The sequence below is a fragment of the Glycine max genome, chromosome 17, assembly GCF_000004515.6.
Source record: "Glycine max cultivar Williams 82 chromosome 17, Glycine_max_v4.0, whole genome shotgun sequence".
In the NCBI taxonomy this organism is placed as follows: domain Eukaryota; kingdom Viridiplantae; phylum Streptophyta; class Magnoliopsida; order Fabales; family Fabaceae; genus Glycine; species Glycine max.
Window position 1 is genome coordinate 3,791,695 of NC_038253.2, and position 65,376 is coordinate 3,857,070.

Genomic DNA, 65,376 nt, shown 5'->3' on the forward strand with positions numbered 1-65,376 from the left:
CTGATATTAATTAATAAATGAATTAAAATAAAAATTACGTTAAATTTGTATACAAATTCAATAATAAAATTAAAATTTTAGTATAATAGTAGAATTACTTTTAAACATAGAAGATTTATTAAACTTTAAAAAGCATCTATATTTATGCTTAAAAAATTATTATAGATTACTTTTAAATGTTTTTATCCAATTTTGAAAAAGTAATATACAGTAGTATTTGACTTAACTTTTTCCTTTCTTTTATATCCTTATTTTTAAAATAAGAAATTGAGTGAAACATATTTATGTGATAATTAATTTTGATCAAATAATTAACTTTTTTTATATATATAAATTGTAAATAAAAACCATAGGTTTAATAAAAATTTATATATGTAAAAAAATACATTATTAACATAAATTTATTAATGTATTTTTTGACCTTATTATAATTAATTTTGATCTAATGTATTTATATATATGTATATATATATATTAAATAAAAATCATAAGTTTCATTTACGATTCATATATGTAAAAAAATTAATTATCAGATCAAAATTAATTATTACAAAATTTATTAGGTAAATTTATATGTGCATTAAATATACATTAAAATTTTAGTGTTATATATAACGATATTAATTATTTTATAACATAATTGATCCAATAACTCAATTGGTTAGAGTCACCGTGTATCGCAATTTCCGTCGGGATTGAGGTTCAATTTTGGTCGAGGATTGAAATAACTGGATTGCAAAAAAAAATGGGAGACTAAATTCATGAATTAAATTATAGGAAGATCAAATTTATAATTTTGTCTATCTTTTATATAATATAAAGAAAAGTGGATGAAAATGAACATAATTGATTTGATTAATATATAAATATATTAAAATGTGCCTGTAATTTTTTTTATCTTTCTTGAAGAAAAAGATATATTAACTTATAAGAGTAATCTATGAGAGACAAAGTGAACGTATAAGTAATTTTATGTTTTATTCTTCTATGCTTTCTTTTAAAAAAAACTTCACTCAAGATATTCAGGTAATATGACCAAAATATACTGACTAAAACAACATTCTTGTGTTATATTATATACATTTTTAATAAAATTATTCTTATCATAGGTTATCAGTACCTCACTTGGTTTAGATTTTTATACATGAATTAGGAACAAAAATGTTTAGATATCTAATATTATAATTTAAGGTAAATTGGAATACGATTATTTTTTATTATGTAGTCAAGTTGGGTTGAGTGACCGGATTTGAAATTCAAGAGTTCATTATGTAACCCAATTCTAATTTAGTGTACTAAAAAAAATCCAACCCAATCCGTAGAAATAAAATTGGATTGGGTTGAATTATATGGATTCGTGGATTGAGTGCAACGGGCTTACACCCATACTTCAGATTTCAGAACGTTATCTTTTTTATTGAAAGAATTTCAGAACGTTATTATAAACTTATTTTACCATCAACAAAATATAAAGCATATTAAATACGTTCCACTTGTAATGGCATAGATAGCCTAAATCTACAAAAAAATTTACATGACTGAATCGAGCTTTTATTGAGACAGAAGCTATACAGTAGCATTATAATTTTCCCAGGTTTCAATGGTTACATCGTTAATCTCTTGCTGAAAAAAGAAAAAAGCAAGATAGGTCCCTATATTAAGAAAGGGACAGACAGACAGAAATTGGATTAAAATTATTATACAAAGTAATTCAACAATAAGTACAGAGATGCAGCTTGCAGGTAATATAGTTAGATGACTATACAGGGCGAAGAAATGATGTCGGGCAATTTTGGGGGGTAAAGTATATAAGATTTTCATAATGAAGACATTCACTTGAGATTGGGATACTCTAATTATACATATGACGATATCAAAACTCAAAAAGTCAAAGAACATTACAGTTAAAGGCGTGCCCTTGGTTCCTTTGTCTCACTTTCTTTGCTCAGGAAAGGATAATCTGTGTATCCTATAACAGGATCCTGGGTGTAAAATGTCTTTCTGTTATACTTGGTAAGAGGTGCATTAAGCTTAAGCCTTAAAACCAAGTCTGGATTGGAGATGAAAAGACGACCATAGGATACCAAGTCAGCATGGCCTTCAGCTACAGCTTCCATTCCTAACTTCCTAGTAAATCCACCACTACACATGAATGTTCCCTCATAAGCCTTTCTCAAGTTCTGCATCAAACGAGTTTCCTCCTCTTCACTCCCAGGTCTACCTGACTCGGTTTGGCCATATGCTGTGTATCGAGGCTGAGTAACATGAAGATAAGTGAGTTTTCTGCCCAGTTCTTTCTGGAAATTGTTGAGTCTCTCCACCACTGCTAAACCTAGCTTAAGTGGGTCAGAGTCAATGGCATCAAGGTGATCAATTGCTGGTGAAATTCTGACAGCAACTCTTTCCGCCCCAATAGCAGAAACAACAGCTTGAACCACCTGCATTAGGAACCTGCACCGGTTTGCTAGTGATCCACCATATTCATCAGTTCGATCATTGATTCCATCCTTTAAGAATTGATCAATGAGATACCCATGTGCCCCATGAATCTCGATTCCATCAAAACCTGTATATGTCACATTTCATCATATATGCCTTAATAATAATAGCCAAATAACAACTAATGATGGTGAAGTTTTGTCTTCAGCTTCTGGAAACTAAATGTTAAACAACTGGTTTGAGTTGTGTTCCATTTAACAAACCCGCAAACACAAGCTAGTAATCTAAAGAACTCCACAGCAATAGATCTATAGACTAATTAATCTACATCCAGCTGCATTGAAACTGGTGTTATGCAACATTATATGTGCCAAGAACATATCACTAAGATGCATTGCCAGGCCAACCTTAACCCAGTAGAGTAAACTAGTGGAGGAAATTTTGGATAATTTATTGCCACCATTGTACAAAAAGAAAAATGGATAGGCCAACTTTACTTTTCTTGCACTTAGAATTGGAATCTACTATAAAGTCCTTAACAAAAGAGACGAAAATTAAAAACGCAGCATATCACCACCATCATGTCTATTCCTTAAATTTTCTTAGAAGTTACAAGAAAAATAGATCAGGTAATGGAAGCAGATCATGTACACATTTTACATAATGTCATGATGACAATCTAAAGACACTTGCATTTCAACATCATTAACATAATCTTAATTCAGAATATTTAGTAAGAATTCAAGAAACTAACCTGCTCGAATTGCATTAATTGCTGCCTGGCGATAATTCTGCACTATTTCAGGTATCTCAGAAGTGGCAAGTGCACGAGGCTCTGGATACACACCATAGGACCCATCGGGCAGCAGAATCCTCCACCTTGCTGATATGGGCTTGCTGGTGGACGAAATGGGTGGAGCCCCACCAGGTTGATACACTGTTTCACAAGTAAAGCAATCAATGGAAGTGCAAAATGAGTGAATCACTGAACAAACAGATAACTGAAAAGCACATGTAACATCAAGAAAATAACAAATCATAACTTTCGGTGCAATTCATTAAAATCAGCTATGTCAAAATCTAAAAATGTAGTATTAACCATTTGGCTCTGTAAAGTGAGTTAAGTAAGGAACAACATTTAATTAAAATTAGAATTTCATCTCAGTAATAACTAATAACTAATAAAGTAATATATATTTGCATTAAAACACAAACTGTTGATTGAAATTAAAAATACTTAAAGAACTGCACCTAAATTTTATCTTTAGAAAAGTTGTCGATGGTCAACACATACATACATTATCTTTAAAAATACTTCTCTGAACATATTCTTTATTATTGGTTGAAATATATTAAAAATTATAAATTTTAATAGGTTTCATTTCTCATTTAATGAACTTTTTTATGAAATGTATGTAAAAAAAAAATGTTAGAGAATGCATTACTGAGACTCTTCTACGAAATATTAATGATTGATTTTTTTTTATCAACTATAAAAGTCACTTAGTTTACTCTTTAAATGGAATGGTTAACTCTAGAGTCTAGAGTAGGACCAGAATGAACACAAAATTGATGGATGAAAATGAGGGGCAAGTTACCTGGATGAGAGGCACGGCCAACATGCCAAAGTTGACAGAAGATAATGCTGCCTTTGGCATGCACGGCATCCACTATGTTTCTCCACGCCTCCACTTGTTCATCTGAATATATCCCAGGCACATGTGGAAACCTGTATATCAAACCACCACTTTCATATTAATGCTCACTAAACAGTCCCACCATGACCAAACTAATCATACACATTCACACCTTAAAGAAAATACTAAATGAAGAAAATTAGTTACAAAGAAATGAGTATTACTTAAGTACAAAATGTATTCCTTCTTTTACGGTTTTGCTTATCATTATTTTTTTTTAAATGATTAGAAAATTGAAAATATTTTTTTATTAAATTTAGAGGAATTTCAAATAATGAAATTATTTATTTATTTTTAATTATTACCTAAAAATAATGACTTACGAAATCGGTTTTCATAAAAGATACAACAATTTGCATACATTCTATTTTTTTTTACTTGTTACATCTTTAACTTTTTTTTTTCTTCTGTTTCTTCGTTGGTAGTTGGTACACTTCAATCTTCATCAGTTGATCCACCCCATTGTTTAGGAGTGTACGTTCCCGTTACGCAAAGATAAAAGCCCATTAATTGCAGCAGTCAATATTTTAAACACGAGCAGCACTCACGCGGAATACACCACAGGACGCGTTGTTTGACCGTTCAATTTCATTAAAGGTTATATGGAGTTTTGAAAAAAAGAAGAAGAAGAAGAAGAAGAAGAAGAATATTTAGATTTGGTATGGTACAGTAAAAAATAGTTTTGCGTTGAAGCACAAGGAATAAATGTTTTTCTCGATTGACTAATGTTACACAGTCTTGCAATCAATAATATTTTTCATATTTAAATAAAAATGAATTATATAGTTAACATTATAAAACATCAAGTGATTTCTTTTTTTAATAATTAAAAATCATAAAAAAAAAAAATTATTCCCACCAACTAGCGCGTGTGTGGCGGTTAAAATAAATGAGATGCATCGTTATACAATAAAATATTACTACATAGAAACATGGAATTATGAATAGTGTATATGATTGTGTTCAAAAGAATAAAAATTGGAAGAGATTGGTAAAGTATACCCAGGAGCAGTGAGAGAGATCAAGGTGCCTTCGCTGATGAGAAATCCTCCTGGTGTTGATCTTTGAGCGTAGTATTCAGCAAGTGCTTCCTGGGGAATCCAGTTCAACGCTCTGCATCTTGTCATCGGAGCCAAAACCACCCTGCATAAAATCCAAGTCATAAAGAGGGGAAAAAAGAATAGATTTAAGAAAATAGTCATAAAGAGAACTAATAGGAAGTAAGGAAAAGTGTAGTGTGTGAGTGTGATGACCTATGAGAGAGGTTGAATTTAGGCATCTTGTAAGGAGAAAATAGGGTGTTGCTTCCTTGAGCAGTTGAATTATCTGCCATTGTTGTAGGCGATGCCTCTTGTGTTGAAGGATTCTTATATGCTGCTCCTGAATTGTATGGACCGCTGCTCCTTTTCTCTCTTCCAATATCCAATATAAACACTCTTCTCACTTTACTCTAATTGCCTCTCGGCTCCACTAAGTTTCCGGGTAAAGCTAAACTTAATCACCATTCATAATTAAATGTTTAATACTACTACTAGTATTAATTACGCACTCTTGTCCTTCTCCTTGTTGTTTAACACATTTTCAACACCAATAAAAATAATTAATTCGGTTAATTTTATTATTTTTTTTAACAAAATATTAGTACTAACATGATTATACGTGAACTTTTATTGTGTGAATTATTGGAAAGAAACTCTAATTTTAATTTTGATTATGGTATTAAAGTATTTAAAGAACTGCATTTTAGTTTTATCTTCTTTTTTTTTTTTTTAAAAAAAAGGTCATGTTAGAAATACATTGAGAAATACTAGTAATTAATAATAAAAGTAATTTTGAAACACATGCCTATATTTATGCTTTAAAATTATTATACATTACCTTTCAATTCAAACTATATAATTCTTTTAACACCAATGTTTTGTTTACATTTGAAGAAAATAAAATACACCAGAGGCCCAGAGCGTTGTGCCCCTTCGGATATGTTGACATCAAATGTAATAATGCGAGTTAAATCTAGCTAAGACTGCATTTTGGTTCTTTATTGGAATAGGCAAATTAATATTGAAAAGAAGTATACAGAGTTGGGCTTGAGTTACTAGTTTGGACTTTGGACTCCAGCCATCCATCTTTGAACCCAAATAATCTGAAACCAACTGTTTATTTTGGGGGACGGGTCAATATTGTTTATTTAATTGTAAAAATCATTTTAGTGTGTGTATAATTAGTAGTATAAATTTTCTGTCAGACACAATAGTTAAAATATTTTTCTCAAAAACTTTGACTGTTGATACAAAATATCTTTTTTTCCTTACAGCGATATACAAAATTTCTTTACCTCTTACACCCACAACTTTCACTATAATAACGCTTTCTTCTGATCAAAAGTATTTTTTTACGGTTCTTTTTCTTTTTTTTTTTTTGTAACATAAGGGAAAAGCCAGAAATAACTTGTTCTTGTTTCTTGACAATTCTAATCATAAGTATTCACAATCCACTTTCAAAATATTTCAGTTAACTTTATAATTTTTTTTAATAACTAAAAAACTTGTTTAATTATTTAATAAATATATTTTTTAATAATTTATAATATTTTTTAGACGCTACTTGTTCCATCATAACACTTAACACCTGTATACACAACATCAATGCTCCTTAATAGTGTTATCCTAATTAAAATCAAAGCGTGCGTTGTCCAAATTAAACTAAAAGTCCCACACAATACCAATACATTCAAACCATGAAATACTCTATTCTAAAAATCCACCATAATAACATATAAACAGTACGTCCAGACCATAGCTATTTTAGAACACCATGTTAGTTCATATCAGTTCACACATTGAACTCCAAATGTTAGAGTAAGATACAAAAGTGATATTGTAAAACTGTATCATACGGAAATAATTGCTTTGCTTCCAACAACATAAGCCACTTATCAAATCTCGTATCTCGTGTCTGTGTATATGTGATTACTCTTTTTTAAAATTTCGGTTGCTAATGCTAATAACACCATCAATATTGTTTTTTAAAATTATTAACCTATTAGATATAACACCTTACATATAACTTTTAAAGTATATATATCATAAGAGTCAATAATTTTTAATGACATGGCAACTTATGGTTTGTTGAAAGTGTATTTTTTATATTTTAATAAAATTCTCATTGAAAACTTAGATTTGTATAATAATTTAGATTTTTTCTAGTTAAAATTTATAACGTAAGAAAACAAAATGTGAAAACGAATTTTGTTTACATTTAGGTAAAGTCTCTCTCTCAAAAAAAAAAAATCAATTTAGAAAACCATATATATTGGTGTAGTTTTTAACTGATCTTTGCAATATTTGTATGGACGGGGTTGCTTGCCGCTTTTTACAATGATGACGAGGCTAAACTAAAATGATATTTTAAAACATTTTATTGATAGAATAGAACGAAAGAGCATATGTTAATTGGCTTTCACTTTCCATTTGGCTAAAATAGCAATGTTCTCAACCTTTAATTTGCTACATGCCTCGACTAATGCTTTAATTAAATATGTCATTTTTCCGATGATGCTAATAATCAATATCGAAACATGCTTTTCTCTGAAGTTTTTATGATCATACATATCACTAACGCTCCCATCAACATGTGTAATTAGCACATTCCGAAGCTAGCATACTAGTCAAAATCCAACTTGAGTGTAACTAACTTGGTTTACAGAAGTTCTCTCTCATTCTAACTTTGTAAGTTGAAACCATATATATTTATAGACCGGGGGAATTAAGCTAGAGTTGAATGTAACTAATAGGTCTAATAATTTGTACGGTATATGTAGTTTCTATTTGGAAAAATCATCCAATATAATAAAAAGAGAATGTTAAGTGTACACTTTTAAAATGGGGTGTAAAATTGAAAGGAAAAGAGAGATAGATAGATAGAAAAAATAAAAAGAAGGAAGAAAAACTAGTAAATATGACAAATGATGTAATGAAAAACGAAAAAAGAGATGAAAAAAATGGGCGAGAGTGAATTGGAAGTAAATATAAGTCTTTAATACCAAGGGGATTGGATAGAAATAACTGGTATTTCTCATTGCGACCAATCAAGGTTTTAAGTATTTATTAAAAAAATATTCATATTTAATGTTTAATCGTATGTTGAACAAGGTTATACACAAAAAAAATATTTGTCAAAAAAAAAAGTTAAATATAATGAAATACTTTTGTAAAACTATATTGCAAATGTAAAAATGAATAGTCTTTTTCAATGTAACCAATCAAGATTTTAAATCTTTTGTTAGAAAAAATATCCGTTTTTAGTGTTTGATTGTGTGTTGAATAAGGTTATATATAAAAAAATATTTGTGAAAAAAAAATTAAATATATAATAATAAGGATCCATAATGACATACTTTTGTAGAACTCTATCTCTGGAAATGTATAGTTGATTTTCTCAATTTTTTTATGTGAGAATTAAAAATGGTATTAGTTACTAGAAAATTTTACTTAAGGTAAAGAATAGAAAATAAATAATAAAAAAATAATATAAAAGAAATACATTATTATTTAATTATAAACTTTGTGTATGATAACTGTAAATTAAATTGAAAGATTGTTTTTTTGATACAATTGAAAGATCATTTTGATAACAAGTATTTTGGTAAACCCAGGATAGTTGAAATAATACAGAATTTTGATCATTGAAAAATAGAAAAGAGAAAAAAAATGCTTTTTAAATGATTTAATAACAGATATAATTTTTAAAATAACTTTTAGAATTAGAAGTTGATATGAGAATGGAAAAATAATTTTGAAGGATTTTAGTATAATGATTCATATTCTCTCTTTAAAAGATTAAAAAGAAAACATTTTTTAAATGTTTGAAGGATTACAAAAAAAAAATGACTTACTTTAAATTTTTCCTTTAAATTTCGGAATCATATAACATGATATTTCCTTTCACCTTTTAACCATTACTTTGTCTCCTCCGATCAAATTAGTGAATAATTTTATTTCCTTTATTCAACAAATCACTGAAGCGAAGAGGTATAAATAAAAACTCTGCAAGCTGAAGCGGCACAGTACAAGTACAAATGAAAGCAGGGTTTTCCCAACAGTTGTTTGTCAGATTGTGCAATGATGTTTGCCATCAGTGGAAGAAGATAATCCCCATGGGGCCCCACCAACATCACCACTGCAAAGAAAGTCCACATAGTTTGCTCACTTTCATCATATTCAAGCCATTCATCTTTTTATTCACTAATCCTAACTAATTTGGACTTTGCTTTTCGGCAATTTCGATTATAATAACCATATAAGCTTGCAATGGAAAAGTAAGAGAAGAAAATAATGCTCGCCCTTGTTAATTAATACTCCTAGTCACCTATTATGGTTTTTTATTAATAATGGAATTCAAAAACATCTTTTACTAAAATTGAATAAGGAGAAAGAAAACGAGACATTTAATTGTTGAATCCTCCACGTTTGACCAAAGATTATTTGGAATGGTTGGGGAGAACAAAGTCTGCGCATTTAACATTACTCATTGAATTACAACTACCTTTAATTTCCCAGTTGTTTTTCAAGGTTTCAGAATTAGGATTAAAAAAAATTTTGTTTTTCAATTCGATGAAAACAACATTATCATCCCCATCCACCTTCCATACTGTGCATGCATTTTCAGTTTTTCTCGCAAATGACAATCCTTTTTGCCACTCGAGAAACGGCCTCGTGACCTCGTCACCATAAGTTGATAATGAGTAAATTATGGTGAATTTTCTTGAGATTTAAGAGCATATTGCTTCAAGTTTATGGAAAATTTTATTATAAAAATATTTAATTTTAGAGATTGTATAAAAAAACAGAAATGTCATTTTTTTGGTAATAATCATAAAAAGATATTTTTGTTTTAGAAATTAAACAAACACATCACAAATTAAAGTGTTTTTTATACATAAAAAATGAAACAAAGAGGCTTTTAATAATCTAATTCTAGAACATTTATTAGACGTGTCCCATAAATTACCTCACATTATTGGGCCCACTTTCTCTCATCACATGAAACACTAGTCAAGATGGTATTGCTTAATTTCTTTACTAGGTCACACAACTCTGCTGGTAGTACTTTTTACGTGGAAATGTTGCTTAAGTTGAAAGATGTTTTACGAAATTCTTATTAGAGTTTTTTTTAAAGATAATTGTTGTAAAATTTAATCAATGTTTATAATAATTATGATTAAGTAATAATGTAAAAATTCTTTAATCTAAGAATATGTGCATTATTTAATTTATTTAAAATTACCAATACTTATTTCAATTAAAAAAATCTAAATTTCCTTCGATAATTTATTTCTGGACCAATAAAGGAATAAAGGAATGCTAATGATAATTTATCTGAACTTTCTTATTTATAGAAAGATACTCACTAAATAGTTTAATAAAGTAAAACAGGCAAAGATAAACGTTATGACATTTTCTTCGGTTTTGATTATAAAAAAATTAAACAAAAGACATATTTCCTTAAATTGTGTGATTTTTAATTAAAAAATAAATATTTTTTAAAAAATTATTATTTATTGGAACTTAATTTTAAACATAAAAAGATTTTTAATCTCATTGAAAAATATTTGAATAGAACTTTACTAAATAGATCATATATAATTAAAATTGACTTATATTAAAAAAAAAAAAAGGAATTTATTGCTGCTAATTGGAGACCGGAAATAATATCCTTAGAAAAGGGAAGAGGATGGAAACCAGAGAGAATCTTAGAAGTGAATATAGCAACGAGTGAAGGCAGTAAGCAGCAGCAGCGGCTAATACAAAACAAAGAAAGGCGTGCAAAATAAGAAACTGAGCTTCTTCTCTTCTCTTCCTCTTTGCGTTCCATCACTTTCTCAACTTGTCTGTCCTTTCGTTCCACCCTTCAACCACTTCTCAGTTTTCCCTTATTATTATTATTGTATTTTCCTTTTTCTTCTATCTTTCTGTTCCATCGATCACCTCCAAATCCAATTATATATTTATATTTTTCACTCCGCAACCCAACACTACCTGAACCAACTTCTTCATCAATTTATTCTCCCTAAAGCTTCGCCAACGGCCACCCCAACTCTCTGCTTTCCAGCTTCTTCCTTTCTTTTGCTATTTCGAGGTCAATTTTCCTTTTCTCTGTCATTTTTTTACCGCTTCAATTCGTATCGTATTGGGGGAGGGGGTTCTGTTACTGACTAGTATGTTGTGCTTCCATTCAATTACATCTTTTTTTTTCCTGTGATCATTGTTTTGTTTCGTTCAATTGGCGCGTGTTTTCTTCCTCTATGTTTCTCAGTTAGCGTAACAGACTGAGCAGAGCATGAAAATTGAAAATGGAAGATATTCACTTCCTCTTTGGGCTTTTTTGTTTAATTAATTTTATTTTATAAGTAATCCAAGTTATTTTTTAGTTATGTGGAAGCTTTTGCTTGTATGGGAGACATAGGAAAAATGGGATATGGCATGATTAGTTGTGGACCCAGTGTAGACTACGTTCATTGTTCATTTGGTATCGTATGTTCAGTTGGTGCAGTTACTAGCAATAAAATAGGCTGCTAACATCACCTTTAATCACTTAAGTAAAGTCTTTTAAGAGTTGTTGGCTTTATTTGGTGAGTGTCACCTCCTCCCCCCCCCCACTATTTGATGGACTTCACATCCCAACCTATGACACCAATAATGGGGGCAGCACTTTAAACTGGATGCAGCTCTGAGAATTCTTAAGCAAATAAAGTTGCACTCTTGCCATTAGCTATAGCTTCTCACCTAGTGGTAATCACTTGATCGGTTGATACAACAAGAGTAGTAATTGATAAGAATAGCAAATAAATTTGAAGTTTTTACTTTTACCACACAATGCCTTGTGAGTTAGCATACTATAATCCGTGCTCAAGAGTTTCAGCTTTTGGTGGCTCATCACTATAATTGTTCTTAGCTGTAATTATGCTCCTGAATTTTCATCTTTTAGAATGGATTTTAGATTTAATGTAGCTCTACTTTGGAAAGATACTTTATTTGAGTTCATGTTGCTTACATGAAATTCTTGTTTATTTGCGTCATTGAATGTCATGTCACTGAAGGCACAGATGACTGGAATTTCAAAGGAAGAAGGGTCAGCTAGTCCAAGTTGGGGTGCTTCATTTTTTATGCAGACAAGAGAGGAAGTGGCTAGAGCTGTTGCAGCTGCTGTTAACCCTCCAATGTCGTCAAAAGATGATAATAGTGGTAGCCAACTTCAAAGGCTGCAGTATCAAGTTGCAAAAATGTTAAAAGGCTTTTCTCACCCTCCTGATGTTGAAACAACAAATTACAATCCTGAAATCCTGACTAGTCTGAAGCGTCAATGGGCTGCAAACTTTCAGTTGCAGTACATGGTATGGCACAATGTACCAGATTTACATGTTCCTTCTAGTCCTTTGGGTATGAACTATAAAGAAAGTTTAAGTTGATTGTTATTGTAGTATCTTGAAACACTTGGTTTTGAATGCTCCTCTTCCTTGGAAGTTCAGCCCTTGCATCTATTACTTATTTGAACTTTCAGCTCTTCACTCTCAATGTCATTATAAGCTTTTACGATTTATATGTTTTTGTTAGCAATAACAACTGGAATTCTAAAGGGGATGGGATAAATCATACACACACACGCAAATACAAGAGATTTAATGAGGTTTGGCAAGTGCGCCTATGTCCTCGGAACTATTGTCCCTCGAATGTTCTCATATACTCTATTTTATCTGAGTTCACAGGACCATAGGTCTTGGAAGGAACCTTCACGACTGTTTGAAAGCATGGTGGTTGTTGGACTTCCTCCTAATTGTGATGTTCAGGCACTGCAAAGGAAATATGTTGATAGAAAGTTTGAAGGCTCTGGTAAATTGAGAAGTGCACTCGGTTATCAGAATCAATCTCGTGTAGAACCCAATATTGAACCTCAGGTTGTGATCTTTGGTGGCAGATACTGAACTTTTATAATTGTTATATTTATTGCCAAATGGTACTAGAACTAATGTTAATTGTATTACCATTCAAGTTTTTCTACAACGATTACTAGAACTTCATTGACTGCTGTCTTTAGTATTAGTTGTCTTCAAATATATATATGGATCAAGAACAATATTCAATTTTTTCAGGTCTTATTTGTTTACCCTCCAGAAAAACAGCTGCCTCTTAAGTGCAAGGATCTTCTTTCTTTCTGCTTCCCTGGAGGCTTAGAGGTTAGATGTATGCTTGATGAACGTCAATCTTTTCTTCCTTCATTTTCTATGTCAAAATATTATCATTATTAATATAATGAAAGCTATATGTAGATGAAAACAGAAATGACTTAAAGCATTGAGCTTTTTCCCCCTGAAATTGAGAATAAAAATAGATGTCAACGAGCTTGTAGCTTCATTGGCACTGGCCCCATCTGTAAGATTGGGGTGTTTTTTGACGATGTTGGAGGTTCCATCTTCTACTCACCTCGGGTGTAGCATAAGACATAAGTGGCAGTGGGTAGGGTGGGGGTAGGGTGAGTAAGAGAACATCATTTGTGTTTGTGTAATATATTAAATATTAAATTATGTCCATTTACCTAGAGTGGGTATCCACTGTTATTAAAGCATAGTAACTGACAAATTGGAGTGATCAATAGTGACAATATTGCCTGTATTTAAATTATTTGCATTAATAGTAGTTTATGTATTTATACAGTGAATAATCTATGGAGTCAGGCATCTATTTGTCTGTCTTGTCTTACATTTATTTATTTTCATATGTGAATAATTTATGTGGTGCTTCTGATTAGTTTTAATTTTGTTTGATGTAATTTTAGGTCCGTGCTGTTGAGAGAACCCCTTCCATGAGTGAGTTGAATGAAATTCTTTATGGGCAGGTATTTTTTTTCCTTGCAATGTTAAGCTTTGAACTATATTAATTTATGCAGATTATTTTCTTAATTTAGTATTTGATTAATGCATGATTATATTCTTCCTTGTATTCTTGAGTGATTGACTAATTATTAACTGAGTCCAATATGTCAAAGCATTTTTAGACACACAGGCCATTCAAGTTAAACCCACTAGTACACACTCTCCTTCACTCTTGGACAAGGGTCTTCTGCAAATTCTAATATGGTATTGAAGCCTGTATCCAACAGAAAATTTGAAGACTAAAGAAAAGAGACTGGCCCAGAAAAATTGAAAAGCCCAAAGTAAAAAAGGGGGTCGGACCAAAATAGACTCAGGCCTCTAAAACTCAAGGAGCATCCAAATTCTTTATAATCAGATTTTGTTTACTCTGAAGTGTTGTCAACCTTTGTATTTGACACAGTTGAAGGATATCTGATAGAATCAGATAGATCCTGGTTTTTACACTGGGATTAAAGAGAAATGTATACTTGTGTAGAGCAGTTTTCTTTTTACCATAACAGAAACAATATTAATAACTGATAGAATAGAAAAAATAATTTAGAGATAACTCAGAGAAGCAAGAATGCTACTCTGCCCGTAGTCAAAAGCCTACAAGAAATTCTCTACAGCTTTGATGCCTCCTTTGGTCCCCCATTTCATCCCTTATATTCTTTCCACTCTGCATGCTCCCCTCACTCCCTTCACCACTAATCTGCTGCCACCTGTCCATTCTATTAGGATCCTCTCCAACAGACTCCTCCACCTCAATCCCCATCCTGTCCTTGTTGTTTCTGTCCCTCTTTGGGACACCTGAACTGGGGGTCCATCAGGACCAACTATGAGGTGCTCATCAATATCTATGTTGTTAAATATTGGTAACTAACGGTCTGTTTGTGTATTGCAGGAACACCTTAAACAAAGGGATCTGTCATTTGTATTCAGGTTACAGGTATAATCTTATTGTTACTTTGTTGCCACTGTTACATTTTCCTCTTTTGGTCATTGTGTGAGCTTTTGCTATTTTTCTTAATATCAAAATATTCTAGGGATGGTATTTGGAATACATGCAACCTTTTCAAATTGTATTCTAAAACTATATGTGGGAATGTACTCTTCTCATATATTTCTGTCTCTCTTTCTTCTGGATGGATCTTTCCTTATTACTATATTATATAGCCTTAAGAGTAGTTTGAGCACTAGTTGATAACAAGCCATCAGTAGAGATTTTTTGCGGGAGCAGTTTTAGGGATTCTTTCATAGTAGGTTTGGATCCGCTGGAGCTACGTACGAATGATGGTTATGATGTCTACCTCCTTATATGATGCAAAAATAACCTCACATTTGCTAGTGCTAATTGTGTTTTCATCACGTCATCCTAGATATAAACCCTCAAATTGCTACCGGTGTAACTTATTTGTTGGTTTTTAGAGTGCTAGCAAGTAGCAACACACTCTATTATTGGTTAGAATTAATCGAAAACTACAAAATCAAGAGAGACTCATTAAATAACAAGTGGTCCCCACAAAAAAAATGTGATTTCCTATAAATTTCAGCTAATTAGGAGTGTGTTCAAAAGAGTGTGTTAGAGAGAGTGTTGCTAACATTTCTCTTAAAATAATGCATGCACTGTTTGGTGGAGTGGATTTGGAAAGAAAAGAAAGGATATAGTTGATGTGTTTGGAGTATAGCCTTTTTTCTTGATGTGCATTGGGGGTCTAAACCTAGTGTGGGGAGGGGTATGTATGCTGTAGTGCAGGCCAAAAAGTAACCCTGGATAATTCCTAGGAGGCTTGGATCAAGTAGTTCCCGAAGGCACTTGTTGTTAATTGAGCCAGAGTGTACTTTATATATATGCATAAACCATTTATATTGTTTTCTTTGCAAACCTACCCTGCCAAACAATGCCTTGTTCATTTTTTTATGTTGAAACTGTACTGGTTACCTCACAATGTTACTTTCTTTTTTTGTTTGTTATTTTACCTTCGAAGGGTGCTGACAACTCAACACTTTATGGGTGTTGTGTCTTAGTTGAAGAACTAGTGCAAAAGCCCTCTGGATTGCTTTCTCTGATTTCTGATAAGCAGCCTTCTTACTCGTCTTTGAGACGGCATATATTAACCACTCAGAGATGTTACTGCATACTTTCAAGGCTCCCAGCTTTTGATTTGCTCTTTGGTGTATTGAATAGGTAGGTATATGTGATGTATTAAATTTTTAAAGGATGGTCAGTAAACAGTAGGTCTGTTTTGCACTCCTTGTATGCATCAAAACATTAAAAAAGTATTAAGTATTAATCTGTAGTACTTTTGAAACATTATATGTATGGTAGTATTTTGCGAAATTGAATTGTCAGTGTGCTCAACTAAGCATATTGATGTGAAGATAAACTCATAAGAGAAGGAATATTTGCACTTCATCAAATTAATGCATTATAAAACTAGTTGAGGGTTTAATGAACTCATAATAAGATATTTAAAAGACGGCCAACATATGTACTTGCCTACTTGGGCAGAATATGCACACACATGTGCGCACACCCTCACATACACATCTTACCACAGTTTTCTGCAGGAAATAAAGAAATACTAACTGTGTTTAAATTGGTTGATCATAATATATGCTCACACGTTGTTTACTTATGCACGAGACTTAAAATTGTTTACTTTCTAGCATGATTGGAATTTGTGGTTTTATGATTTTTGCTTATTTCATTGTGCTAATATCTCTGTAGCATCTTCACACAAGAAAGGCTAGAGCGTTTGACAAAAGGTGTTGGAGATTTAAATTTAGAATTTGATGAAGGTAACCATAAGGAAGAAAACCTAGAGGGCTACTCAGACAGTGTTTTGGTGAGTGATGAACCAATAGAAGACAGACTTGGTGGAAATATGGTAATTTCTCAATCAAGAGTAGGAAAGTCTACACCTGAAAATATTGTGGATGATGGTCAACCAGAGCATCTAATGGTTGATGGGGAGCTGCAGCCTTATAAGGAGAGAATCAATTATGATGATGTCTTGCTTACTGATCCTGTAAATGATAGGACAACAGCCAAAGAAGATTCTGGCCCTGCAAATTCTGAAAATAGTGATCACTATGGAGATGCTTTTGGAACCAACAAACAATCAGAAGACAAACATTTACCTAATGCTATTTTGCCCCTCCTGCGCTATTGCCAGTATGAAAGCTCTGAATCTTCCTGCAGGTTCATGTCTCTGGAGCTTAATTGTTTTATTAAGAAATAAGTTTTGTTTTACTTCTGGTGTGTTTATTCTCTTTCTCTAGTATATATAGTGTGTTTGATCTTTTGTTGGAATGAAATGGTCTCTCTCTCTCTTAAGGAAAATGTTTGAATCCAAAGCTTGCTTTCATCCCTCCATTTTTGTTTATCCGTTTCTAAGTAGAACCTCCTTGACAGACATGCACAGGGATTGGAGTTCTCTCTTTTTATTAATGTCCTTGCTTTGTATGTGTTGTTCTTGTGATTCTTCTTTTGCCTTTATCATTTGATTTCTTTTTCTTCAGAGAATAACTTATTCGCCTTTTTCGTTATATTTCTTATTTATTTTGTTCCAATAATTTTCAAAATTTATTAAAAAAATATTATGGTGATTTTGCAGTTATCTTATATAGGACAATTGTCCTGAATGAAATAATTGGCCCTTTCTACTTGGTGATTCATCTTAAACACATGTTCTGCCTTATTATGTAGTTTTCAAGGCTCGCCTTGTGAAGACCGAAATTTTAGGAGTGATGTTGATGATAATGAGACAGAAGAAGCATCTTTCTCCGGCCAAGAGGATTTAAACGACTTAAATGATATTCTTGAATGGGCCAAGGTTTGTAGTTTGACAAGCACATATAGCTGTTTTTGCCTTGTCAGTTGTCATTCATGAGGATATTTTGTAGCTGACGGTAATTTATCAATTCTCAGGAAAATAACCACGGACCACTACAAATTGTAAGCGAGTTTTACCGTTTAAGTTGCCCTGCCAGGGGCTCATCACTTACATTTCATCCTTTGGAGCACTTGCATCCCTTGGAATATCACAGATCAGCTGAGACAGTTCTACGTCTTGCTGGTTCAACAGTTGATTTGAAAACGTCAAGTACTGGTCTGGGATTAGCTGATGTATGTTGTCATAATAAATTTTTAGTGGATAAGTTTGCTTCCATTTCTCTTTAGATTTGAAATTTCAGTATTCTAGGAAGCATTTTGTTTGATAGTCACATGTTTATGGTAAATACAGTACTTCATTGTTGTTTGTTAATCTCAGGCACACATTGCTCTTCTGGTGGAAGAGGCAAATGCATTATCTGTATGGGCTGTAGCTTGCTTGTGCGGTACATTGAGACTTGAAAATGTATGTTTTATTTTATGCTTATGTCCAAGACTTTATGAAATCTGTTTTGTTTCCATATATTGTTAACATCATCATGCTTAGATTTGGCAGCATCATTTCAAGGTTGAGCTTATATGCAGGTAGAGGGTTTTTTGTTGGGAGGGGGGGGATGGAGGAGAGGAGGAGGACTTCTGCTCTAGCTGTAACATGAGTGCTAACTTTATCATGATTTCAGCATTTAAGGAATTTGTGGATACATCTTTTACAAGTAAAATCTGTTATCTGTGGAGTTACTTCTTTATTAATAGCTATGGCTTCTATATTCAAGATGAAGATCTTGTAGGAATCGTTAACTTAATCACCTCTACTGTAAGCTAAATTAGAGACACAATAATGCATTTCCTAAAGTTGAAATGCAGTTAATAGTGATTGAAGTGTCATAGTTTCATAATGCCTGTATACGATTTGGTTTAATTGATTGTGTGGTCCTTCTGCACTCTGCAGGTGTTAACATTCTTTGCAGGAGTTCTACTAGAGAAGCAGATAGTTGTTGTCTGTTCTAATTTGGTATGTCTTGTACCTAAAATTAAGTTTATAATGATCTTGTGACAGTGATTAATGTATCCTATTCTTTTTATAATCACCATCATCTTTTGTAAAGTTATATGATCATTGGTTATATATGTTCCCCTGTTGTTAGGTCCCTGCATTATTAGGAACATTAGTAGTTATATTTTTATTTATATTTCTTCTCATTGTTTTCCTTGCCTGGTACAAATTCTTGTGCATATGTTATTTTGCAGCTTATTTTTAATGTTAAAGTCATGTCCATGATTTGATTATCTTGCAACAGTGTTCTTATTCTCTAGTTTTACAAATTAGTCATTCTCACAATGAAATATGCATATATATAATTATCTGGATTAATATGGATAATTTTGCTTCACACTCAATCTTTAGGGAGATAATTTGGTAAATTTAACTGCAAAAATCATTTATATTTTTCCTTGGTACATATTAGAAATAATTTTGCTGGCTTTATTTATACTTTTTAAAATTTTCTTTCATGATCAGGGAATCCTATCTGCTTCAATTTTATCAGTTATTCCACTAATCCAGCCTTACCGGTGGCAAAGCCTGCTAATGCCAGTTTGGTTTCTTTCTCTTTTCTCTATTAAAGTGAATGTGAATTTTACGTGTTAATATGTTATTAATTTGTATATTTCACCTTATGGTATTTGATGAGAACATGTTCTTCCAGGTTTTACCAAATGACATGCTTGAGTTTTTAGATGCACCTGTCCCTTATGTAGTGAGTATTCAGTTCTTTGCTTTAACTTATAAGAATATTATCTGCTTGAAGCAGGGCTCTGAGGTTGCTTTTGCATTTTAAATTATTTTGTTCTTTTAAATACGTTCTCAGTGCTTTGCCCTTGCATTTGTCAATTTATTACTTGGTTATTGATATTGGATATAGAGGAGTTCTAGGAACACACTCTTACTAACACTCTCATTGGTTAAAATATATTGAAAATTACAAAATCAGGAGAGACTCATTAAATAGGATGTGCAACCCATAATTTTTTGTGATTTTCAATAAACTTCAACCAATAAGAGAGTGTGTTAGAGAGTGTATTCTTAGCATTTTTCATTGGATATATTACTTTGAAGCTGGTCAAACTTTTAGCATACATTGGAAAAAAAACATTAGATTTGCTACTAGAGTGAGCAGTTTTAAATTTGGTTTCAAGTTCAACTGTTTTTTAACTTAATCTTTCAATTGATAATACCATTTGAGATGTCTCTGACTGCCTACAAAATTAATTTATAGGTCGGTATTAAGAACAAGACCAGTGAACTTCAGTCAAAGTTTACCAATGTTATTCTGGTTGATGCTGATAGAAACCAGGTAAAAATCAAATCCTTTTTATCTCAACAATTTTTCTAACACTGGTATGCATAAACTTTTCTTTCTTATAATTCTAAAGTCATTGCTTTAAATGAAGGAAAGCATTACTCTGCCTATTGTTAATTTTTGTGCTACTGTATGGTAATGCTTTTTTATGTTTGCTTGTGAAATACATTCAATTTTTATGTTTTTGGTTCCTTTTTTTTACATTCAAGTTTTATAAATCTGTTGGCAAATTAACATTTTGGGCAATAACATAAAGAGGAAAGAATTATATGTTAATCAGAGAACAGTATATTTCTGTAATTATGTGTAATTATCCTTGTATTTATGACACCTAATATGAATATATGCTGTCATGTAATTCATCAAGTGTCTGTTGTTTTCTCTCTCTTTACAAGTTGATTAGAGAAATAGATGGGGTAGGACTTCTGTTGAAAAGATGGTAAGAACTCACCTTAGTTGGTTTGGGCATGTGTAGAGAAGATTTGTAGAAGCTCAAGTAAGGAGAGTAAATAAGATGGAGGTAGCTTAATTGCTAGATGGAAAGGAGGGAGATCGAGAAAAACTATAGGTGAAACCATTGAAAAGGATTTAGAGAACCTGTGTTTGCTTAGACCGTGTAGTGTGGCCATTCAATTTTAGTAATTTGATAATTTAATTTGCAAGTTTGATTAATTAGTCAAATGATACTTCATTTGCTGACCGTGTAACCCATGGGAGAAAGAGAATTAAGAATTTGGAGGCTAGAGTTGAAGCTTAGGATTGATTAGGTAAAGTGGTTAGATGGGTTGAATATTTTATATCCTAAGTTCCTAATGATTTGTTGTGGGTTTGAAGATCACAGAAAGAGCTGCCTTCTAATTGCTGTTTTGTGTTTCTATGATTCCAAGACTGCTAGCCCTTTATTTTCACATACAACACAATTAATTGCTTTTCATGTGCTTATCTGCTAACATTAGTGTAGACACACAAGGTTTCTTTAATTTCTTATCACATTGCTATTATGTTGCAATAGGTGAAGTCACCAACAATACCCCAACTGCCAAGACAGAAAGAGCTAGTCTCTTCTTTACGTCCTTATCATGCAACTCTTGTAGGAGAAAGTTACTTGGGTAGGAGAAGACCAGTATATGAATGCACAGAAGTGCAGGTGAGCTCATTTTAATGAAATCATTATTATCCATTATTACTGTTCCTGATTTCCTCTTTATTGCTCTCTGTCTCTCTCATTCTTTACTTTTGGACTCCTTTGGTATCTTGATTAATTAGACTAGACACTAGTCATGCTTACATGTATTTTGTCAAAGCGACTTAATATCCATTTTGCAAGAAACATTTATCCAGTTTCTTAGTAGTTCATTTTGTGATGCATCCTCAGATATTTCTTATTTTTCAGTTGTTTCTGTCACACTTGGCAATGTCAAATTGTCTCAACATTTAAGTGTGTTCTCATGTGTGTTAGTTTCCCTACAGATTGAAGCTGCGAAGGGGTTCCTTTCAGTGTTAAGATCTTACTTGGATTCTCTTTGCTATAACATCCGTTCTCACACAATCACCAATGTACAATCCAATGATGATAAGGTCTGTGTTTTAGTCTCATCAACAAATCAAGTTAGACATTTTGATATTTATCTCAATTGTTTAAACCTCTCTGAAAAATGAAAATAAGGATTTGACTGAGAATTGTAATTTATAACCAACTTGGACTTGGTCTTATATTTACCCCTAAAAAAGGATCAATTATGGATGGCTAATTTATACATGCCATATTCAAGTCAGTTCTTCATACTTATAATTTTTCCTTTGATCAAATAAAGCAGAGTGAAATTGTTTCCAATAACCACCTTAATTTGCTGATAATACTTTGTTGGTGATAATTTCAAGTTCAGTGATATGAGTGACCCAAGTCCTAGACCGTCTAGAGACAGCTAGATAAGCTTAGGTGTGCTATTTACATAATCCATCTAATTCTCAACTTTTATCTGTCACCTTTAGCCTCTTCTATCAAAATAATGATGTCTGGCTTTGCCTTCTGCTCAAGTTAATTGAAACAAGATTATGTATAATTTTAAAATTTGTAACTGAAAGGCATGCGTTAAAGTTCCATCATTTATAAACAATTCTTTGCATCGAATATAACATATTCTAGTCAGTATGAGGAAGATCTGAGATGATGGTTTGTACCTTCAGGTATCATTGCTTCTGAAGGAGAGTTTCATTGAGTCGTTCCCATATCGTGATCAGCCTTTTATGAAGGTTTGTTTCTTCTTGAGCTTACACCATACCTTGTGCTAAACTATATATGCAAAATTTAGTCAAATTTTCTTTTAAAATTCAAAATGGTCATAATTGACTTGCAAATTATCTCTGATTTCCTGCAGTTGAGTGCTACTCTAAAATCTGCACTTGGTTTGTAAATATTATTCAAACTTCCTGATTATTAATTTCTCAGATTGCAACTATTGCACAAAGCTGTATTTTCACAACTATTGCACTGTCTAAGCTGTATTTTGCTAAACTTGTCTTTTTAAAAATAAGCGGACACTACCTTTCAGGCTGAGAACATGAAGAATTTGTTAAGTGAGTTTAACTGGAATAATCACATTGTAGGGACTAAGCTAGGTCTCCCTAATCAGCTGCAGTATTGCAGAGGGTTGGGAGTGGTTGTATTGCACTCAGGGTTTGACTTTATATTCAACTGTTGACCTTGTAAGTTGGTTCAATCATTTGTTTTTTCGGTGCTTCATAGTCATTGTGCATCGGCAAGCTTCATGTACTGCATCAAGTTGAGTTGGACAACCTTGAGTACAAATCTAGAGTGTTTTTTGTACACCTGGACGGTTGGACCATTTGGCTAGCATCTCAAGTGCACTCACTTAGGGAGTTGGCTTGTGCTAGTCTCCAGCAATGACAAACCTGATTTTATTGTTATTAGATGCACCAACCCATAAGTATGTGTGAGAACACGAGTGTGTTTAATGAGAAGCAAATTTTTCAAAGTCAATTGAACATATGCATATTATGGTTGCATTCTCAAATCAATTTAAGCTTGTTTTGTCTAATTTGCGTTATTTAGATGATAAAAAATTTCTATATTAACTGAGATCTTTCTGTTTTGGTATTTGTATTCAGACTACTAATTCTGTTTTCTGTATTTTTTTATCCCTTTGTTGCCTTGTGATAAACAGCTTTTCGTGGATACACAGCTTTTTTCTGTACATACAGACCTTGTTCTTTCTTTCTTACAAAAGGAATAGGGTTGCCATGCAAAACATTATGGTAATATATATTGTTTTGCTTCAAGCTTGAACGCAAGTTCAGTGTTGTATAATTTTCCTAAATTGGGTTTAAAATTTTCTCCCTTTATCCAATCCAGTCTCTGCCCCCAAAACGATCCCCGGGCACCTTTTTCTTAGGCTTTGTGCGTCTGCGGTACCTGTAAATACATATTTGAATGTTGTATTCAAGCCTAGCTAAAAGAGTTACAAGGGTTTCATTCTATGTAATTTTTTTCTTCCATGCAACAAAACTAAGAGATGATTAATCTTATGCTCCTAAGACTGTTATCCGGATTTGATAGCTGTTTGTTTCCGTGAGTTCATTCCAGATAGTCCGTGTTTGTGCACTTCATAGCAGAGATGGGAATTTATTTATCCCCTTTTATAAAAAATTAGTCCCCTCGCCCTTCCCCTAAATTTGCTTCAGTTTCACGCGATTTAAATATAGTCAAGGCAGAGGGCTCTGTTAGCAAGAATTATACAAAAAATAGTGAATAGTATTCAAATTTTCAATATATTATATAACTTTAAAATTATTAAAATTTATTTTCTTAATTTCTTTTTACCTAACATTTTCATTTAAGAAAAATAAGGAATGACTTTTTAGCTAATGATCTCTTATTCTAATGTGAGAGTGGGTTTAAGAAATCGATTTATTATATTCATTATTTTTTATATCAGGAGAAATTATTAAACAATTAAGGATATTTTTGTAAAAAGAAATTAATACAACAAACAATTGAAAGAAAACCTAAAAAATGAACTAAAGTAAACTTCTCAAAATATTTCTATAAAATGAACCAGATTTAATATATTGCTCTGAGAAGAAATCTCAATAATAACTGTTACCAACGCCTTTAACTAATCATAGTAATAGTAATTGATGAGGAAAAAAAAGTTATGTTTGAAAAGTAAATGGGTAGTAGATAGAACCTCTTTTGAACTTGTTCCCTTTCATAAATTGCTTTATATGAACATAATTTTCAAATTAAATACTCAGAGATCGCAAGATTATTGAAAATAAGTTTAAAAGCGAGTCGCATACAATGTGAAACTCTATAATACTTTTTCACTCTTGATTATACTAAACTTTAAAAGGATGAGAAGAAGAGAAGGCCAATAGCTAATTTCTCGAACTTAAGTTTTGTATCCAAATTTAACGTCTTGAATTTGCACTAGTGCGGAGATTTTGCCCCCAGTTGGCATTACACAAAGATACAAGTTGCAATTGCAAGTTGGAGACATAATCAGTATTGAGTATTCACAAAGCGTGGGTTGTGTCATGTGTGGACGCAAGACAGAGGTCCAATTGCAAGTCCAAGATGTGGAAGTTCTGTTTGATTCAAAACCAGAATGCTACAGCAAAGATGCCGGGATTTGCCCTTCTGGTTGTTACATTAATGGAAACATTTGATGTGTCCCTGCTAGGGACCTTTTACTTCTTAAATGTGTCACCGTTTTAAGTAACTTGGTAGTTTTGTGGAGCTTTGATTAAGCATTTGTACTTTAATGAGTGCAAAATATAAAGTACATGGCATGCTTATAGACCCCAGGCTCTGTGTTTTCATAAAGTGAAACAAATAATGGAACCGGTACAGGTGTTGCTAGCTAGCAGCACTTTTTCTGGTTTATAAAAGATTTTAACAGAAATTAATTAAAATTGAAACATTTTTGTAAATCTATTGCTTCCCCTTTATTTGAAACATAGATAATATACGTCATACTGGAATAATATACTAGAAAGAACGAAAATCATATATATAAGGATACAAGTAATAATTAAAATCATAAAAAAAAGGCTGAATTAGAATCTATCCTTATGTTCTGTAATTAAACTTACATTTAAGAATCAGATTTGAATCTGATTGGTAGTACTTATATACTGTCAGGAGCTCATGCAAATAAGAATTAATCTAATACTTAAATATTGTGGGGGGAAAAACATAGTAAAAGAGATTTAAAAACAAAAATCACATATATATATATTTTTGAATTTTGCAGTTTGTATTTTTATTATATTAAAAATGACGTTTTTTGCAAGAAAAAAAAAACACTATAGCAATAAAATTTTCTGAAGTTCTCTCTCTTATCAAATTAATTAGTATTTTCCATTGGTTATCGATCACCTGTCACAAATAACTAACAAACAAAGAAAAGTTTCACTTGACGTTTACCAGGTTGGTAGATAGAGTCAAACATTCAACAACCTAATAAATTTTGGCTTGCATATATATTTTTTCTGATGCATGATTTACGCATGTATTGTTGATTAGTTGAAGTGGGGCTAGGGTTTACTTTCTTTTTCTTGTTTATTTTGACAAAATAAAAAATATTTCCAACCAAAAGGGAAGCATCTTACATTAATATTTGCTAATAAATATTGTTATGATCGAATCATCTAGCTGACATCATCAATTTCAAATTTCAATATTAATCCGTTCTTCAACTGTTGGTGAAGATAATGAATGTTGTTGCTAACATATGATGCTATTATCAAAGGATATTCTACCTTTTTACTACATTAATGGTATAAATAATACAGTATATATCAGAAGGGATATATTTTTTTTTACGTGAAATGACCTCACAATTTTCACTTTGCAAGTTACAATAATGCACATAAAATACAATAATCTTATTTTGAGAGGGTGTGTTTATGTCAACAAAATTATATATGGCGCTTAATGTTGAGAGGGTGTGCTATGTCAGTTAACCAGTGAGGTACTTAAATTTGTGAGCATTCACGTTGACAAAAAGTTGAGTACCTAATAACCTAAACGAATTAAATATAAAGGTAAAAGGGTTAGATGTTATATTAAGGTATGGTGTAAAATTGATTATTAATAAACGTCCAAGAAAGATAAAAGTAGATACACACAAATATTAATGCAGATATTTTTTTCTTTTGGCTTGTTGAAGTTGAGTGTTGTTCAAAGGTAGAGACAATGTGTTTAGGTAATTGTGTTTACTAGGGGGATAAAAACCGTGCTGAAGAAGAGTGAAGACCGAACACTTGTACTGCAAAACTTACAACACAAGAATAGCTCCAAAGGTTTTAATGCAACCAAACAACATAAATGGTAATGCCAATCCATGTCTATCGTTTTACTTGCGTAGTTATGTGTCCCCTTTTTGGTTGAATTGGTTTTGCTCCGTCAAACCTTCTGACTTGGACCATATTTGTTTGGCTACCCCAACACTATTGACCTGCTTTTCGTTGCAATCTATATATTCATATTGTAGTGTTGTGTTCTGCTATTGTTAAGAAGTTATCATCAGGACACAGTGGTACTTAAGTTAACACGTGTTTTCTACAATTTCCCATTGATTAAATTATTTATACTATTGGTTATGAAACTCAAACGATCCTCCTTTCTGCCCTTTTCTTCTGTCTTGCATAAAACAGAAAAAAAAAAAAAAAGGGTGGCATATCGCATATTTAAGCATGTGAGGGCCGTTTCATTTTGAGTACGGATCTATATAAAGTTTGGTGTTTTGTTTTCTGTGTAAAAAATTTCTAAGGGAATGATCTTCAACTTCCAGGGTAAACGGAGGGATCAAGTTCTAATACCAAGTCATTGAATAAAGTTCACAGTATCTGAGCACTAACCACTATAAGTACAAATAAATATATTTGAAACTTGGATTACCTTAGTACCCTTGCTTTAACAGAACGTCCAACTTGTTTCAACGGAACTAGCAAAAGGACAATACTAAAAAAAAATAACCCTGGCCAGTTAAATAATATCCATACATGCACCTGTAAACTTAGTAAGAATTTCATTATCTATAACATTTCTTTCTCGAAAGGAAAAAGGTCAAATATCGTAAGTGGGAGGGCGTCTGAGTCTGAGGTAAAGGAACAGAAAAAGTAAATGAGTTAGTAGCAGTAAAAGCTCCAACCGTACAATCTTCTCAGACAGGCATTGGCTTCAGACACCAACTCTTAAATAGTTTCATATACAATAATACCAATAATAACTATTTCCTCTTTTGTCTTTAGGAGCTTTTCTTTCTCTCTCCTTTAGTTTATGGATTTCCGTAAAGATGTCAGAGACAAGGGCTGCCAGAGAGGCAGCTTAGTCGCAGAAGCAGTAGCAACAGAGAGGTGCAGTCATAATAGTAGGAGCTGAGATAGAGAGAGAAAGAGAGTGTGCATTGGCATGCAGCTTTGTAATCAGAACCATTAGTTTATTACTGTAACACAATGGTCCCTGAAATAAATATACCTACTCTACTCCAAAGTAACAAACAAGAAGCAATAACACTCAAAAACTCCTCTCTTTTCCTCTCCTCACATTTCTCCCTGAACCTCTCCCCACATTACTGCACTGTGAGGTGTCTGAAATAGAATAGCTTCTTCTGTTTCATTTGTTACTATATCACCCACCAGCACCAGCCTTTGTGCTAGCTCTTTGATTCCTTTTTACTCTTTTTTCGTTTTTTTTTTCCTGTTCTTTCCCTTTCCCCTCTGCTCGATGATGAATGGAAGGAACGTTGACACAAACAGGTTCCCCTTCACTCCTTCCCAGTGGCAAGAGCTTGAACACCAAGCCCTCATCTACAAATACATGGCTTCAGGTATTTCCATCCCCCCTGACCTTCTCTTCACCATCAAAAGAACAACCCACTTGGACTCCTCAAGACTCTTGCCTCAACACTGTAAGCCCATCTTATTCTTATCTGCATCAATATCATTCTTTTTTTAGTATGCAATATTATTTTTTTATCGAAAAATGTTACTTATTTTTTTGTTACATGAGGACTCCAACCCGTAATTTCTCCCTTCTTTTCCTTCTCTCTTCCGTATTAGACCAACCATATATCTACGTGATTCAATGATACAATATTATAGTGTACATAAGATTTTAAGAAAATGGTCTTGGTCTACACATCAAAGTTGAGTTTTTTTGGTATTGGTGTGCATGCAGTTGGGTGGAATTATTTGCCAATGGGATTGGGGAGAAAAATAGACCCAGAGCCAGGGAGGTGTAGAAGAACAGATGGGAAAAAATGGAGGTGCTCAAAGGAGGCGTATCCAGATTCAAAGTACTGTGAGAGGCACATGCACAGAGGGAAAAACCGTTCAAGAAAGCCTGTGGAAGTTTTGAAAACAACACCAATGACAGCAGCAACAAACACAGATGCCTCAACCCCAACAACAATCTTATCAATCACCAAAAACAGTCCTGTACTCTTCCCAACCACTCATTCTCTGTCTCATGACACTTACCATCATCATCACCATCATCACTCTCACCCTCAGCAACATTCCTCCCACTCCTTCCTCTATCATTCTTCGAGGCCCTCTTCCGGTGGTGTTTCTTTGTCATTTCAAGACAACAGTGCCCCCTTGTTTCTCGACACTGCTTCATGCTCTCAGAATAACAACAACACTGACTGCAGGTTCTTTTTTCTCTGATAACAAAAAGCTGTACTCTACACATACATACTATCACTTACATAACATAGGTCTTCTTTACATAGCTGCTTCTCAACAAGTACTTGAAGCAGAACATAAAATGCAAAATAAATCAATCATCTATCTAGCATGTTTGGTTACACGTTTTCTACTTGATTTTCCAAGTTTAATAAAAAAAAAACTTATAGTCATAACTTTCACATTTTTTGAGCCAAACTAACATGATTCTTTGTTTTCTAATGAGTTTCAAACATTTTTTTTTCTTTCATAAATTAAAACTAACTTATTTACTTCAATTTTTGAAGAAGTTAAGTAAGATGGTTTTTTAAAAGTTGAAAAATATAAGTACTTATTGAGAGTTTTATATTAACAAAGCCCGCTTGGCTTGAAATTGTTGAGTGTTTTGTGAGTGATTCTGTTTTTGTTCTTCTTGGAAAATGAACAGGTATGTGTATGGACTAAAAGAGGAGGTGGATGAGCATGCCTTTTTCACAGAACCTTCTGGAACTATGAGAAGCTTCTCTGCTTCCTCAATGGAAGATTCATGGCAACTCACACCACTGACTATAAGCTCCTCTTCCTCTTCAAAACAGAGGAGTTGCTCTGGTTTATCCAATGACAGCAATGAGTACTCCTACTTGCAACTTCAGAGCCTCAGTGGCAACAACTCAAAGCATCCACAGCAAGATCAAGGTTGCTACATATCAGGCAGTGATATCAAGTGCGAAACATTCATGAAACTTGGGAAAGAAGAACCTCAGAAAACCGTTCATCGCTTCTTCGATGAATGGCCTCCCAAAAGCAGAGGATCATGGCTTGATTTGGATGATAAATCATCCACAACCCAGCTTTCAATTTCCATTCCCACTTCTACTCATGATTTTGCAACTTTCAGTTCAACAACCCAACGAGGTAATGAAGTAATGAACTATAACTATGAGAGTCTTTTTGTGCCTTCTTTTTTCTTTTTCTTTTTCATTATGGGGGTCATCAGTGGCTGGGGAATTGTTTATGACTAGCATTTTTATTTTGCAGATGGTTGAGTTTAGCTTTCAATAGTGGGGTCCTTCAGTCCTTGTACTTGAATCAAAGGCCAATAATGTACTTACATGGTGGGGTTCACATTATGTTGTGATTTGTGAGATCTCTCTTTAATTGCTCCCCCTTTTTCCATCTGTTTTCTAAGTGTTGTTGAAGCTGATTTGTGTTTCCATGGAGGGATCCAATGTGTTTGTGTGCTAGTATTTGCTTTCAATGTTGTGTTCTTTCTACTCTCTCATTTTGTGTTCTTTGTGGTTTGAGCTAACACTCAAAGACACGTCCTTTTTTGCTTGTTCATCATTCTCAGCTGAGTACAATATTATTATTTTGGATGCTTTTTTTATGGTCCCAGGGCAGGGATTTGCTTGTTTGTCACTTCTGAAACTCTTTGAATATGGTTGGTAGCATTATTGAAGGTTAAACAAAAACTAATGAGGGGAGACACACATGATTAAGAAACAAGGTTTGACTGTACTAACAAAAAGAAAAGGGTCTTGCTATTGCCCAAAGTGATTTTGTTATCGTCGTTTTATTGAATTTTGGTTGGTGTTTTGATGCTTCAGCAGCGTCCAGCAGAAGTGGCCTTCAATGATTAAGGTTGGGTGCATGTGCCTCAGTTCTCTGGACAAACATCCAAATGAGAAATAGTAAGATCAGAGATGATGTTCACACAAAGATTTTCTGTTACGTAAAAAACTACATTGGGGAAATCGTGTCCCCTCATGCTTACCATAAATGCTCAGTCAATAAAACCACATGTTTTGGTCCCCTCGAAAATACCATGTTATAAGTAGGAGTTAATTCTAATCAGGATAAAAAAGATTTTAATATATTTTTTTACTTATAATATATATATATATATATATATATATTTATTACATAAAAAATATTTTAAAGATGATTTAATGTAAAAAAAATTACTGGACATAATTAAGATCAAGCTAACCGCTAGAGTCGGCTTAATTTAAGATCTATCCCTATATTGCTACCATTCAACATCTAAAAAAACCAAGATTACTAAATTATTTTTATAATAGTCTATTTAAATGTTTAGATTTATTTTTGTATGTTAAATTATACTACTTAAAGGTTGGGTTAAACTTTTAAATGAGATTGAAGTTTGAAAAAAATAGTAAATAAATAAATTAAATTTCAACATTTTTTTTTTAAAAAAAAGTCAAGCTCATTAAAAATAAGGCTTAAGGTAATCTCTATCCTTAATCGTAAAGCAGTTTATCGTAATTTGTGAGAAAATTTATAATAAAAGTGCCACTTGAAAAAATAGTTATTTTGAATATTGAATAAAGAAAACCCTTATGTTGAAATGTTTCAAATTATTTTAAATGTTATTTTGATTTTTTAAACTTTAAAAATGTAATTATAGATTTATAAACAAATAATATAAATATTGAAATTAAAAAAAGCTTCCAGAGCTTAGTTTCTCAAATTATTCCCAGGTTTATTTTAAATTAGATGAAAATTAAATAACTTTGAAATATTGAATAATTCACACACGTATTTGCTTAAAATGTAATACTATGTTGTGTAAAGAGTAATACAGAAGAAGTATTATACACTAAAGTTTTATATAATCGTTTAATCTCGATTAAATTTTAAAATAATTATCTTAAAGTAAAAATAATTTTTTCTTCATTTTGATAAAATAATTTTCTTTATGGAAGTGTAAAAAAAATGAGAAAAAGATTCATATTGTTGGAGTTTTGGAGATGCTGGTCATGAAGAAGGGCATAATCATATTGTATTGTACACGAAATGATTTAGTTTAATAATGAAAGTGAATTTGAGTGTCAAGATATATAAAAATACAAATAAAAATGAGATGACCATAATCCAATTATTTGGATATATCAGTGAAGTTATTGTCAGTTTTATTAAAAGGATAAACAGAAAATAAAACACAAACAGTCATGTCTTACCTTTCTTTTTAAGGGAAAGATGCCCTAGTATACCGAAAATTTCAACAAAGCACATCTACACCCCACCCCTTCCCCTCCCAAATGAACAAAACACGAAGGATAAATGCTACTGTATTAGTTTGTTTGTTTAAGAAATAAAAAAGTTAATTAAATATGAATGGAACAGAATAATGACATGTATAATTAATCATTCACTCCATAATTGAAGAAAAAATAAAGATAAACATAAAAGTATAAGCAAGTAGTCACTAGACGTGTAAATAAAAACTAGTACGAAATTGTTGTAAATTAATAATAATCTTAAATTTGAGTATTGAATATATAATTACATAAAATACTCTATAGAGTTTTATCATTCATAATGGTTATATTTAATTCAAATAAAATTATTTCCACTATAATCTTAAAAAAAAGTATTACTAAGTAATAGTTTTAACTTTTAAATTAAAACATTTTTATCTTAACAATAAATCTCGGGTTAATTTCAAATATGGGAACGTGTGTATTGCGTAAAGTGTAATGTAAATATTCTTATTCTATTTTCCATTTCTGGTACACATAGATAAATAAGAGAAAAGAGGAGATTATTCTACTTTCCCCCTTTCCAAACCCTATAAATCTTTTTTTTTTTTTTTAGTATTCAAGAAAGTCCTACCACATGGGTAGGGTCAGGCGAAGAGGTGAGGAAGAAATGGAGGCACTTGGTTGGAGGGTTGGACAGTGCCTGCTCTTTACAAATATTCACCTGCCTAACCAAAAGGGCTAACTCTATAAGACTTATGTTGTCACTTTTTCTTTTAACGTGATTAGACAAAACCAAGTTTTCTTTTTTTCGAAATAAACTGGATGTATATCCTTTAAGGAAGTGAAAAAAAAAAATCTCCTTTACAAAAGATAATCGTGTTTGAACTATGTAAAAATTATCATGAAGGGTAAAAATTTTCAGTCCAAATATTTAATACACATACATATCTAAAGTTTAAACTCAAAACTTATAATTAAATTAAAATAATTCCATTTCAATCGATGTACTACCAAATTCTTATTATAAACCTTTGAAGTAAGGTAAAACTCAAATTTACCTCCTAAGCCATACATTTAGGATGTATAAACCATAATGCATGACATTTCCTTCCACGCGGTTCTGAGGACTATATTCTCAGCAAGTACACATTCATCTATTAATAATGCAGTGGAGAGAGGTGGGGAAGGATACCGTTCTCTTCACTCTGAAGAAAAAGAAAGAAAAATGGAATAGTACTCCTTCCCACGACAAATTATTCCATAGTTTGAGTATGAGTTAATGTGTCTATAATTTCAGTCAATTTTGACATATGATATGCATGCAAGCTTTTTAATTTACCAAAAGAATTTGATAAAACTAAATTATCAGTCCCATAAAACTTAATCAAGATCATAATATAGTCTCAGATTTTTTTATATTTATAATTAAGATGTATCTTAATTTTATATTTAACATCCAACTAATGTATCTAACATTAGGTGGATCCATTTTAAAATAAAACAATACGTCTGATTGTGTGACTCTGTAATTAAATTAGAGATCAAATCTCATATTTTAGTTAAAATTTCTAAATACTAAACAAACCACTTATACTAAAAAACACATTTTGGTAATAGTCTACAAATTTTTGGAGAATGTAATAATTTCTATAGTCTTAGCCTAGGATGATGAAAATAAATTGGGACCAGACCAGGTAATTGTAAAATAAAGAAGCATGACTACTGGGTCAGAAAAATGAAAGCAAGTATGAAGCCACTGATGGTGGGGGGGTGGTGAGTGAGTGAGTGGGACTGTTGTTGTATTGGTCCAAAAAAAAGGGTAAGTAGTGCCTTGCAGGGTTCAGGCCTGGAAGGACTTCAGCACCAATATAAAATCAGTAGGGACAGAACTAAGCGTACACTTATTATCCTTTCCTTTGCATTGAACCATCTGATCTGACTCCCTCAGTTACCAGTCACTACCCCACATTCAAACAATCTCTCTCCAAATTATAGTTACATTGAATATTGATTCCTCACGCTTGCTGTAAACACTTGTTTTTACTTATGCTTTCTCATTTTCTTAACTAACCATTGTACTACTCAAAATCAATCAATAATTCTCTCTCTCTTTTTTTTTTTACATTCGTAATTGTGGGATTTATTTGAGAGTTTAATTATTTCATGCAACATTGTATTACCATCATATATTTTACCGATAATATCATACATCACATCATGTTTAACTAATAAGTTAAATCCTCTTAAATTTACTTAATCAATCAAGTTAAATTTCTTTAAATTGAGTATTTATTCTTTGAGTGAATTTCTTCCTTATTTTTTTCTTAATAAATAACATCTATCTAATCCATTGAACTAGACTCTTTAATATTTTTTTTCTTATTCTTTTCATCTATTGTAACATATTTGACCTTGATATCAAAGCCAATTTAGAAGAGCATCTCTTAATTATTTTTGTAGTGGAAAAATGTTGGGTAAATGTTTTGATATTTATAATTCTATATTGTTTTTTGAAATATTATTATAACTATACTCAAAGTTCTTTTTTTATTTTTCAACTACCGAACAAGTATAATTAAAATAATCGTTTAACTAATCATATTTTATTCAATTTTTAACCTAAATTCAATAACGATCTAATTCAAAAGTAATGTCCACACTATCTAATTAAATTAATAGAGTCATAAGGTCTCCTTTAAGTTAATGTCTGGAAGTAATTTTAATTGATACTATTCAAATTTCTATTCTCAATCTCACGTACCACTAAAATCAAGTTCACTTAAAATTTAATGTGACAACTCTAATCAAACACACGTCTTAGCCTTGGCAAATATTGAATTCAGGTCTTGCACGTGAGGAATGAATATATGAGGTTCTTTTTTTTGCCACTGGGCCATCATGAAATCTGTTCTTGAAAAAATTCTCAAGATGGTCCCTACAAATTAACGACACCCTCTCCCCAACGGGACCAAACTTTTTTTTTAACAAGCAAAAACCCCAGGGGTAAAAAATTTATGATGAAGCAGCCTTGCACTATATGCCATTACATACTAAGGCCCAAACTTATATAAATTATATGGCTCTCCTCTCTCTTTTGTACGCACAGTTCATGCACTCCCTTTCTCTGTGGTAGAAATTCATACGAAGAAGATGAAGACCACTATTCTGAATCTAGCAACTGGATAAGAAAATGGGAATGGGTTACAAACACTCTCCTCCTTTCCATTTTATTTGTTGTTTAAGATAATGCACCTATTTATAAAAAAAATTGATTGTATCAATTTTTATGATAAAATAACCCTATTAATTACTGCTACATTGTACAGTTACAATATATCTGTACTACTTTATTTATTTTCCAATGCTACATGAGTAGGTGGGGTAATTGCCTCATTACTAAAAAAAAGCAGAGCAATGAAAATAAAACCTTGCCAAACAAAGAGACAGATGATAGTGAGTCTTACTAGGATTTTTTTTGGGTGTAAAATCTAACTAGGAATCTAAGATTGTTCATATAACTTGAAACGGCAACATCATGTCATGTCATGCGTACCCTTTGTCACTCCTTGATTTAATCAAATGATTTATACTTCGTGACCTTTACTATCATGATGTTAAAATAAATTGATTTGACCAACTAATAACTAGATGAATGATAATACAATAGTAGACACTTATTAAACATCCAACGTACTATGTTTTAACAACCAGTTTTGTTCAAAGTTGGCAAAAGATATATGCCAACCAGAGGATAGTATTTGGATAACAAAAATGAAAAGAGTTTCTAAAAGTCAAAATTCCAATTCGAAAAGAAAACTACCTTCTCACCATTTGCATCATGAATCTTTGAGTACGTACGTGCAACAGCTGCAAGAACTCCTCTGAACATTCTCCTTAGTCATTAACATCTTCATGTATCTTATCCTCTATTTTTGTTCATCCATCCTATGAGTTTCTTCTTCTCCTGCTAATTCATACCAATTACCAAGTGTTGTGTTTAGTGTGTACCCAAAAACAAAGTGTTTACACATACACACGTACGTGTGAGAAAAGACAAATAAAGTAAACAAAAAATATGAACTCCATCCTTTCCTATATAAATAAATAGATATTTACATTCACTTCAAACATTAAATACTAAGTGATTAGATAACTATTTTGTTTGATTGTTAAGAGTTCAAACGAAATTCCCCGATGCAAAATTTTTTTTGTCTCTGTTGTCCAACATGTGTTACATGCCTTACAAGTTATAATTACAACTCATGCAGGAGGCAATCTCAATCGTATATCATGTCTCTAAAAATGTGCGCAATGAGAGGGAGGTGAAACAAATGGAGCCATAGTACTATAGTAGTAACCTGTTTAGCTGTTTGCTTAACTGCTGGCGCTGCATACAACAAACAAAACTCTAACTTGATATCAAGGTGAGAGGAGCCGCATTCAATACAATCACTTTTTCCATACATTCAAGCATGATTTTCACTATCTTATAGTTCTGAAGTATTGAATGGATGAAAAAGTAATGTGTGAATAATTTTAAATGTGATTAAAAAATTAATCTTAAAAATAAGAACCATATACTAGTTATCATAAGGATGATAATTAACTATATATTTAATCTTAAGTCATGACTGACTTGAGTGTCGGATTCCATACAGGCACCTCAATGTGGCCATGCAAGCTCCTTGTTGCCGACGTGCTCCGCCCTTGAAATCGTCATGGCGGTTAGTTTCTAAATCGGATCACCATCACCTGAAGCCAAAAAGTTTTTATTTGAATTTTGTTATGTTTTCAGTGTTTTAAAAATAATGGCTTTATCTTTTAATGAGGGATAAAAATATATAATGTAAAAATAAAGAGTCCCGTTGGTTTATAAAATTGAAAGGAAGAGGAAGGAGAATGTGAGTCTGTCTCTTCCGGCGAGCATGCCCATCAGATGGTACGAGCAAAATCAAACCCATAATTGTTTGTTAATAATTCTTTTTTATTTTTCAAAAGTGATGATTTATAGCGTTTGATTTGTTAGTATTCTGCATTGGCAACCGAACCAAGGAAGCGTTGTGAACAGCCAAGTCCTGAATGAGATCTCGCAGTGCGTCGAAAGCCTCAACGGCGTCAAAGAAGGAAGATGCAAAGCCTCCCTCACTTTCTACAGACCCAATTTACGAGGTTACTCTTCTCTTTGCTTTCGGTTTTTGGGTTTTTTAGTTTTCTCTGAAACCCTTTCTTTCGTTCTGTTTTTCGCAGACCAGTCGGTGACCATCGATTTCCCGCGCGATTTTCTGGGGATATCGATGCTGGAGCAGCCGAACAAATACTACTTCATCATTCGCGGCCAGAAGATTGTTCTGGAGGCCGATTCTTCTATCTTGCTTATCATGGAGAAACTCCAGTCCTACAAGTCCAAAGTCGCCCTTCATTTCGAGGTTCGTTTTGTTTTGCGAATGCCGCGGTTTTTATTCTTGTGTTTTTGCTCGCTTAATCTGTTATGATGGTGCTGCAGGGAGTGCTGTATAAATTGGGTGACTTTCAGATGAGAGTCATTAAAGTTGTTCCCAGTCAAGCAGAAAGTCTCAGAGGAATTATGATTGAGGTGTGTCAACTCTGAATTCTAGTTGCTGATAATAATACATGTTTGTTACTTCTTCTTGGTGTGTTTATGGTATGCTGATCCAATGTTATCAATAGCAGATTGTGGAAAATGGTGGATAGAGTTGCGGGGAAATATTGAAAGTTGCATAGTGGTTGAAATAAATCAATTATATGTGGAGAATAAGTTAAGCTGTAGGCAGATTAAAAATAAACTATATAACAATTGGCATAACATTAACTCAAAAGTTCAGTTGTTCAATACAAAATACTGATGAAGACATTAAAAAGAATGGGGGTGTGGGAAATTGTGACTGCGGGGAAAAAGTCACTTGTCCTGCATCCCGGTCACGAAACTGTCATGTCTGTTGCAGCTGCAATAGCAGTTTTTGCCGGAGCCTCACTGCAATGGAGTCGCAATAGCGGATTGGAGGATTTCGTTATGCTATAGCGCTATAGTGGCTATTTAAACACGCTGGTAAACAGAAATGTGAGGTCTAAATAAATGTCATCTTTGAATTGGTTTGGGTAATCCTGCATCAAACTTTGGAAAGGAAATGTACAGAATCCATTGCTAGTGTTGTTTTTTCCATCATGTCTGTTATACAAACAGCAATTTGTCATGATTGTTGTCTCATGTCTAGCTAGTCTCTTTAGTATCTCCTGAATATTGAGATAGCTTATCGTGTTTTTTATGTACGTGATTCAAGAATTGATTGCATGAATGGTCTAGTACTCATGTATGTAACAGATGGGTTCACAGTAAATTAGTAACTAACAGGCTGACACTCTAGGTGTGGCTTTTGTAAGGTGTTAGCTCTTGTTTTTTTTTTTAACTTAATGAATGATTAAAAACAAAAAAAGTAACTAACACAGTGTAAATGAAGAATGAAAAAGATACCCAATTGTATCTCAATGTGATGTGGTTATTCTTTACTTTGTGCCTTTTAGTTAAGAATGTTTTGATAAATGTAACTTGTACTTTTGATTCAATGAGAATTTAATTATAATATATGAATTACTAAGTTTAAAAGATTATTCATATATATGAATACTAAATTTTGATTCAAAACAATTTAACTCTCTGGCTTGATGACTTCTTCGCTTAAAGACGAAGACCCCATATTTGATCTAGTTAGTATTTCCTTACAAATTTGACCATCGTCACTCTCTTTTCTCCTTTAGAATAATCTTGCTTAGTTTTACTTTCCTTCTAAATTTAAATATTCAATGTTCATTTTCTGCAGATTGAGTATCTCCCTATTTCGTCAGTTGAAAAATCCAAGCAAATTTTGGAAGAGTTCATTGATATATGGAAAGAAGTCGTGTCTAAAAAATCATTAGCTGGTCAGTTCATGCATACAGAACCAAATTATGCAGAATATGGGCTTTCTGACAATTATACCTCTCAGCATACAGCTGTTCAGTATGCTGCTGCGTTGGCCCAACTGATTCAATCTGCACAGTTACGGAATTAGGACCTTTGTGGAGGTGAACAACCAACCGTCTGGGTTCAATAATTGTGTGATTGCAGGTATCTAACTCAATTGTGTTTAGCTGTTTGAAGTTTGAAGCCGAATTATCAAGTTGTGAGGGGAATGGCAGGTTCATACAAGGTGTGGAGTGGTGGTAGATTGCGTTGATGCTCTATATTCTGTTGTATAATATATTCATCAAAGGCAACATATATGTTTTGTTTCTCTTGGTAGTTGGTATCAGAATGTAAAATGTAATTGTTAAAGTAATCTTTTCGGGTCTCGTTTTGTTTCCTAAATGATCTGGAGAAATGATCAGTAGACAATTATAAGAAATATTCGGCATATTACTTGAGTGACTGAATGAAATTGGCTTTTTAAATTTTAGTCCAGAAATTACTTTTGATTTGGTGCATTTGCCTCTATCTATTAAAGTCTTATTTATAATTGGAGAAAAATAACAAAAAAAATATATATATATATATGTGATAAAGGTTTCAAGGAAGTGTAAAAAAATTTACTTTACAAAATAAATTGATATATACTATATAATATTGTTCATGTTTGTTATTTGCAATAAGATTAGTGGTAAGTAAAAATTGAACCTTACCGATTAACCAACAATTAAAATAGAAGAATAAATGTAATTATTTATGATAGTTGTAACAGTCAAATCAAATTAAAAATTGAGTAAAAATTAATAGACCTTTTTTTTTTACTGCAAAAGCTCATAGACCTACTAATGTATTATCTCATTTAATAATTATAATTTTTTGTTATAAAAATATTTATGTTGTGCATTACAAAAATTAAAAATATTTGTCATTATTAAACTATAAAGTTTCTTGTCACTCGAGAGTCCACCGAGTTTATTTAAAGTTTGTCCAAAGTCTAAAAAAAAGAGTTTGCTCAACATACTCGAAGAAGACAAGTGAACTTGTAAACTTATAAGGAAGTTAACTCTAACCATATTTATAATTAATATTTTAGTTTATTGTACAAGACAAATATTTATAAAATTTATATACACATAAAATCTAAAATTTATAGCAATCACAATCCTTAATTTTTTTAAATGAATGGTTATTAATGTAATTTATTTTCTAAAGCGCTCTCTCCTCGCTTTAGAAGAACCAAATCCAAAAAAATTTAATTATAAGAGAAAAATATTTTATTCGATGAGAATAAATGAAAGCAAATACAATCATCTGAATAATATACTTCATCAAGTATTATATTAAATATTTTTTCATTATTTTTTTATTTATGTAAATTTTAAGTTATGAAAATTATAATTAAAAGAGAAAAATATTTTATTCAATGAGAATAAATTGAAACAAACACATCATCATGATAAAAAAAAAGTTGAAGTCCAAGTTACGATAATTAAGATAAGATATGCCAAAAAAAATATTGATAAAGTACATTTTACAAAGATAAATAAAAAAAACATCTACAAGCAGGGAATTAGTTTTTTTTTGTTTTTGTTACAATCACAGAATATAATTATAACACTTTTTCTCATATTACTATTAACCAAAATAAGAAAAAGTTTCTATCATTAAAAAAGAAAAAAAATCCCTATTTCTCCAAAAAAAAAATTCAGTTTCATCGGGAACCTAAACAATTCAGAAAAAAAAAAAAATGGGGAACCTAAACCTTAGGTAGGTTTTAGCAGCAGTGCAAAAGACTATAAAGTGTTTGAGTAGTGGGGCGAAGCAACGAGCGGCTTATTAGTTCGTAATGCATTTTCTTCTTTCTTTGTTTTCACAACTGCCCTCTGCTTTCAAACATAGATACACTCATTCTGCTTCTTCCTCTCTCCATCAAACATCAAACATCAAACATCAAACATGTATGCTCTCTGTCTCACGTTTCTGTTTCATGTTGTGTTCTGTATCTATTTATCCGAGGATCCTGTTTAACGTGTCTTCCCAAAGTCTACGAACTAGATAACTTACTCTGCCGCCCTTGACCGACCTTATTTAGTCATCGGAATAATGAATAACCGAGCAACATTCTCTGTTTTTATGTTAGCAATATCTTATTCAGAATTTGTTTTCTTTCTCAGTTTGGGATCAACATTAGACTCTCATGGCTTCAGGGTCTGGAAAGGACGGTCCTGGCGTCCCAAGGAAGGTTTGCTTTCATCTCTTCAATATATATTACTTATCATTATCAATACAATTTTTTTTCCATCACAAAGTAAGATGATTTAATCTACCGTTGTTCTCTTGGCAAATAATCTGTGCCATTGCAGCCTAAATTTAAACCAAGAGCCCCACCTCGTCGAGTGATAAAGCAAGAAGTTAAAGCGTATGGATTATTTGGATTGACAACAGTTTGTGTAATGCAAGATTAATTTAATGATCCTCTGCTTCTTAGCTCTTACTTTTTTTTCTGTTTCTGCAGTGAAGTGGTTGATGATGCTGATGCAGAACAGGCTGCTAAGGAGAATCTGCTGAAGCGTTTCAATGTATATATGGTTTTCACTTTTTAATTTGATTGGTATCCCTTATTCAACTTTTCTCTGACTTTGTATTCCCTTGTTGAAATGTTCTTTTATTTATTTAATTGTGTGTAGGAGAGGGAGAGTGCCATGAAGGCAAAGTACAAGGTTGAGAAAAAAGGTTTAATATGTTACTTGCTGAAATTCTCTGATCCATTTTTCTTTGACTTTTTATATCTTCAGCCTTGGTTTTCTGATTTCACCATCTTAAGCGGTGTTTTATCTTTTTGTTCTTCGTAACTGAATCATGAAAACAGATCTTACTCCTCAAAATGAATGTGCACACAAATGTGTAAAGTTTATGTGACTGTGTCAAATAGAGAAGCAGAATGAGGGAATTGTTAAGAATACTAGTGAAGGTAACTTTTGCAACAATATTTAGATTGTCAAGCATAGGAATACTTATAGATATTCAATATCACAGTTTGATATTCAATATCACGGTTTTTTAACTTTGTTTAGATTTCAAAAGCAATAAAGTGGGAGCTGACTAAGTCTGTTATTTGGCTTATCTATTTTTTACTTTTAGGAGATTTACTAGCTTCTTTAGTTATGTACAAGATTTTTAAAAAAATGGTCTGCACACGATCATGATATCAACAAATATGAGAAAACCCCACAGCGACCAATATTTAAAACCTTGGACTTACGTATTTTGTATAGATCATGGTAACAATTAAGTTTGAGCGTCAGTTTATCCACACTCCTCTGTTCACCCTACAATAAGTGTTTAAAAAAATTTGTTCCTTTTCCTCTCTTATTATTATACACTCTACATCGCCTACTCTCACATTTGTTGAACTCCTTAAATATATGTCATATGTTGTGTGCACCTATTGTCAATTGCTTTCATTATTATTGTTGGTTAAGCAAGTTGCTACAAATAACTGCTCGGATACCAATAGGAATGTTTACTGAGAATATGTTTAATGCAATGCCAATTTACTGAAAATCAATGAGTTATCATTGACTCAAATGTCTGTTCCCTTCCTTTTGAATGCCTGTGCAAGTTCTTTGCACTTCATTGATTAAAATTAATGCTGAAGTAACGTAATTTGGATACGTAGTATCTCGTCTGTCTATGTAGAGATCTCAAAATGAAGCTTGACATTTCTCCCTTTTTACTAAAGCAAGACTAGCACCATTCTTTCTGTTTTCTAAAATGGCATAGTTTATTTTATGGCAGTGTTAGCTTCACAAATTGCTTTTGGTTATGGTGGTGAATCAACTTCTATGAAATCATACGGTATTCCCAGGGGTGGGAGCAGTATCAACATCAATCTGAGTTCAGCATCTAGTGGTATGCCACCATCAATACAGTTTCATTTTATAGAATGCTATAAGATGTTGTGCTCTTTGCTGCACGATCCTTCCTCCAATTAACAATACTTTGTTGATGCTTTCATTGCAGGGGGAAAAGAGAAAGAATACCAAGAACCATGGGTGAGTATACTGAATGAAACGAATATGGTGTCTAATTTATGTAATGTTTTATCTTTTTTTGTTTGTCTTTAATTGGAGATGTAATTGTTCATGCTTATTTTATTCTGAAGTATTTGGCTGTTGGATTTTGCTATAGGACTATTACAGTAATTATCCAGTAACTCTTCCCTTGAGGAGGCCTTATTCCGGAAACCCAGGTATATTCCAAGAACTATCTTGGAGAAAAGAAAAGAAGAAAAATAAGAAAGTAAAATTGGTGGAATTTTAATATCAGATTAAGTGTGATTTCAACTATTTTATTGAGTAACAAAACTTGTTATGCTCCTTTGCAGAATTGTCATGAATTCAGTTACATTCATTGAGCCTTAAGCTGTTCACTTCTTTTTTTTTCCACTGGAATTAAGAATTTTAGTTCATTGGTACACTATGTAATACACTATGTATACTGTGCAATATCTAGTGGGCTAGTGACTTTAACTTGACATGTTTTTTTTCTGATAGCTCTCCTTGATGACGAAGAATTTGCGGAGGCTGCACAGTCCAGAACTTATGAAGAAAACGCATCAAATTCAACAATGGATCTTGGCCTTTTGGTGAGTAAACTGACATTTAAGAAATTAAACTTATCAATTCAACTTCTTTGAATTATTATAACTGTTTTGAACAAATTGTTGGTAGGAGGAAAACCCAGAGGCAAGTATGTTCTTGATTAATTTGCCTACAAAATTGCCTATGATTAAACAATCAGCTACTGCTGGAGACAAAGATGTTAATGAGAAATCTATACCTCATGGGGGTTCAAAAAACGTGGAGGAGCTCTGTGAGCTGAACGAGTTATCATCTGGCTTCATGGGTAAAATGCTTGTATACAAAAGTGGTGCAATCAAGCTTAAGCTTGGCAATACCCTTTATGATGTAAGTATTGCATTCACAAGATAAATTACAGGATGCAGATCTGAGCGTTATGCTATCATTTTTTTTTAAAATACCCAATACCCATGTTTTATCATGAAAATAAAATTTAAAAATCTTCAAAAGTCATACTGCAAGAGTGATCTTATGTGAGATTGATTCTCAGTGACATAGAAAATCATTGAAAATCAATCTTTTGTATGTTAAATGAGTTAATAAAAGGTTGATTATTGTAATGTTGGTTTCTCTATATGCTAAACTTGTACGTTTCTGATTTAAAATTTTTTTTGCAGGTTTCCTCGGGTATGAATTGTGCATGTGCCCAAGATTTGGTTGCTGTCAATACTGCTCAAAAACATTGTTGCACGATTGGGGAGATCAGCAAGCACGTTACTATAACCCCGGATGTAGACGCCATAATTGACAATTTGTCTGATTTGTGATACAATTCAAAGCATTTTGTTTTCGGATAGTTTACATACATTATATTTACGAAATTTGTTAAAATTTTGTCTTATTAAACATTGAAAAAAGTGAAGAAATAAAAAAAATAAGTATAAGTTTTTTATTTTTTTTCCTTACTCGAGGAAAGGATAATAGAAATAAGTCTTTCCATATTTTCTTCAGGAGTCAGGTTCCTATAAAACTGTGTGTTTAACGTGGTGTCACGTTAAGTGGGGAAACAGATATTTAAGAATCTGGCTATTTTTATATTTTATTTTTAAGAGAATCTGGCTGTCATTTTCCCATAGATATAACTCATTCTGTAATTGTGCTAGGCTGACGTTTGTTTTGAGTGGGGAAGCATATATATAGTATTTGAGAATCTGGTATTCCACGTCCTATGTATGTAGAGAATAGGGACGTGGTGCCTGTTGGGTTATTGTCGCAATGTATCAGACAAAAACGATACAGCAGTAGCAGCAGTAACGTGATCTTCATCGTATTTTTAGTTGTTTTTTTTATTGATAAATATTAGTCCGATAATTTTGTTATAATCAAATTAAATCACTGGAGAAATTTGAGCATGTGACCTCTAATCCTCCCATTTACCAAGAACATTATCTTATCTGCAAATAATTAATAATAATCATTCAACTAAGATTAAAAATAATCAATAATTAAGATTATAATATTTAATTTTTTAAACTAAAATTTAATATATATATATATATATATATATATATATATATAATACGACTCATATGAAAACATTTTCTTATATAAGAATAATTAATAATAATCATTATAATTAAAAATAATTGATGATTAAAATTAAAAAATTAAAATATAATATAATCATTAAATTTCAAAAAGATTCACCAAATAAATCACATTTTAAAATATCTCAATCATAATTAACTCATCATTATCTATAAAAAAAATTACCAAACAAATTAAATTACGTCATACTATGTATACCGTGTGAACTTGAGATCTAGTGTATAGTGTCCTATAATAGCACATTAATCTAATGGTTTTTAATTATGATTCAATATGAATATCTATCGAAGTGGTCCACCGTAGCTCGTGTCTTAAAAAAAAGTGATATTTGAAAAATGATTTATTTTTAAGAGATTTTATTGTAGCAAAAGTTAAATTGCATTTGGTTATAATTATAAAAAAATTAAGTAAAGGTCTTAAACTGGCCCAGTGCTTATTTTGCAGAGTCATAATCTAAAAATATGTGTGCATGCTTTACAAAATTCAAAATAAAAGATCTTAAAAGCACTTTAATTGAAAACAGTATCACTTCAAAGAATAGATATATTCATATATACGTGAAGATTATGATTCGATTAAACTGGCCAGGTGCTTATTTTTGTAGAGTTTTTCAACATCCAGCTACCGTGAAATAGAAAACTTGTTTTCCCCCGCAAACGCAATGATATCTACCACATTTCTTTGTGAGGGGAAAGTAGGGAGGGTAGTACAAACTATACCTGTTTAAGCTAAAAATGAGGAAAAGTGGCAGAGTTGTTTGTCTAGTTTAATGCATTTAGTGAAAATGATTTGGATTGAATGAGTTGAGGTAAGACATGAAAAAGGGATAGTCGAAAATAAAGTTTAACAAAAAAATTATTATATTTTCATTTTAATGTTCAAATAAATAAAAATAACAATAATTAGTTTACAAATTAATCTTATATTACCATTAATTTATTTATAAATTTTATTGTCTGTCATATATATTATAAATAATATAAAAAAATAATTAATATTACATCAAAAAATTAAAATAACAAGTATTTTTGGATAATTTTTTTTCTTACATAATAATTATAATGGAATGAAGAGTATGTCTCTAATTTGTTATCAAGCAACCAGTTAGTTAGCTCAATTAATTTATGTGAATTCTCACATTTTCACTCCTTTAATTAACTTTGAATGTTATCAAGTACGCCAAATGTGCATTTCGAATATTAACTTCTACGAGTACACAAACTGATAAAAGTGTTATGCATAACAATATGTACATCTACTTAGGCGATGATAAGTTGAAATCTATGTAGAGTTTCCTGTTAACTATATACGTGAACATGATCTAGTATTTGATATGATGAACCCAAATTAGAAATAACAAGTATTTGTGGAAAGAAAAACCTGAAGGCCAGGTCAATGGCCTACCTTGTGGTAAACATCAGATTCTATATGAAGAGCATCCATCACGTGTTCTTTTTCCATCCCCACAATTCCGTATCTCAGTAGTCATTAATGTTGCATGATGTTAATTAAAGAACCTTGGCCCATGCAACAGATTCCATACGACAAAAGGCCCTATGGTTGCATTTGAAAACGAGACCCACGGATTTGCTTCTACTTTGCAGTTTGCGCTGATTTTGATTATATTTTCATTTGTTAATTAATTGGTATACAGTGGAATTATACCCGGACATGAGTTATTAAGTATATATGTTCGATTAGTAATTAAAAATATTGTGATTCGTGTTCTAATAATACAAATCTAATGGATAAAAATAAAATAAATATAAAAGTAAGAGTTTTAATTTGTTGATAAAATTATTTTCCTCTTAAATATTTTATAAAGGATAATTAAACAGGAAATAAAAGAACTAAAATATAATATAAGATTTGGACTTATGCATTTTCAGTTCAGGAAAATAAAATGATAAAGAAGAAATGTAAAATAAAAAGTGAGATCCTTTTTTAAATTATTTAATTAAAAAAATTATAAAAAAAAGACACATTACTGGCTAAGGAAAAAAAGTAGAGAAAGCAAGTGATCAGCTACAAGTGATCTTTAGCTTTCTTAAAATTCGGTATCTCCTTCTCAATTCACTCCCTCATTATATATATTTCAATTATTCCTAAACCATCATAATTCATAAACAAACAAAATGCATATGTTCATAATGTCTTAAATATAATAAAAGAAGTGTTAGCAACCAAATGTATCAATTGGTGTGAACGAAACTGATATCGAATCTCTTGAGTAATGTCTAGTATTTGAGTTTTATGAGAAGAAGAAAAAATACAGTTGGAAAGAAAACTCCATAGTGAAGGCGATCAAGCAAAACCAAGGACACAGTGCTAGCAATGCATTCTAAGAAAGCTAAAGACTTTCGGGGCCACAGTGTTTTTTTTATTTTTATTTTTTTATGTTGTTTCGCAGCCATAATGCTATTTAACTTTACGTATACGTCAAAGACGTTAAAGCACAGAAAGAAATACTCCTATTTTGTAACCTGAGGAGTACAAAAAATTAAGAAGATCGATCGAATTGGTGAATTTTATTGGTGAACGCATATTAGTACGTACAAAAGTACAATATTTGTTGCCATTATCATTCTCCTAATCTTTCCTCAGTGGACTCAAGGAACGAAATGAAAGAACGAAGATTGTTGGAAGCATTCGCTTCGTCTGCAAAATTGTTGTGTGTCCAGTCCTTGAGAACTTCATCAGAGAACATAGGATCAGGTTGGTCCGAACAAGGCGATAACTGCTCGTGGTTGTTAACATTATTAATATTGCAGCTGAAATTGTACGAGTTTGAGAAATCTGAGTTGAGAAGATCAGACAAGCAGAAATCCCCCACGTTGAAATCTATGAGCAAATCTGTTGAGAGTTCTTTTTCTTCATCCGGAAACGACAGGAACCCGTTGTCGTATGTAGTGTGTTCCATTTGGTTTCTAATTACACCATTCACAAGCCTTGCTTCTTCTTCTTCTTCTTCTGCCTCAGTCTTGAACTTGTTCTGCATTGATGGGTGAGGGGGTGGGTTTAGGAATAACAACTTGGAGCACTTGGTAGCCTTTGTACGGACAACATGGGAATCTAGTTTAGGAGGAGATAGGGAGGGTGATGGGTTGGGCATTGGATTCTGTGTGTTGTTTCCAGTGGTTGTTTGGTGACCATCTTTCACCTTTTTCCCTAAATTGGTGTTCCAATAATTCTTTATTTCGTTGTCTGTTCGTCCTGGAAGCCTCCCAGCTATTAAAGACCATCTACACATAACAGAAAATGACACATTTCATTATCACCCGTTACCATCTAACTATTTATATCACACACCCTGCCCTTCTCGTGACTCCATCTCATAACTTATACGTACGTACAAGTATAAGAAGAGTAACAATGTTATATTCTCCTACCAATTTTCTTACAAATTTTAGGGGTTGTACTTGTATTAATTGTATAGCTTAGACTAAGTAAAAGTGAAGTTAAACAATTCTAATATTGCACCTGATTGATGCAATTAATACATGCAACCAATCATCTTGAAGTACATAAGAAAATTGCATCAATCAAGTGCTATCGAATCATGTTTAACCTCATTTTTATCAGAGATAAGTTAGACATCCTGGTTATTTAATTTATAAATATATTAATGTCTTTGGAATATAAAATAAATGCAGTATTAATAGGAAGATGTGCTGAAGGATTTAGAATTATTATAAGAAAAAAGAAATTTTAATAAAGATGGGAAAATGGATGGAGACCTGTTTCCGAGGAGCTTGTGGAGCCTGATGATGAGCTCTTCTTCATCTGGGGATATATTGCCTCTCTTAATATCTGGTCTGAGATAATTCAACCATCGAAGTCTACAACTTTTCCCGCATCTTTTCAAACCTGCATGCATGGGAAGCCATGTAATAATTAAAAATTAGCATTAGATACATACACATTTATCTTGTAGCAGAACGAGTACCTGCTCTTTTGGGAAGGTTTCTCCATCTTCCTTCACCATGGACTCTAATATATTCTCTCAGGATTTTGTCTTCATGAGCTGTCCAAGCACCTCTATTCAAACCCTCCTTTGAACAACAAGGGCTTCTCCCCATCTCTCTCTCTCTCTCTCTCTCCTTTTGTGTTGTGCTAATTAACTGCTAAGGTTGTTGTTGGATTCCACCTCACTGGCTCTCCGCTAGCTGTGGATACTTATATATATAGCAATTACGTACGTACTTTATTATAGTATATTTTTGGTGTGGTCCACACTTATATGGTCGCAACTCTTACTGTTACAATGACGTGACACTAAGTGATACGAGATTCAAATAATTTTAAAAAGATTATGCGTCATTCAGGTTGGAGTATGTTTGGACGAGGCTTTCGGTTGCAAATGCAACTGGACTCATTTAATTTGTCCCGGCGCGGAGCAATATTAGAATTGGACCCCAAGGATTTCCTTATATCATTAATCACTAATTACGTGTGTTGAAAACTTCGAGAGTATGCTACCGACTCTTTTGTGAAAATGATCATAGCGAAATGAAAATATTATTTACTAATTTCATGATCTATCATTGATTTTAGTTTAAGTATATTGTATATTTAGCTAACAAAAACTAGCATGCACAGCACTTTGGCTAGCTTACATCATTTCCAAAACCATCCGTGGATCACAGATATGAACTTCGAGTTTTGCTATGATTGAATTTCTCGAAAAATCTGCACTTCTCACTGTTTTTAACTTTCTAACCGACTTTAAATTTTATCGTCACAAAAATGAGGAATCCAACTAATTAATCTGCATGATTAACAGAAAAGCCAAATTGGAACCACCACCATTATGATAATTTTCTTCTCACCCTCTACCCAATTATAGGTATTTTAAATTGACACTCAAACTGACTTTCCCACCGAGCTTTTGGTGTTGGAAAGTTTGTTGCAGCAGTCTCCTCGAATCTGTGAAGCATGACGGCAGGCGTCTCAAAATGAGGGTAGTACATGGTGCACCACATTTCAGATTTTCAACAGTCTTATTTTTGGTCGAGACCAGGATGGCCCAGAAAATGTTTCAACCACTCAGGTTCCTCACATTTATTTTCAGTCACATTTTCTTTCCATTTCTGTAGCACGTCACACTGCATTTCATTGTCCACTTTCAACATTTATTCCACGGTTTGTCATATGAGTTTGTTAAGCAAATAGCAGTCAAATGTAAATTAATTTTTAGAGTACTTATATTTAGACATCCACAAATTTTAAACATATTTTTTTTTATTTTTCTTCTTATTAAATTATATTATCTATCATATTTGTATTTTTTTTCTTTTTTTCTCTCTCAAGATACCACATAAAATGTGGATGTCTGTGCATATTTATTGTAATTTTTAATATATTTATTTTGTATTCACTATAAAAAATTACAATATCAATAAATTAAAAATTTCCTAAAATATGATAAATTTTAAAATAATATTTTATAAGTTAAAAAAATTCCTAATTATATATGATTTGATGACACCGGAAAAACACTTACATTATCAATCCATTTTAACTAAATTATTTTTAATGACTAAAAAATATATTTGATTAAATATAATAATATTAAACAGAAAAAAATATTAATATAATACACATTAAATACTATTTCTACTTATAATTTATTATCTTTAAATTTTATCATTTTAAATCACAAAATTAATAATATATTTCAACTATACTATTTATACTAGCGGCACGGTGGGCGTTAAAATTTGATTAATATGTACTAACCTTGACATTAATCATTGAATTAATTATAAAATACCTTGAGTTATGTATACGGATGATTAATTAACCATTAAACTAAGCAACTCAAGTCTCGTTAGGGGTTCAATGTTAGTCATTGTTTGTTTTAATATAATACAGTATAATGTGACCCATATGAGTATATATGGATAAAAATCGCAATATATTGTTACACGAGGAGGACATAAATGATAATAAAATAAAAAAGCGGGAAAAGAAACAAAAATAAATAAAGTTACATATACAACACGTGCATGAAAAAAGAGGCGTATAATTTGAGTTTGAGTGAGCAGTGTCGTATATTTTCATCAGTGAGCAGAAGGGACGAAGGAAGAATGGTGAGGAAAACTTACTACGTTAAAGAGGGTCCCCGAGATGGAGTAGGTACATTACTATTAGCAGTTCCTAGAAAGAAAGCCTTAACTTAATTGGTGCGTACGGTTGCTTTCAAACTGTAAAACAGCAGGCTCCTCTGCTCCTAATTCTAACTGGTAAATCAACTGCCATTCATTAAGAATTTGAGATTGAAAGTTAGATATGGCCCCCTCCCGTGTTGCATGCAATTCCTGCTGGAGGTTATTGATTTTCCTCGGAATGGAACCATTCTGTAGGTTTTCTCAGGGTTTATTATTGATTTAAAGGATAGATCACAAAATGATTATTACATAATGGCTGATTAACAATTAACTACTTTTTTTACTGTACTCCTATTATGTATGAAGTTTATATATATATATATAGGGCTGTGTACAGCGTGAGGCCAGTTAGGCCTAAGATTTCCGTTCTTTTTTTAATATACTAGTTACTTTGTTATTAACATTGATAGTGATTATAATTGAAATAGCATATATCATTGTATAATTGATATTTTGTATACATAAATTAATTTAAATTTTTAATTGAGTCAATTTGAAATTTGAATAATATTTAAAATAGTAACTCGCAATTTTTTTTAAAAAAACTAACAAAGTGTATTAAATTAAAATTTGAAGTAAATTTTATTTTAGGTCTTATAATTTCTATATACGACTCTCTGACTAGAACATATATGTGAATGTATGTATACATGATTTTGATGATAACAAAGAAGAATCAAACAAAGTTTCTTCAAAAGATAAGCATGGCTTCAAGATTAATACAAGATTACTTCAACAAACAAAGTCTTGCTTCAAGATTAACTCAAGATCAAGTCTTGTCTTAAAACAAAGTCCTTTCAAGACATTCAAGGCTCTGGTAATCGATTACAAGAGAACTTCATTGTCAAATGCTCTCTCAAGAACTCTTGGGCAAACACTTACAAATCCATTAAGAGTTCATCCATGGATCTTCATTGTAATATCCTTCTCTTCAAAAGAGAATTCTTCTTTCTTTCTTCTCATTCAATAAGATTGATTAAGGGACTGAAGGTCTCTTGAGTTGTAAGGATTCCTGAACACAAGGGATGGGTTGTCTCTGTGTGGTTCAGAAGTTGTAAAGGATTTTACAAAGATAGTGAAAATCTTAAGTGAGTTGCTTGAATACTGGACGTAGGCACGAAATTTGCCGAATCAGTTTGCATTCTCTCTTCCTTTATCTCATTTATGTTATTGCAATCAATTTTGTCTTGCATGTTTAAAGAACATTGTTAAATTGATTGTTGTTGTTTCTCCTGCATTCTAAGTCAATCCTTCTTAAGATTATTGAGGCCACAAGGTCCAACAATATATAGGCCAATGACTCTTCTAAACTATTTTGAAAAAATATTGTTTTTTACTTCATATTTTTACTAATATTTGTAAAGAATAATGAGAATCCCTTGAAAGTGAAGTGTTAGAATTGCTTGATTATAAAACTCTGACAAATAATTTTGCAACTAAAAAAGTTAAAAGATTAATATAAAAATTGATATTTTATATAATATACTAAGTCTCTTTAAAATTCTTTTAAAAAAAGATTCCTTTAACATTTTCGCCTTTTATATATATATATAATTGAAATAAGTTGTCATATTTTAGGATTGAAAAGCACTTGAGATAATATCATGTCACTTTCACCAAAAGTTAAAATAAAGATTAACTAATTATTTAATTAAAATAAAAATATATATATTAGTAGAAAGTTAAATAATTATTTCTTAAAAAATGATATACTAACCTCATCAAATATAGACACTTATATAAGCTTAAATTTAGCTTACTTGATTGAGTAATGTTAGTTATTATAAATTTTTTAATTCTTAAGTTCAATTTTGTATACATAAAATGCATATATAACTTTGCATAAATGGTAAAAATTTACGCTTATTTTTATTGACTAGACACTAGAACTTGTACATATAGAGACAAAAAGAAACCGATCATCCAAGTAGATCACCTATGTTTTAACAAAAAAATAACAAAAGTCTATATAGAGAGAGGAGAGTGGGTAATAATTTCTCATAGGGAGAGGGATAAGATTGTTCTAAGAATAATTTTTTTAACGTTTATTCTCCTTAATATTTTTATTTATAAAAACATGAAATTTACAAATACAACCTTTAAAACATGTAATATCATTTGACGATAATGCATGTAAAATTTTAGCTAAATATTTGTTAAATGATATTTAATCTTTGAATTCAACTTTACATTTAGTCAAATTAAACAAATAAAGTGAGCATCAAAGCCTTTTAGGTAGGGCAATATTCAGGCACAAATAAAGTCTTTTTCAACTAGAGATAAAATAAGGGGAAAAAGACGTAGCCAGGGGAGGGACAGGAGAAAAAATAAAAGAAAAAACCAGAAAGAACAAGGTCCCGCACAGATAAATAAATCGAAACCGAATGATCTACATTATATTTGCTAACACAGCAGTTATTGGGCTCACCTATTACCCCTACTCTTAGCCAAACATTTGCTTTCAAATAAAAGCAACACTAATAACATAAAGGTGAAGATTATGAGATACAGACTAATCAATGTTTGCTCAAGAGGAAAGAAAGTGAGATCAATATGGCATTTGAGTAATACAATTTTTTTTTTAAGTGTGTGGTAAGGAATTTAATCTTTACGTTTGTATATGAAAAATATTTATTAAAAAATATTAAAACCCCTTAACTCTTACTTGAGGGATACCCTTGGATTATCTCAAAAAAAAAAAAGTGACATAAGAAAAACACAAACAAAAAGATTTGATGAAGGGTTCATTTGATAGGATGGAAAGAAATAGGTGAAATATCAAATGTATAAAAATAGAAAAAAGTAAATGGAAATGAAAGCAATACCCCATAATGGCAGAGTTTTGGTATCTACATAGAGGGTGCTACATGTGAAGATGTGGGAAACTCTATTCACGATTACGACGAACTATGTCACTATTGATGGCAATGACTAGGAGTGATCATAATAACCAAGTCATAAAAAATTAATTATAACCATAATTAACCCGATTTTATAATAACCACATATGACAAGTAAGTGGTTGTAATAAGTTTTACCTTTTAAAATCAAATTTAATTAAACATAACATCGTTATTAATGCATAAAATTGGTTATAAAAGTGTATTAAATATTTATAAAAAATATTTTCAAAAACCAGTTATATATCCATAATCAATTATGAGTGAACTTGTTTAAACTTAAAAAAGCAAATTTAAAATAAACACTTTTACTTAATACTCACCTGTCATGTGTGGTTATTAAATGATTATAGCTAGGTTATTATTAACTTAGCCATGAGCAGCTCTAGCAATGATGAGAGCAAGACAACAATTAGCAGAAGCCACCTTGAGATGTCAAGATTGGCAGTGGTTTTCTAGTGATGGGACAATGAAGCTACAAAATGAGGGTAGATTAATTTTTGTTTTTCTGATTAAGGAAATATATGAGACCATGGTAATGGATGGTTTTATGTGAAGGAATTTTTTGGAATGGCCTTAGGAGCATGCATGTGAGTGTGTACGAATATAGCTGGATGATGCCAAAATTGTTGCATGAGATGTGGTGGAAGCAAAGGAAATTTGTCTCCTGCTGCTTGGTTCGCTGTAGAAACGCAGAGTGTACAGATGATATATTGTGTAGCGTGTTTGATGCTGAGATAGTGTGGCAAAACATGCACCATGTGCTGGGAAGGCAAAGTAAAACTTTTCCACCTTTTAGAGAGGGTGGCACTGGCAAAATTGCTATATGCATGTGATCAAGCCTAGCTGTGTAGCATGTGCAAATAAATGGACAAAATAAGAGAAAAGAGAGAGAGAGAGAGAGAGAGTGAAATGAAATTGGTTAATATTCAAGATGGGTAAAATGCGTCTAACCAATTTGAACAATGCTACTGTTGGAGCAGAGAAAAATAAAATAAATAGACAAACCTATTGTTCTTTTTAGCAGGAATTAGAAGACGAGATAAATGATACAACTATACAAGAACTGCATAAAGAAGCTTTTTTATTTTGGACTAGATTACATTTTCGATCTCCCTATAATGATTTGAAAAATGATAAAAGCGTTCATTCTGGGTAATTATAACTCTTTGTTTGATAAGTATATATTTTCGTACTTATTATTATTTGAATGTTTCTATTTTTCTTTATCTAAAAGCTAAAGATATGGAATTATTTATGCTTTAATAGATGTTTGAGTGATGTAATAAAATTTTCTTTTAGATTTTATTATTTCATTAATTCATACATATTTTCTTATGCTTTTTATCACTGTTTTTATGATAGACATTTTTCAATTTTATTTTTTCTTAGTTTTCCAGTTTTTTGAATTTTTTTAAGTTTTTTTAAAAAATATTTTTTTATTATTCAGCTTGCGTACTAGTTCATTAATCTGCAGGATAAACACGGACCAAACAAAAATGAAGTAAATTTAATTAACGGGCTAGCTCGATCTAATTCATGTAAATGTGAATCAAGATAAATTAATCAAGCTTGTTTGCGTAGTGACCTCTAAAATGATAATTTTTTATTTTAATATTTTTCTTCAATATCTTTCATAATTTTCCTGTCCTCTAAAATTGATCAACCATGCAATTTACTCTCCTTTAGGTCTAAAGTAGCTTTATTTGCAAATGTTTAAACCATCTTAATCAATTTTTTTTTTATTTTTTCTTCAGTAAATGTCACACCAATATCTTTTCTCATCCAATCATTTTATATCTTATTACTTATATGATTATACATTCCTCTTAACATTCTAATTTTTACTTCTCTTTTTTGTGTTATTCATTTAAAGTCAAACATTCACTTTGTAATTACTTTGTAGTCATCACTAACTCTATTTATTTTTCTATTTTCTCCATCCATTTTGTATACCATGTGTGACTTTTGTTAATTTCTCCATACTTTTTGTAATGTTGATCCCAAATACTTAGAAGCCCATGATATGATCTCCTATTTATACCTCCAAATTATTTTCCTATTGTTTCTTGCTAAAGTGCAATGCATGCACTCTATCTTACTTCTGCTCAAGCAAAAATCCTTTGATTCCAAAATTGATCTTCAAAGCTCAAATTTAAAATTACCCTCTTCCCTTAATTTTTCAATCAAAACTATATCATCCACGCAACATGCATCTAGAAATAATCTTTTTTATATCACTAGTAAGCACATCCAAGCTTATAGATTAAAAAAGTAAAGAATGAAGGCTAGGCCTTAATATAAACTTATCACTACATAGAAATCTTTAGTCTCATCTCTAGGAATTTATACACTACTTACCCCATCATATATGTCTTGCATTGTTATGTGTCTCACATTGCATAGAATAAGATGATTAATATGATAGTTAAGTCGTGAAATTCTCTTACTTAATGGAAAATATATGATGGGGAATGTGTGACTATATAGTATATAGTATATACTACTAAGTGCACATTTACTACACTTAAAGTAAGAGAAATAATCGTTTGTTTTTTGAAAGTTTTCTCAAAAAAGTTAGAAAAAACAAACAATTTTTCCTTCAAAATAAGTTAAACCAAATATGCATTAAATCTTCACCTAGACAATTTTTGAAAGTTTTCTCAAAAAAGTTGGAAAAAACAAACAATCTTTCCTTCAAAATAAGTTAAACCAAATATGCACTAAATCTTCACCTAGACAACAGACAGGTTGACAAGGGTCTAGCTGGATACTAAGTTACCGTGAATGCTCCCCTAGGAGACATGGTCGAGCCTTTAGTAGGCGATAGAGAGAAAAAACAAAGTAGGCTCCCCTATGGAGGGGCACTTCTAAGATATCATAAATCTTATTCTTTTCTTTTCTTAAAAGTGTTTCTAAACAAGTTTTACCCAAATAGGTTCAAAGCTCCCAAACTATGGTGTGGGCATGACAGCTTCTATGAGCTAATGCCACACGTCCAAGGAAAATAGAGACCTCCAAATGGAATGCTTGGTGTGGACTTGTTAGGATTCCTCTTGTGGAGGAGTGAATGAGATTGAGCTTCTTTAGGCCATGCGTGTTTAAAGTACTCGTGGAGAGTGAATATGCCCGGTGAATGAAGAACAAGAGAAGGGGTGCCAATGATAGCCGTGTGAAAAGGTCCAGGGAGGGTTAAATGTGTAACTGTGTATGAAGTTGCTCTTGCTCTCTTACACCATTTGCAAGTAATTGTTTGAACTAATAGCCTTACAGCTAGTCATTATACCATTATGATATTTTCCACATGATATCAACTTACAAGTTACAACCCAGGCAATAGATTAAAATTAATAGTTATTAGACATTATTAAGCTTGGTGCTGTTTAATTCGATATCTAAGATGCCTAGCCCCTTCCACTTTCTTTCATACAACCATAGGATTCTGGGTATAATCTACTAGTCACTAAAACCAGCTGCAGTGCAGAGCAACAAAAGACTGTTCTAAAACAATCTCACAAATTGAGTGAATCATTACCATCATAGCAACACTCAAGAGACATTATTCTGGTAAAATCGCATAACAAACTATGAAGCATGGACACCGACACGAACACCGGACACGACACAGACACTTGTAATGTCCAAAATATAGAACGTAGTACAGATGTCGTATCGGTGTCGGACACTAACACGGACGCTCGGTGTCGGACACTAACACGGACGCACGAGACACGGCAAGGAGCTGAGGTGTCCGTGCTTGCATAGATAACGAAACAGTTTACATATACAAAGCATAGGCCAGGGAGATATAAGATTGGTTGGGTAGTTAAGAAGAAGAAAAGGGGTTTCATCCATCCTGCTAACAAAATAAACTAATAATAACAATTAAGCTTATCAAAAGAAGAAGAAGAAAGCATAGCGTAGCAATAACCCCATCAAAGGCTCGCACTCTGAGCAGGAGGAGGCGCTGGCACCACATAATCAACCACGACCACACTCTCGATTTGATCCCTAACCTTATCCTTCTGGTAATTCACCAACTCCTCGTTCGAATCCACTGCCTCTAACTCCCTCGGCCCCGGGAAAACCGCGAGCGAAGCAATCGAGAAACCCTTGGCTCTCCCCGGCGAAAAATTCTCCCCAAGACTGAACTCACTAATCTGCTTAAAACTCTCTGGAATTCCTCTCACCACGCCCAACACCGTGTCCTTATCCGCGTCCTCCTTCAATTTCAAGAAGCTGACTCGAACCGCGGACCCCGGCGGCGGAACGAGACTGGCGGTGGCGAGGTCATCGGCGACCCAATCGACGGACATGATGTCGTCGATGATGGGGAGCACGTATCCCTTGACGACGCTGACGTGGCTAGGGTGTGCTGAGTACGCTTCGAGATCCTCCTTGGACTTGTAGCGGCTGTGGAGCATGTGAGTGAAGGTTAGGGCGGAGGATCGGTTGCGGAGGAGTGGGCCCACGCTGAGGTGGAGAACCGGGTCCAGCGACACCAGAGAGCCGAGTCCGTTCACCATGTCACTCACCTTTGACGGCTCCGTTTCCTCCTTCACCTTGAACAGGACAATGTGCTCCACCGTTTTAGTTGACGCCATCTTGATGCAAGATCTGGACGGCCGCGCCTGTATTTGACGGAGGTGTTTGGTGGCAGAGAAACTCAGACAAAACGGCGTTCTCAGACACAGCATCGTAAGCACCAATAATGCACGATGCCTGTGCCTTGAATCAATCTCGCTGACGCTGACGCTTAGGGCTCAGAGTTCAGACTTGAATCTTTTTTTTTTTTTTCTAACTTAATTTGTGTGGGGTGCCGTTCATAGGACCTGAGGCCCGTTTAATGTACATGGACCCAATGACCCAAGATTCCTATAGTAGTAAGGCTTTGTTATTCTTACATCTCTTTTTATGATTTCTTTTTTTACAACATGGGTAGTCTCGAAGAAAATATGTTTTTGTTGTGATTTGTGAATAATACTTGAAAGAAATGTATTTCAATTTTTTTTCTAATCATTGAGTCATAGGTGACTAGGTGGTGTGATTTCGTAATATAAGGAAACATATAAAAAAAAGTTTATACATAAGAAACACATTTGTGTTGCATTTATCAATATAGACAAAAATATGGGTACGTCAAGAATATGAATCATCGAAAAAATATGAATTAAAAAATCATATTTTGAAAAAGAAATTATTGATCATTCTTTTTCTTTCCTTCTTCGTATTGATCATATGCATATGAGCAACTCACAACTTTCCTTCTTCTTCCTATTGATTATATGAATATGGTAGAATCATTCACAACATTATTATGATTTTATCCTGTAAAACTAAATTCATATTAATAATTATAATGTTAGGTGACTTATTTTATATTTTTATCATTTAAAAATGAGATATATAGTCTATAAAAAATATTTACATGGTGATAAAATGCATGAAAATTGAAAAACTCAATTGTAAAATGTGTAAAGAAATAAAATTTAATGGTAAAATTGCAAAAAAAAATGATACAATTTACATTATGATAGTTAAGTGATAAAATATGTAATTAAGTCTAATAAATTATTAAAAAAAATATTCTGATTGACATGAAAGTCTAATAAAATTCATGCAACTAAGTCACTAGGGTCACAAGTAGTTGTGTGGAGAAAGGAAACCAAATTATTTTTTTATAAGTGCTATAAACTTAACGATAACCAAGTTGGTTTCTACTTGAATGGTATATCATTCATTGGTTGGTTTTCCAACACAACAGAATGTAAAAGAAAGGAGTTTCTCATAAGTACGTGTAGGCCTTTGTTTATTCACAACTAGAAAGCATACCAAAGAAGCATAGGTAGAGATGAAACTACTATTTTTGGAATCCAACTTCTCTTTTTTAACTAATAAAGATTGAAGTCCCTCTTATTCATTTAAAATGTTTCTAATTTATAATATATAAAAAAAAAGAAAGGGGACTGCTACCGCAACCAAGCAACTGTGTCAGACACTTTGTAATGCAATCATATGGCTTTTTTGTGTGTGATTTATTTTAAGAAGTAGGTGTGCAATAAGCTTGTTACGTTGATAATTGTGTGTTTACTTCAGAATGCACACACACCATTTGCATGAAGCACAGAAACTCACATTACACTCTTTTCTCTTTTGAACGGAGGATGATATATCTGTAGTTTCAAACTGAACTGTAATGTGCAGTTCTAAATCTCATCTTTAGAATTTATTAAACTAAAATTCTAAATATATATTTATCATTTAATAAATTAAATTAAAGGACCAAATTGATGTAGTGACTGAATTAGGCTGTTATCGCATTCCTTGACAGCATTAGATTTGGCTGTTAGCACTGCACAAACACAAGTTTGCATTTCACCTTAGCAGAAAAGGAAAAGTGTGCAACTAGCCCTGCACAAAATAGATATTCATTATTGTGGATGGCCTTTAATTTTAACATTTTTATCCGAATCATTAATCTTGAATTGAAAGCATTAGTTAGCTTTTCCATTTTTGTCACCCTTAATTATTTGCATATAATGATAAAATTGGAGTAATTAGCACAGCCGAGTATGTCATGAGTATGTGCTGAGTATGTACGTTTTAAAAGTTTTAATTTGGACTATTTCAGACAGAAAGCAATATTGAAGTATGGCTAATTCAAGATGCTATTGATAGTGTTGTTCACATAAGTGTCTAGATGAGTATCACGTATATGTGGGTGAAGACAGAAAAAAATGCCTTGAGGAAACTTGAAGGTCCATAGCTCTACAACAGTGAAGTTGTAAATTCTTTCTATGCTGAGTTACCTACTCATTGAAATCATATCACCAAGGAAAGGTTGGTTGATTCATTCATTGAAAGATTGTAAATATGAAAGATTTCTCAACAGATCTTAAATGCATTAAGAGCAAATACAATAGTTTTGGGTTCAGAAACTTCTCCATGTTTGAAAGATCATAGCAAAGGTTCCTCAGATTTCTTTTTCTGTTGTCAGGATTGAAATTAAGAACATACCCATGCATTACTTCAAGATTGAAATCACCCTAGATATCAAGATACCAGTTTCTCATGATCTATTTGCAGCATATATAAATGTCTTTCTTCACATTATCAAATTTCTTAATTAAAATATCAAATCATCAACTAAGAAACGGTTAAAGGTGTTTATACAACAGACTTTTTGTTTAAAAAATGGTTAACTATCTAGTGGCCACTTGTAGGGAGGGAATACTGCATATTGATATATATAACTGTGTACCAAAACTTGAACAAACGACTTATATGTGTCTGTCCATGGTACTTTTATATTTCTTTCCCACATTATTATAACAAGCAATAGTAGTTCAATGGTTTAAGACAATGATTATATCCAGGTAATGGGGAGAGGTTGCGCATTTATATGTTCCACAGATTTCTTAATCCGGGTGTAACGTTGTTTGGTTTCTTGGAGGAGTATACAAGAATAGTGAAATTAAACTCAGGAAGCTATTCAATTTAGGTTAAACGTATGTATGTGGCCAGCGAAAGTAGCTATATAACACAAAATGAATAATGGCCGAAAATCAATTTAATAAAAATTGAACAAAACAATTAATTACTACGTAAAGCCAAACATGAAATATAACAAATTTTGCAGTCCATTATTATTTTGTTAAGTAGTGTCATTCCATAGCATGCGGTCCCATACAATATATATAGTAAAGCGAATGACACGGGTTTTCATACCGGAACTGATTATTACAACATGATAATAACCTCAGTATTTAAGATGCTGAGTGCGTTTTGGATGATGATGGTACCACATAATGAAGCACCATCACACTCTCGAGATGCTCCTTGATCTTCTCATTCCTCAGATAGTTCCCTAGCTCCTCATGGTTCATTTAATCCAGGAAAAACTTCAAGGGAAGCTATGAAGAACCCTTTGGCTCTGGCGGGAGAGAAATTTCCCCCGCAAGTGAACTGAAACTTACGTTGAATTCCTCTTATAGCCCCTAGAACCTCATCTTTAACGTGTTCTCCAACACCCTCCTTCAACTTGAAGAACGTGACTCGCAACCAAGGATATATGGATCTTCCTTTTAATCTTTCTTCATTCCTTCCATGTGGTTGGCTATGTAAGCAATAACCTTGGATCTTTTCTTGCATTTAATAATAAGTAAAGTATAAATATCTGGCCGGCCACCCGGAAGAGAGGTGGAATGTTTAGCTGGTTTGGTTTTCTAACAGCCTCGCCAGAGAATGGAAAAAGGATCGTTTTTAACAGCAACCTGAAGGTCCCCAACAGTTATAATATAAATTTTGAAAAACTATCTTAACAAATAAAGAAACATCTTTAAGGATTAAGATTGGTACAGTTAAAACTTTAAGAGCAAAGAATCTTGATCCGGACTATATGGATTGCTAGAACATTTCATTTTTTTCTTTTTAGTACCGTAGACATCAAGAATCTCGCTTGGTTCTGTCAAAAAAAAAAAAAATCTCGCTCGGTTAATCAAGATACGTGGATTTAGTTGAATGTTCAGGTTCCTTGGTTTAAACATCCATACTTTTTGCTAATTCAAAAAAAATTAACAAAAAAAATGTAGCAACAATTACCAAAAATGAATTTTGTTTTAATAATATATTAATTTACATTTCTTTATGTATTTTAAAAATTGTTATTGATTTTAATCTGCATTATTTTTAATGCATGTTGAATTTGAAAGTGTATTTTATTTAATTAAAATGTAGCATATATTTATTTACTATTTAACACTTAACATAGAAATAGAAATATACCAAATTAAAATCAAGACGAATAATAGTAAAATACAAAAATGTGAGGTACATTGTGGGATCCATTAAGAAACTTTGATGAGCTTCTTGGTTGAAAAAAAAAATAATTAAGAAAGATAATATCACATGGTGGAAATTAAGTGTAAAAATTAAATTATAAAATACTGGTATTAAATTAAGAAACTTCGGTGATTTTTTCACGTTAGAGATGCTCTTCATTAGTCGATATCATTGACCTACTCCAACACCAAGTTTTTGCATCCCATTTTTGTTAATGATATCTCATTTGTAAGTCATGTGTAGGTATATTAGAATACATGTATCGAAAAGTAAATCCTTCACCCTCTTTCCTTTCTCAATTGGACATTTTCAATATTTTTTTTCTATTTCTTTAATTGTATTTTTCACACATTACCTTTGTAATTAGCTAAAGAAAATCTCTTTCAACTATATCAAATTCTTCTTCTTTTATCCTTTTCTTTCTATTTAATATTTCTAACTGTTTCAATCTACCATGTTTTTATTTAAATCTATAAATTAAAATTTAATATTTTTTAAAATATTAATAATTTAAAATAACTCTATATCATAATTTAATTCATTATAAATCTAAAATATAATTTATATATTTAAAAATATTTATTTATTATAAATTTTAATTATACAAAATAAGCATTTATCTCGTTGAAGGTAAAAACTAATATTTTAGTGGGATGACATTGAAAAATCCATATCTTCGTAGTATAATATTTGGCTTTGAAAAACAGTGCTGTAGCGTATGTCACACTTCTATATAAACTTCAATCCAAAAGAAAATCCCTAAACTTGATTCATTTGACTAATTGAAAGCGACAATCCAATTTCTAATTAAACTAGCCAATGTAAAAAGGTTTTTTTATTAATTAACAAATTACAAAGGACAAACAATGTCAAGAGTAAAATGGTTGCCCATTTTCTTCCCCGCTAAATTCGCACGATCATTACTTACACAACATTCACGTTATCGATATCATTTTCTGGGTTACATTTAACCTAACATCAAACATCGACAGATGACGAAATTTCTTGTTCCATCATATTAGTGACCACAATAAGTCAATGTAGTATTCAAATCTTGCAACCGCTGCTTTTATCTGTTTTTACGGAGATTATTAAAAAAAAAAAGCAAAACTCCTCGAATTAAATGATGTATAATTATTAACCACGGGTAATCAGAAGAAAAAAAATATATACACCCTATAGTAAGAAGCTCTACCACATTGGCTAAAACTTTCTCTAAACTTCAGTTTAGAGGCATATATAAAGTTGGCCCAAAAAACATCTGTGCTTCAACAGTTCAACTAGACTAGCTCCAGAGGAAATGAAAAAAGGTTGGGAATCAGCTTGCGAACTTGGAGGCAATTAAATCATTTCAATAAGATGATATTAAGTCATTTTGTAAGATTTTCATTTTTCACTAATAACCTATTTTAACAAAATATTTATTTTTAATAATTGAATTGCTACAGATTCTTATTAAATTCATATAAATATAACATTAAAATAAATTATATTTTTTGACAACCAATAATAATTATATTTATAAATTCATTTCTTCATCTTATTTTCTTTCTAAGGCTCTATTCTCTTCTTATTATATTATTACCTCTGTTTTTATACGTAATACACTTTTTTGAAGAAGAAAAAATTGTGTGTTTTTATAAGTCTCTTTCTAAATGATCTCTTGTATTAATCTTTTTATATATTAAAATTTTCCTTAATTACTTTATAATAAATGTAGTATAAAATACTAATTACTAATAAGAAAATATTTTCTATGAAGATTGAAAAATATGGCCAGCATATATTAGATAAAACGAATAAATTTGAAGTAAAAAAAAAAAAAAAAAGTGAAACAAAGAGTTCAAATAATTCTAAGAATTTTTTTAAAAAAATAATAATACATATTATTAATAAAATGAGTACTATCAATTAAATTAATTAATTTTTACATAATTATGAATAAGTTAAAAGAGATGAAAATATAATTTATTAATTTATTTTCCTTTTTTTAGGGGTGGAGGAAAATGGAGGGCAAAAGTAGCGTGAAGGGGCAGTGGCATGAGTGTGTCCAGTCCCGTTATTAGCAGCGTGGTTGTGAGCGTGACACACTTCTCCGACTGAGATGGGACCCAGCTTCTTGGCAGCCAATGGTCATCACTCTACGTGTTCCTTTATCATTCGCCCAAAACAGTTGCCCCAGATTTCCTTGTACCTCTTCATTTCTCTTTTTTTATTAACTACACCCAAACAAAACTCTTTTTTTTATTAAGAAAATTCTCATTTGCCAGACGTCGCCGTTCCCTAGTGAAAATCACGTTCGTGTTGACCCCG

At 32.0% G+C, this 65,376-nt stretch overlaps 7 protein-coding genes across 13 annotated transcripts; 4 read left to right on the forward strand and 3 right to left on the reverse strand.

Annotated features, from left to right (window-relative positions):
* Positions 1-1,683: 1,683 nt before the first annotated feature.
* LOC100803581 (12-oxophytodienoate reductase 3) lies at positions 1,684-5,699 on the reverse strand. Its single transcript, XM_003551080.5, has 5 exons — positions 5,390-5,699; positions 5,139-5,279; positions 4,038-4,168; positions 3,194-3,376; positions 1,684-2,566 (listed from the first exon to the last, which is right to left on the reverse strand). Exons 1-5 carry the CDS (start codon positions 5,467-5,469, stop codon positions 1,905-1,907), a joined length of 1,197 nt encoding a protein of 398 aa, XP_003551128.1. The 5' UTR covers positions 5,470-5,699; the 3' UTR covers positions 1,684-1,904.
* A 5,153-nt stretch (positions 5,700-10,852) lies between these two features.
* On the forward strand, positions 10,853-23,873 carry LOC100801645 (uncharacterized). 5 transcript variants are annotated; one of them, XM_026126436.2, is made up of 20 exons: positions 10,853-11,273; positions 12,235-12,528; positions 12,901-13,089; positions 13,285-13,368; positions 13,968-14,027; positions 14,948-14,992; positions 16,032-16,231; positions 16,775-17,248; positions 17,756-17,882; positions 17,978-18,175; positions 18,321-18,407; positions 18,891-18,953; positions 19,461-19,535; positions 19,648-19,698; positions 20,218-20,295; positions 21,314-21,448; positions 21,772-21,879; positions 22,489-22,554; positions 23,487-23,577; positions 23,675-23,873. In XM_026126436.2, the coding sequence occupies exons 2-19, from the start codon at positions 12,241-12,243 to the stop codon at positions 23,553-23,555; spliced, it is 2,397 nt and encodes a 798-aa protein (XP_025982221.1). In that variant the 5' UTR covers positions 10,853-11,273; positions 12,235-12,240; the 3' UTR covers positions 23,556-23,577; positions 23,675-23,873. The 5 variants fall into 5 exon arrangements, with proteins under 5 accessions (XP_025982221.1, XP_040867280.1, XP_014625410.1 ...); XM_041011346.1 differs by having other exon boundaries at positions 10,853-11,352; positions 23,487-23,873; XM_014769924.2 differs by having other exon boundaries at positions 10,854-11,273; positions 23,487-23,873.
* Positions 23,874-27,812: 3,939 nt separating this feature from the next.
* GRF17 (growth-regulating factor) lies at positions 27,813-30,382 on the forward strand. The gene is made up of 4 exons (XM_003551083.5): positions 27,813-28,238; positions 28,508-28,982; positions 29,444-29,910; positions 30,034-30,382. The coding sequence occupies exons 1-4, from the start codon at positions 28,055-28,057 to the stop codon at positions 30,039-30,041; spliced, it is 1,134 nt and encodes a 377-aa protein (XP_003551131.2). The 5' UTR covers positions 27,813-28,054; the 3' UTR covers positions 30,042-30,382.
* A 5,944-nt stretch (positions 30,383-36,326) lies between these two features.
* Positions 36,327-39,446, forward strand: LOC100814806 (uncharacterized). 3 transcript variants are annotated; one of them, XM_006600161.4, is made up of 7 exons: positions 36,327-36,424; positions 36,659-36,724; positions 36,886-36,939; positions 37,027-37,169; positions 37,248-37,426; positions 37,504-37,593; positions 38,837-39,446. In XM_006600161.4, the coding sequence occupies exons 2-7, from the start codon at positions 36,675-36,677 to the stop codon at positions 39,065-39,067; spliced, it is 747 nt and encodes a 248-aa protein (XP_006600224.3). In that variant the 5' UTR covers positions 36,327-36,424; positions 36,659-36,674; the 3' UTR covers positions 39,068-39,446. The 3 variants fall into 3 exon arrangements, with proteins under 3 accessions (XP_006600224.3, XP_040866852.1, NP_001241412.1); XM_041010918.1 differs by lacking the exon at positions 36,327-36,424 and having other exon boundaries at positions 36,674-36,724; positions 37,027-37,426; NM_001254483.2 differs by lacking the exons at positions 36,327-36,424; positions 36,659-36,724 and having other exon boundaries at positions 36,904-36,939.
* Positions 39,447-40,481: 1,035 nt separating this feature from the next.
* Positions 40,482-44,435, forward strand: LOC100802173 (uncharacterized). Its single transcript, XM_003550571.5, has 11 exons — positions 40,482-40,919; positions 41,136-41,203; positions 41,325-41,380; positions 41,477-41,540; positions 41,649-41,694; positions 42,760-42,873; positions 42,985-43,016; positions 43,153-43,213; positions 43,518-43,609; positions 43,695-43,931; positions 44,222-44,435. Exons 2-11 carry the CDS (start codon positions 41,159-41,161, stop codon positions 44,369-44,371), a joined length of 897 nt encoding a protein of 298 aa, XP_003550619.1. The 5' UTR covers positions 40,482-40,919; positions 41,136-41,158; the 3' UTR covers positions 44,372-44,435.
* Positions 44,436-47,652: 3,217 nt separating this feature from the next.
* Positions 47,653-49,305, reverse strand: MYB205 (transcription factor MYB205). Its single transcript, NM_001355658.1, has 3 exons — positions 49,099-49,305; positions 48,890-49,019; positions 47,653-48,394 (listed from the first exon to the last, which is right to left on the reverse strand). Exons 1-3 carry the CDS (start codon positions 49,229-49,231, stop codon positions 47,734-47,736), a joined length of 924 nt encoding a protein of 307 aa, NP_001342587.1. The 5' UTR covers positions 49,232-49,305; the 3' UTR covers positions 47,653-47,733.
* Positions 49,306-57,701: 8,396 nt separating this feature from the next.
* LOC100527770 (stress responsive alpha-beta barrel domain-containing protein) lies at positions 57,702-58,929 on the reverse strand. The gene has a single exon (NM_001250205.3). It carries the CDS (start codon positions 58,917-58,919, stop codon positions 58,158-58,160), a length of 762 nt encoding a protein of 253 aa, NP_001237134.1. The 5' UTR covers positions 58,920-58,929; the 3' UTR covers positions 57,702-58,157.
* Positions 58,930-65,376: the final 6,447 nt, after the last annotated feature.

Bases quoted from the DNA above. Each gene is read 5' to 3' on its own strand.
- LOC100527770 (NM_001250205.3), bottom strand. From the start codon at position 58,919: ATGCTGTGTCTGAGAACGCCGTTTTGTCTGAGTTTCTCTGCCACCAAA.
- LOC100814806 (XM_041010918.1), top strand. From the start codon at position 36,675: ATGCAAGCTCCTTGTTGCCGACGTGCTCCGCCCTTGAAATCGTCATGG. The intron at 36,725-36,885 runs GTTAGTTTCTAA...TAAAATTGAAAG, and splicing joins CCCTTGAAATCGTCATGGCG to GAAGAGGAAGGAGAATGTGA. The intron at 36,940-37,026 runs GTACGAGCAAAA...TTGATTTGTTAG, and splicing joins GCGAGCATGCCCATCAGATG to TATTCTGCATTGGCAACCGA.
- LOC100802173 (XM_003550571.5), top strand. From the start codon at position 41,159: ATGGCTTCAGGGTCTGGAAAGGACGGTCCTGGCGTCCCAAGGAAG. The intron at 41,695-42,759 runs GTTTAATATGTT...ATTTTATGGCAG, and splicing joins GTACAAGGTTGAGAAAAAAG to TGTTAGCTTCACAAATTGCT. The intron at 43,610-43,694 runs GTGAGTAAACTG...AATTGTTGGTAG, and splicing joins CAATGGATCTTGGCCTTTTG to GAGGAAAACCCAGAGGCAAG.
- LOC100801645 (XM_041011346.1), top strand. From the start codon at position 12,241: ATGACTGGAATTTCAAAGGAAGAAGGGTCAGCTAGTCCAAGTTGGGGT. The intron at 18,954-19,460 runs GTATGTCTTGTA...TTTCATGATCAG, and splicing joins TTGTTGTCTGTTCTAATTTG to GGAATCCTATCTGCTTCAAT. The intron at 19,536-19,647 runs GTTTGGTTTCTT...ATGTTCTTCCAG, and splicing joins GGCAAAGCCTGCTAATGCCA to GTTTTACCAAATGACATGCT.
- LOC100803581 (XM_003551080.5), bottom strand. From the start codon at position 5,469: ATGGCAGATAATTCAACTGCTCAAGGAAGCAACACCCTATTTTCTCCT. The intron at 5,280-5,389 runs GTCATCACACTC...GATTTTATGCAG, and splicing joins AAATTCAACCTCTCTCATAG to GGTGGTTTTGGCTCCGATGA. The intron at 4,169-5,138 runs GTATACTTTACC...TTTGATATACAG, and splicing joins ATCTCTCTCACTGCTCCTGG to GTTTCCACATGTGCCTGGGA.
- GRF17 (XM_003551083.5), top strand. From the start codon at position 28,055: ATGATGAATGGAAGGAACGTTGACACAAACAGGTTCCCCTTCACTCCT. The intron at 28,239-28,507 runs GTAAGCCCATCT...GTGTGCATGCAG, and splicing joins AAGACTCTTGCCTCAACACT to TTGGGTGGAATTATTTGCCA. The intron at 28,983-29,443 runs GTTCTTTTTTCT...GAAAATGAACAG, and splicing joins AACAACAACACTGACTGCAG to GTATGTGTATGGACTAAAAG.
- MYB205 (NM_001355658.1), bottom strand. From the start codon at position 49,231: ATGGGGAGAAGCCCTTGTTGTTCAAAGGAGGGTTTGAATAGAGGTGCT. The intron at 49,020-49,098 runs GTACTCGTTCTG...CCATGCATGCAG, and splicing joins AAACCTTCCCAAAAGAGCAG to GTTTGAAAAGATGCGGGAAA. The intron at 48,395-48,889 runs GTCTCCATCCAT...TGTTATGTGTAG, and splicing joins CACAAGCTCCTCGGAAACAG to ATGGTCTTTAATAGCTGGGA.